The sequence below is a fragment of the Chenopodium album genome, chromosome 7 (genome assembly GCF_948465745.1).
Source record: "Chenopodium album chromosome 7, dcCheAlbu1.1, whole genome shotgun sequence".
Classification (NCBI taxonomy): Eukaryota; Viridiplantae; Streptophyta; class Magnoliopsida; order Caryophyllales; family Amaranthaceae; genus Chenopodium; species Chenopodium album.
In genome coordinates, this window is record NC_137840.1 from 3494233 (window position 1) to 3566321 (window position 72089).

The 72089-nt window shown below is 34.0% G+C and overlaps 7 protein-coding genes across 7 annotated transcripts in view; 3 read left to right on the plus strand and 4 right to left on the minus strand.

Moving 5' to 3' along the window:
- LOC145639889 (uncharacterized) overlaps positions 1 to 855 on the plus strand; it is an 861-nt gene extending 6 nt beyond the window's left edge. Inside the window, exon 1 of the mRNA XM_081691213.1 lies at positions 1 to 855. This exon is cut by the window's left edge and continues 6 nt beyond it. Within this exon, the coding sequence (XP_081547339.1) occupies positions 1 to 855 (855 nt within the window).
- Positions 856 to 11899: 11044 nt separating this feature from the next.
- LOC145638820 (dehydrin COR410-like) lies at positions 11900 to 13507 on the plus strand. Its single transcript, XM_081689860.1, has 2 exons — positions 11900 to 12340; positions 12818 to 13507. The coding sequence occupies exons 1-2, from the start codon at positions 12116 to 12118 to the stop codon at positions 13265 to 13267; spliced, it is 675 nt and encodes a 224-aa protein (XP_081545986.1). The 5' UTR covers positions 11900 to 12115; the 3' UTR covers positions 13268 to 13507.
- A 6262-nt stretch (positions 13508 to 19769) lies between these two features.
- LOC145638821 (glycerol-3-phosphate dehydrogenase SDP6, mitochondrial-like) lies at positions 19770 to 33192 on the minus strand. The gene is made up of 6 exons (XM_081689861.1): positions 32795 to 33192; positions 28814 to 29287; positions 27283 to 27614; positions 23011 to 23171; positions 20807 to 21062; positions 19770 to 20548 (listed from the first exon to the last, which is right to left on the minus strand). The coding sequence occupies exons 1-6, from the start codon at positions 33150 to 33152 to the stop codon at positions 20249 to 20251; spliced, it is 1881 nt and encodes a 626-aa protein (XP_081545987.1). The 5' UTR covers positions 33153 to 33192; the 3' UTR covers positions 19770 to 20248.
- A 5763-nt stretch (positions 33193 to 38955) lies between these two features.
- LOC145640799 (alcohol dehydrogenase-like 7) lies at positions 38956 to 43479 on the minus strand. The gene is made up of 10 exons (XM_081692033.1): positions 43379 to 43479; positions 43068 to 43204; positions 42862 to 42908; positions 41033 to 41358; positions 40577 to 40659; positions 40417 to 40492; positions 40214 to 40278; positions 39946 to 40041; positions 39380 to 39544; positions 38956 to 39260 (listed from the first exon to the last, which is right to left on the minus strand). Exons 1-10 carry the CDS (start codon positions 43419 to 43421, stop codon positions 39135 to 39137), a joined length of 1164 nt encoding a protein of 387 aa, XP_081548159.1. The 5' UTR covers positions 43422 to 43479; the 3' UTR covers positions 38956 to 39134.
- Positions 43480 to 50310: 6831 nt separating this feature from the next.
- Positions 50311 to 52081, plus strand: LOC145640800 (uncharacterized). Its single transcript, XM_081692034.1, has 3 exons — positions 50311 to 50930; positions 51031 to 51240; positions 51814 to 52081. Exons 1-3 carry the CDS (start codon positions 50733 to 50735, stop codon positions 52027 to 52029), a joined length of 624 nt encoding a protein of 207 aa, XP_081548160.1. The 5' UTR covers positions 50311 to 50732; the 3' UTR covers positions 52030 to 52081.
- Positions 52082 to 53199: 1118 nt separating this feature from the next.
- LOC145640801 (protein FAR1-RELATED SEQUENCE 5-like) lies at positions 53200 to 56114 on the minus strand. The gene is made up of 4 exons (XM_081692035.1): positions 55740 to 56114; positions 55121 to 55434; positions 53404 to 54712; positions 53200 to 53358 (listed from the first exon to the last, which is right to left on the minus strand). The coding sequence occupies exons 1-4, from the start codon at positions 55779 to 55781 to the stop codon at positions 53200 to 53202; spliced, it is 1824 nt and encodes a 607-aa protein (XP_081548161.1). The 5' UTR covers positions 55782 to 56114.
- Positions 56115 to 62667: 6553 nt separating this feature from the next.
- LOC145638823 (alcohol dehydrogenase-like 7) overlaps positions 62668 to 72089 on the minus strand; it is a 9939-nt gene continuing 517 nt past the window's right edge. Inside the window, exons 2-10 of the mRNA XM_081689863.1 lie at positions 71783 to 71919; positions 70587 to 70633; positions 70037 to 70362; positions 69765 to 69847; positions 69558 to 69633; positions 69384 to 69451; positions 69166 to 69261; positions 63057 to 63221; positions 62668 to 62799 (exon numbers count right to left, since the gene is read on the minus strand). Coding sequence (XP_081545989.1) covers positions 62686 to 62799; positions 63057 to 63221; positions 69166 to 69261; positions 69384 to 69451; positions 69558 to 69633; positions 69765 to 69847; positions 70037 to 70362; positions 70587 to 70633; positions 71783 to 71919 — 1112 coding nt within the window. The 3' untranslated portion in view covers positions 62668 to 62685. The remainder of the gene's footprint in view (positions 62800 to 63056; positions 63222 to 69165; positions 69262 to 69383; positions 69452 to 69557; positions 69634 to 69764; positions 69848 to 70036; positions 70363 to 70586; positions 70634 to 71782; positions 71920 to 72089) is intronic.

Here is a 72089-nt window from a genome sequence, read left to right on the forward strand (position 1 = left end):
GACAATACCAAATATCACCCCGCTTTGACTATCACAAACGTGAAGTCGCTTATCCCGATCACTTTGGACGCCAATCATGGCATGTACCACTCTTGGGCCGCTCTCTTTAAAGTGTTATGTAGGGTTCATGACCTTACATCTCACATTCTTCCTCCTACGGAGCCGACTGAACTTGCTGCCTATGAAGCCTCTAAAAAGGCAGACTTGGCCTTTTGGAAACGGCTTGATGTCGCTGTCCTTAATTGGATATATGGTTCTATTGCTCTCGATCTTCTCACTGCCATCCTACTCAAGGATGACACCGCTCATGGTGCTTGGACTCGCCTCGAGTCTATGTTCCAAGACAATAAAGCATCCCGGGCTTCTCATCTCGAACAAGAACTTGCTGACCTTGATTTCGAGAATTTCACCTCCATTGATGGGTATTGTAATCACATCAAGTCCCTTGCTGATCGTCTCGCGGATGTTGATGCTCCGATTCCCGATACCCGTCTTATTCTAAAAATGACAGCCGGTCTTCCCGAGGCCTATGCTGGCACGGTGGATTTTATACAAAATCAAGAACCCCTGCCATCATTTGAGAGCTATCGATCCCGTCTGAAATTAGCTGAGCGAACAATTAAAAATCGACTTGCTAAAGAAGGGGGGTCCACCAGCCGGTCTCCGACAGCCCTCGTCTCAACCTCCGGCCAGCAAAACTCTGACTCGGCTGGGAATTCTTCTCGGTCAAACAAGAAGGGCAGCAATCTAAAGAAGCCTGCCTCTAAATCTTCTGGTAAGCCTCGAAATACAGGCCCAACCCAGCACCCTTCAGGCCCAGCTCCGCACCAACCTTGGCAGTACCCACAAGGCTGATTCCCGTGGTCTGCTCCATGGCCTCCGTACTGGGCCAACCCCCCCTGCCCATATCCGGCCTAGTCATGGGCTCCTAGGCCAGCGGCTTCTTCAACATGTTCTAGGCCGGGTGGGCCTGGTATTTTAGGCCATGCTCCACAAGCCTATTTAGCTACGGACAATGGTCAGAATCCAACTCCAACGCATATCGAAGCTGCGATGCAAATGCTTGCTAATCTCAACCGTCCGGATAATAATTATTACATGGACACTGGTGGTACATCTCATATGACGGCCGACCAAGGTATTCTCTCTTCCTATGTAAATTCGAGCATTAAAAATCAAAACATTGTTGTTGGTAGTGGAGATTTAATTCCAATTATTGGTCATGGTAACCTATTTTAGCCTCCCCTTACCCTCCATTTACCCTAAACCATGTCTTGCATGCTCCCAAAATAATAAAAAATTTAATTTCCTTCCGAAAATTCACAAAAGATAATATGGTTTCAATTAGTTTTGACCCTTATGGATTTTCTGTGAATGATTTACTGACGGGGGCCCACCTAATGCGTTGTGACAGTACCGGTGACCTATATCCTATTTTCCCATCCAGTCAAGCCAACTCTTCAGTCCAGCATTCAAATTTTACTGCTCTCTCTTCCGATATTTGGCATAATCGTCTAGGACACCCTGGAGATGTTGTTCTTAAATCTTTAAGTAGTAAAAAAATTCATTGAATGTAATAAGGCTTGCAATTCTTTTTGTTCTTCGTGTCCATTAGGGAAACACATTAAATTACCTTTCTATGATTCTATGTCACACACTTCTTTACCTTTTGATATTATTCATAGTGATCTATGGACTTCTCCTATTACTAGTTCTTTTGGTCATTGTTATTATCTCTTATTTCTTGATGATTACAGCAAATTTCTATGGACCTATCCTATTCCAAAGAAATCCCAAGTCAAACATCTTTTTCAATCTTTTCATAAGATAGTCCAAACTCAATTTGAACGTAACATTAAGACCTTTCAATGTGATTATGGCACTGAGTATGTTAATGGTACTCTTAAAGAATTTTTTGACAACCATGGCATGCTTTATCGTCTCTCTTGTCCTCACACTTCCCCTCAAAATGGTAAAGCTGAACGACATATTAAAACTATCAATAATATCATACTGACCCTTCTTGCTCATGCATCCTTGCCCCTCTCTTTTTGGCATCATGCTTTAGCTATGGCTACTTATCTCCTAAACATTCTCCCAACTAAAGTCTTAGGCTATAATTCTCCAACTCAAGTTTTATACCAACGTGATACAATATATTCGGCATTTCGAGTCTTTGGTTGCTTATGTTTCCCTCTCTTTCCTTCCACTACTATTAACAAATTGCAAGAACGGTCCACACCATGTGTCTATCTTGGCCTCGCGCCTAATCATAGAGGTTCGAAGTGCTATAATTTATCAAATGGACAAATCATCATTTGTAGGCATGTGAAATTTATTGAAAACGAGTTTCCGTTTTCAAAAGTTCACACACCAAAAATTGATGATTATGATTTTTTGGACTCAACTCCATCAAATCACATTCACCATTTGCGCACCACTCAACCTCATCCCACTATTTCTCCAGCCCAGCCCACGAATTCAGCTTCTTCTGCTGGGCTCTGCACTCCTCTCACCCATTCTGGGCCTCCTCCTCCGCCCAGCCCAATTCCCCAACCTACTGTCACAAATTCGCAGGCGGGCTCCCCTCACACCGAAGCCCAACACACCCCCCATTTACTCCCTCCACTGTTTGACATCCCAATTCTCACCTCCTCACGAGGAGAGGTTCCTCTTTCCCCCATGTCTCCAAGTTCCACCGAGTCTGCCACCCCTTCTGGCTCGGGCCCACCAACCCCACCCATCTCCACCTCTCATCCAATGACAACACGAGCTAAGGACGGTATTTGTAACATCCCCAAATTACTCTCTAATATTTACAATAGTAATCCAACTTTAGGGAGTAACATGGGAGTATTACCGCCACGTGATTACGTAAGGCTTAACAGAGTTTTGCAGCGGAAAATAGTACTTAACTTTCATTAATAATAATAGTAATAATAATAGTTTGATACACTTTCAAAGTAGCTACACCACTAATACTATGTATACTAAATTAAACTAGGTGATCACCACCCATCATTCCCAATGCAGCATATAGTTCACGTTGTCCGATTGCCATCACCTATCTACTTATCAAAATGATAAGTAGGGCCAAGCCAAAACAAAACAAATACGTATTAGCCAAAATGCTAAGTACATACAAATGTTAGTCATGTAAAATCAATTTAATTAATTAAACATGCTTTCAAAGAGATTTAACTTAAATAAATCATAATTTATCCAAACCATTCGTGAATAGAAATTCGTGTATAAAACTTGTCAAAATAACCAATTTCCGAAACAACCAACTTTCCAAAGATAATTCCGAATAGGATGGATCAATCCTCATTTTCATAAATCATTTTACCACCTTAGTGTGCACACCCCCCAAGCTAGTAACTCCTTTACATAGTGCTATCAAGGGGAAAGACTAGGTCATACAAAGTCCATAGTCTTCGACTTACTCCGCATAGTAGGAGTTTAAAAATCCAAAGATCCAAGGAGTAAATCCTGTTTAATAAACTTTCCAATATCCCATACTCGGGATAATTTAAATAATAAAACTTCCTTTTTAAAACATCTTGAATATCAGTACAAGTTTATAATCAATCATATGAAATATTTAAACATTTGAGATCAAACACATAAAACATGTTTCACCGAAATACATTTCATAATCATTTAAACATGGTTCGAAATCACTTAACATGTAAATCACGTTGCATATAAAAGCCACTTTTTAAAAGGATCTAGCCACGTGTACGTACCTTGATCTTTGCAAAACAAACACGGGGTTCCTAGTTACGAACCGGAAATACCTCCTACAACAAACCAATAATCCTAATCAAATACTTTTCAACCCATAGATACAAGGACTTAGACTATCGACTTTGACTAGTTGTGCATGAACAACTTATTATTATAACCCTTTTATAAAATTAACACTTGTATTTATAAAATAATCTTTAATAATTCATAATAATAATAATAATAATAATAATAATAATAATAATAATAATAATAATAATAATAAGGTAGTAGTAATGCTACGTAAGTAGTAGTAGTACATGTGAGTAGTAGTAGTCATATTAATAACAATGATAATGATAGTAATAATAATAATAATAATAATATAGGAAGTAGTAGTAATACGTAGATGTAGTTGTAGTAGTAGTACTATTAGTGCTTAGTACTAGTAGTAGTAGTAGTAGTAGTAGTAGTAGTAGTAGTAGAAGAAGAAGAAGAAGTTGAGAGTAATAGTAGTAGTAGTATTACTAGTACTTACTACTTAGTAGTAGTACTAAAATGAGAAATATATGGCTTACTTACGGTGCAACGCAAGGAAGGATGTGGCGGCAAGGTGGTGGCCAAATGGTGGTAATAGGGTGGCAGTGAGGAGGTGCTCGTGAGGAGCTCAAGACTACAAAATGAAAGCTTAAAAGGAGGTGAAAATGAAGGAGGAAGGAGAAAGGAGAAGGAAAGTAAGAAGAGAAGTAGGAGGTGTGATGGAATAGCTCATGTTTCATGGCTATATATAGCCCCAACTTAGGCACTATTCCAACCGATTTCATAAATGCTGCCAACCCAATTAATGCGGCCGACCTAATAAATGCTGCTGGCCTAATAAATGCAGCTGACCCAATAAATGCTGGTGACCCAATAAATGCAGCCGACCTAATAAATGTTGTGGATATGAGTAGTAAGGGTTGACCTTGATTACGGGAGGAGGAATAGTTTGGTACTTGGTAGTTTGACTCGGAAGTAAAATACTGAAGGCTGAAATTCCGACAACTTTGAGTTGACTCATATAATTACAACGCGTAATAAAATTATATTTTTGTAAAATCATATATGGACTAAAATAAATATTTTTTTGTATAATAAAATATTTCGGAAAAATTCATAATTAATAATTAGTAAATGGCTTAAAAATACGGGGTATTACAGCATTACCAAACCCAATCCCAAGTACTTTTCCAACTTAAACACGATGACTACCACTATCATATCCCCTATACCAAAGGACCCTGTTAGTGCTATTCGTGACATTAATTGGAAAAATGCAATGTTAGATGAATATAATGCTCTTATTGATAATCATACATGGGATTTGGTTCCTCGGCCCCCTAATGTGAATGTCATTCGTTCTATGTGGATATTTCGTCATCAATGAAATTCTGATGGTTCTTTTGAAAGGTATAAGACCCGTCTTGTAGGTGATGGTAAGACTCAGCAACAGGGAATTGATTGTGATGAGACTTTCAGTCCGGTTGTAAAACCGGCCACTATCCGTACTGTTCTTACTATTGCTATTTCTCACTCTTGGCCGATCCATCAATTGGATTTCAAGAATGTCTTTCTGCATGGTCATCTCAATGAGACAGTTTATATGCATTAGCCCATGGGTTTTCGTGACAAGAGACGCCCGGATCATGTGTGTCTTTTGCGGAAATCTCTCTATGGTTTAAAACAGGCCCCTAGAGCCTGGTATCAGCGGTTTGCAGATTTTGTCACCTCTATTGGATTTGCTAACAGTAAATCTGATAACTCCCTGTTTATCTACAGGTAGGGATCTGATACTGCTTATATTCTGTTATATGTTGATGACATCATTCTTACAGCTTCTTCTGATCGTCTACGGACACATTTTATGGATCTTCTGGGATCCGAATTTGCTATGAAGGACTTGGGTCCTTTAAGCTTCTTTCTTGGCATTGCTGTAACTCGTAATGAGAATGGTATGTTCTTATCTCAGAAGCAGTATGCTACTTCTATTATTGACAGGGCTGGCATGTCAAATTGTACTTCTTGTCCTACACCTGTTGACACGAAATCTAAACTTAGTGCTACTCATGATGCTCCATATGAGGATCCCACTAAGTACAGGAGTCTTGCAGGTGCTCTTCAGTATATGACTTTTACCAGACCTGACATTTCTTATGCAGTTCAGCAGGTGTGTCTTCACATGCATGATCCGCGCAATTCGCACATGGGAGCTCTGAAGCATATTTTACGCTATTAACAGGGCACTTTTTCTTACGGTTTGCATTTGTATAAGACTCCTATTAGCAAACTTGTAGCTTATACTGATGCAGATTGGGGGGGGATGCCCCGACACCAGGCGATCATCTTCAGGTTATTGTGTGTTTTTGGGTGACAATTTGATCTCCTGGTCTTCTAAACGGCAACCTACATTATCAAAGTCAAGTGCATAGGCCGAATATCGCGGGGTTGCCAATGTGGTATCTGATTCTTGCTGGATAAGAAATTTGTTGCTTGAGCTTTATTTCCCTATCAGAAAAGCAACTATTGTTTATTGCGACAATGTCAGTGCTATTTACCTCTCCGGAAATCCGGTGCAACATCAACGCACAAAACATATTGAGATGGACATTCATTTTGTTCGTGAAAAGGTAGCTAAGGGTGAGGTACGAGTTCTTCATGTTCCTTCTCGTTATCAGATTGTAGATATTTTTACGAAGGTCTTCCACGAGTCTTGTTCGATGACTTTCGTGCCAGTCTTAGCATCCGTGATGCTCCCGCTACGACTGCGGGGGAGTGTTAGAATATATGAAAATATATTCTTTGACTTTGTATTAATTAGTTATAGCAAGTGTATATATCCTAGCTTAATCATAGCCTAGATTATAGCTTAGCAGTAGCCTAGATTATAGCTAACAGTAGCCGAGTTTATCTCGCATATTTGATGTATTTATACTCACAGCTAATCAAGGCAAATGATCAACGATGATCTTTATCTCATCTTTCATAAATGTCCACATATTATTCTTAAGAATTAAAATAAAGAGACAATTAACATTAATGAGGACAAATAAATATAAATATTTTATAGGATATAATTTTCCAAACTCTATTATATACTAAAGGCCTATTCTCATTGACTAAACTCAGCTGAACTGAACTCAACTGAACTGAACTGAACTGAATTGAGCTGAGCTGAACTGAATTGAACTGAACTTATTAATTAGTGATTTTTAACTTCGGATTAGTGATCTTTGATTATTTATTTATTATTTATTATTATACATATGTGTATATGCAAATATACATATTAAAATATTTAAGAAAAATATACTATTATTATTATTATTATTTATTGATTATTAATATTATTATTTATTGATTATTATTATTATTATTAATTGATTATTATTATTATTATTATTATTATTATTATTATTATTATTTATTGATTATTATTATTATTATAATTTTAATAATAATAATAATAATAATAATAATAATAATAATAATAATTATTATTATTATTATTATTATTTATTGATCATCATCATCATCATCATCATCATCATCATTATTATCATTATCATTATCATTATCATTATCATTATTATTATTATCGTCGTTGTAATAAGAGCTTAAAAGAATGAAATTTGGCTTTATCTTAAAAGAATGAAATTTGGCTTTATATCATTAGCAATATCATTATACATGAGTTGAACTGAACTAAACTGAACTTAACTGAACTGAATTGAGCTGAACTAAACTGAACTGAGTTGAACTGAGCTGAACTAAACTAAACTGAATTTCAACGTATGAGAACAAGCCCTAAGAGTTATCTCAAGATTTTTAAAAGATATGGAAAAAATTTCAATTCAATGTATGAATTTGCAATTCCCTCCTTAACACTTTTTACTGTCAACCAAATAGCTCATCCATTTTCAAATTTCCATGATTTTCCACTTCCCCCATTTTCTTTGTGTAACCAAACAACCCTTTATATATATATATATATACAACCTCCGTTAAATTTTATTTGCAATTTTTAGGGTATTATTTGTGAAATATAAAATATTCCAAAATTACGCATAATATTTAACGGAGATAACATTATTTTATTTTATTTATTTATGAGCTTGTAGAAAATAATCCATACAAATGTTCAAAGCCATCCTAACTTCCCATCCGGCAACAAAGATGAGTTGCTTGCATTATATTTGTAACTTTATTTACTATGTATTAAAAAAAGGCATTGTCCTTAAGTCTATTGATCTATACCTTGATGACATAAAATACTCATCAAGGGAGTGAGAATGGGATGACTTAAGACTTCACTAATTCAATTTACACAAGTAGATAAACATAAAACATACCCCGTATCAAGCTAAGCTTGGTCTAGTGATAAGATTGTCATTTTTCAACCTTGAGGTTGGGGGTTTAATTTTCACTAGAGACACTTTGAGGGTGGGATCTCTTATCATTCTCCCTTACTCTCAAAACGTTAGACCAGTAAATAACGGACCAAAAAAATCACGAGAGTTGAGGTACGGTATATTGCAAATTAACAACTAACCGAAAGTAAGATGAAGAGAAAGTTGATTAAGATTAGGAAAACCATAGTTAATGTTTAAGGAGATTAAAGAATATGGACCAGCCTAAAACCAAACCGACCATTTGTCATGTTAATTATTACTTTCTTTTTATTTGTCTTTAATTAGGAAAGTAAAGAATTGGGATGAATGTACTTTTTAGTCCAACGTTGACTTTAATACCAAAATAATCCATCAAATTATCCGCTAGAAGGATTTCAATTAAGAAAAAAAAAAAGGCAATTACAGTAAAGTTTTATTAACACAATTGTCTCTTGAAAAAAATTCTTATATACATGAATGTACTCGGATGTAAAATATAAAATATAATTAAAAAAAAAAGATAAAAATTGCATATAAGAAGTTAAAAATAAAAAGAAAAGACAATAAATAAACATTTATTACACCGATTTAGTTGTAAATTGTCGGTAAATTCCCAACTTAATAATAAAAAAGAAAGTATATTAATGTTTATATGTAGGCCTAAGGGTTGCATATATTAGTGTACTAGATGAAACCCGTGCAATGCACGATTTGTTTGAATTTTTTAAAATAATTTTTTTTGTATATATTTAGATAAAATTCCTGATATCAAAAGATGATATTTTATATTTAATTAATTTAAACTGGGAAAACTCATTCGCCAATTTTGATTACGTGTCATTTAAATTTTTTGATAATAAAAGAAATTAATTATCACGTATTTAATTGGCTACCACTAAAATTTATTATCTTACATGGCGCGCGTTGAAAAAATTAAATTCTATGTGGCTCTTTAAAAACTCGGGAAAAAACTCCCCTTTATATATATACTAGTTTTGTGCCCCGTGCGATGTCCGGGTTGTTTATGCAGTCAATTTAAATCTATACAACGTGGCGCGACACTCAAATTTTATTTTATTGAAAATAAAACTCTAAAGTAACAATTTTATCCTAAAATTCTATCCAAATTTGATTCATAATAGAATTCTAAACTAACTTTTTTATCTTATGAAATGTATTTAAATCTATCCAACGTGGCGCGACACTTGGTGAAAAGTTAGAATGCCAAGTGTCGCTGCCTCGTGACCTGGCTAAAAGTTTAGTGCTAGTTTTGTGCCCGTGCGATGCCCGGGTTGTTTATTGAATTTTAAGATATATTTTTAATCTATATGTCAAATTTTTAAACGTATTATTGATACAAAATTAGTTAGCAATTGTGTTTTTTTGACGATTTAAACTTGTAGACATGTGATGACTAATAATGATAATATTGGTGAAAAATATTTCTTAACCCGTAACCTAAAATAATGACCCTGCCTAAAATGACTGGTAACCCGACCTGATTTACAGGTCTACACACAATAATAAAATTTTATTAGACTGTGAAGTGTATTATTTTAATTGATTAGAATATATTATAAACAATGGATGTGGTACATTTTGAAATAATTCCTTCGCTCTAGAAAAATATTATGATACAAAAAATAAATTTATATGATAATTTATGAGAGTTATAATATAATTATTTTTTCAATAAAGATATAATTCAATGTGTTCTTTATTAAAAAATAAAATTCTATGATAAAAATATTGGTACTTTATTAAAAATAAAACTCTAAATTAACAATTTTATCCTAAAATTCTATCCAAATTTGATTAAAATAAAATTCTAAACTAATTTTTTTATCCTAAATTCTATGAAACTCTATCCTACGTGGCACGACACTTGGCGAAAAGTTGGAACGCCGAGTGTCGCTGCCTCGTCGCCTGGCTAAAAGTTATATATATATATATATATATATATATATATATATATATATATATATATATATATATATATATATATATATATATATATATATATATATATATATATATAAGATTACCCATACTTAAAAATACTGTTTTTTTTTCTCACATTTAAAGGATAATTATTATTTGTTTAATCATCAAATAGGAAAAAAATAAACTTAATATAAATAATTAAATATGAATTTGGCAATTTATTTAAAAAAATTACGAATATATTGCTTAAACAAAATTGTTACTATCATTTTTGGTTTTCAGTTTCCTGTTTTTTTTAAAACTAAAAACCAAAAACAGGAAACAAGAAAAAAGTGTTTTCACTTTTCTGTTGTCAGTTTTCAAAATTATCATGATTTTAATATGTCTAAATATTTTTTGATTCATTATGTGACATATATAATATACTTTTAAAAAACAAAAAACCAAAAAACAGAAAACTACGACCAACGATGCCCGTGATTAATTAGTTTGAAAAAAATTGTTGATAAAGAATTGGATGATAAGTTTAAGGGGGCGGGAAACAGCAGAGCCGTACCTTATCAATTCTCAAATCTCGAAAACTCTAACGTATTAGTGATGATTTAACACGTGTCAAATATTGATTGGTTGAGGCCCCACCTACACCGACCTTTCCGATTCCGGGTTATATCGTGTAGTAAAATATCTTATTCAGGCCGACATATTAATTGGGTCCCACCTAAATCATACCATCAGACGGAGAACACGTGGCAAAGTTCCTATTGGTTGCCTTACGCCATGCTTTGACACCGTGTAAGAACGTCTCCTTTATCCCCTTTACCACTTAGCAGCGCGTGGCTTTACATTATTTATTATTATTATTCTTTTTTATTTAAAAACACTGTTCATCAAAAAAAAAAAAAAAAAAAAAACACTGTAAAATACTGGGAAAAAAAAAACACAACTCGAAAATGTAAATTAGGACGAAGTAGATAAAGTAAAATTAGCTTTGGGAATGAAAAATCTTGATCTTGAGAGTTAGTGTCTCCACCCCTCCCCAAATTTGAGTTATTTTTAACGCAATAACAAAAGAGTATTTGAACGCCTTCGGGATGTTGAATAAGCATTTAAAATATTTCTCAAAGTGGTAATGCATGCTAAAATTAGGTATCAATCGATGTAATTAATGTTTATTTAACGTAATATTTTTACTTTTAGTCATCTTATCCAACTTTATAGGACGTTTGTTAACTTTTGCCTTATTAAAATAATTAGGCCTTGTTCTCATTAGATTATTTTCAGTTCAATTCAGCTCTAATAAGTTCAGTTTAGTTCAGTTCGGCTCTTTCCTTCTCTCATAAAATATTCAGTTCAGTTCAGTTCAATTCAGTTTTATTCATCTCAAATAAGTCCAGTTCAGTGAATGAGAACATGTCCGACCTTAATAAGAAATGAAAATAATACTTGATTTAAAAAAATCTTGAAAGATTAAAGGGTTACTACTTGTCTACTTGATCATTTGCAAGCGCATGAAAGTATGGGGACTACTATTTCATGACAGTGAAATTATAACATGACAGTAGGTAAACATTTTAAAACCCAAGATTAGTGCCGGATCAGCTCAACACGTCGGTTACAAGATTCAGATGTACTCTTTACTTTTTTGTACTACATTATTAAATTATTCTATTATTAATGTAATAATTAATCATAAATTAAATAAAATAAATAAACAAACAAACCAAAAAGTAAAAAAGAAATAAACTTGGCTGTGTTGAAACCGCGTTGTACGCAAAAAATAAAACGTTATAAAAACCGGTAACACCCCCTTCACACTAAAAAGCAAACCCAATAAACCACGAGAAGTATCACTTCATTTCTACACTAATACTATCCCTTCCTACTATTTATACCCCCTTCATTCTATCACTTGATATCATATTATTTTATAAACCAAAGTTTTTATATCATATAAACTATATAAGCGTTACATATATTTATTTGGTGCGATCAATTAATCGAGCTAGCTAGCAAATATGGCTGATGAGAGGAATTATGAGGCACCCGTAGAGACCACTGACCGTGGCATGTTTGATTTCATGAAGAAGAAGGAAGGTGAAGGTCACAAGCCGTCCGAGGCCGATACCGTGGCCGTCACCTCCGGTATGGAGAAGGTGCACGTCTCCGAACCCGTTGAGGAGAAGAAACATGGTGGACTTGTTGAAAAGTTCCATCGCTCTGATAGCTCTAGCTCTAGCTCCGTAAGTCCTTTTTAACTATTTTTTTACGGTTTTGATATATACAATCCTTATAGGTCACGTTAAATTTTTACCTTATTGTACAAATTCTATTTATTGGTTAGCTTTTTGTAACATGATGGTTGCTAATTTTTTTAAGGATTTTAAACTTTTGATATGTGCACCATAATTAAATTATCTTTAAAATTTAAAAATTAAGGGTGTGTTATTTTTATCTTTAAAAAGACCAGTTTTAAAATCATTATGTCTGATTAGGTTCAATAGATTATAAATACTAAAAGTAGAGAGTGAAATCGAGTCTGATTAAGTCCAATCATGTCTAATAAGATCAGTTCCTAGTTAAGAAAACATACAAATGATGCTTGTATAATTGTATTATTAGATTAGAACTTTACGACAATTTCATTCAATGAGTGGATCAGTGTTATTAATGTTTTCAGCTTTAATCTAATAATAAAATTTGATTTGCTTAATTTGCAGTCCGATGAAGAAGGAGATGATGAAGAGAAGAAGAAGAGAAAGAAGGAAAAGAAAGAGAAGAAACAAAGTTTGAAGGAGAAGATGCAGGAAAAGCTAGGAGGACACAAAGAAGAACATGATCACGAAACACACGTGCCAATTGAGAAGGTCCACGTGCAAGATCATGTATACTCTGAGCCATCTTACCCTGCACCTGAACATCACCACCAAGAGGAGGAAAAGAAGGGTGGTTTCCTTGACAAAATCAAGGATAAGCTACCCGGTCAACATAAGGATAAGGCCGAGGAGCACGAGGTCGTTGCTCCGGTCGCAGCGGCCGAGCCGAGTGTCGAGGGTGATAAGGATAAGAAGGGGTTCTTGGACAAGATCAAGGACAAAATCCCTGGCTTCCACTCCAAGAATGGTGCTGAGGAGAAGAAGGATCATGAGGAGAAAAAGGAGGGTTACTAAAGTAATTATGATTATAACTATGCTTAATTTTTAATAAAATTAGGTACTTAGTTTTTGTTTTGATGTTTAAACAAAAAAAATAAAAAAGAAAAAGATAATACGTGGATGGTTTGTTGGTTTATGTTTTTGTAATGCTGTGAGTATTGTGCGTTTTGAGGTTAAGCGTTTTTCATTTTGATGTATGTGTAAGTACAATTATGTGCTTATGTATATATGGAAGTATTTGTTTGTTTTGGTTTACATGTGTTATAAAGAAATCCATGATGCAATATTTACCATACATGAATGTTAATGATGTCAATTGTCAAAGGTCCATAGAAATGTTTTTAGCATTTGTTGTCTAGTCACCTCTTAAATACTAATTCATGATGGAAAATGATTATACATATTCCTTTTTGAAAAGAATATTGAATCTTTCCAACAATGTTAAGAAGATGTTTATCCCTATCACACTTTTCATATTATGCATTAAGTTACGAGAATTACATTGAGATAAAATTTCAATTTCAAAGCTTAAATTGATTTAGAAGATTGAATTTATTTTTCCTACTTTTAACATTGTTAGCCCTTGTTGATTGATTTGATTGGGCCCATTATGCACCCAACTCAATTGTCTAGGCTCAAAGAAGTCTCTTGAAGAAATGTTTCTTTGAACTCATTATATTTTATATCGCTTTCATTTCTAAGTCATAATATGCGCTTCTTGATTACGACTCATGGTATTCTCACGTATCAGCCAAATATATTGAGCCACATTTCAAATTGCTATAATGTTTTCGTTTGGACCGACATCTCCTTTTATGAGTTTAAACATTAATACTGCGGGTCTGTTCTCATTGACTGAACTGAATTGAACTGAACTGAATATTTTATAAGAGAAGGAAATTAGGAAGTGAACTGAATATTTTATAAGAGAAGGAAATTAGGAACTGAACTGAACTGAAAATAAACGTATGAGAACAGGCTCGTACCTCCGTTACATATTATTTGCAACGGTTATAAAAAATACTTATAGCGACAATTTGATGAAAAAAAATAAATCTGACGACAATATGGTAAAAAAACTAATTTCATGCGGTAATTTGGTAAAAAATTAATCTAAAGCGACATTTAGGCCAAAATGTCAAATTTATCCAACAAAGACTTCAAATTTCATTAATTGAATTTGTAATTGTGTTTTTAAAATTTAATTTTCCCATTTTACAATTAAAATTAATATGTCGTTTTCTTTTATTTTGCTTGTAAATCCCAATGTTAAATTTATTAACACTTTTTTTTACAAGAATTCTTAACAAGGGTTAGGAAATTTAAGTGAAAAATAATATTACACAACAAATTTTCTTCAAATTGTTAATTCTAAAAAAACGGCTTTGGGAAATTAGGTAAGATACCACGAAAAACGAACTAAATTAAGCATTTGAGGGTAGTTTGTCGGAAACTTTTGTATATTTTAGGTTAATTGTCGCCTGGCATGATTTATTATTTTTTTTTTATCAAATTCTCGCTTAAGGTTAGCTTTTTTTACCAAATTGTCGTCGGAGCTATTTTTTTTTTACCAAATTGTCGCCAAGGGTCTTTTTTATTTACTAATCTGGTCAATTATTGTTTTGTTCCACTTACTTCAAATCATCCAATTCAAATTAGATTTGGACATTAATATGTCTTTAGCATCAGACTATCAGATCTATTTGAGTCAGGTGAGTTACTCATCTTGTCTTTTGAAATGATCTTTCTTATCCTTGTGAAGTATACAAATTCAATTTATTGCATAATATGATCGTCCTATTATATCCCTCTCAACGTAATTGTTTGGGTCCAATTTACTTTAATTGGGCTGGTCACAAATGATTCAATTACAAAGCCCAAAGTAAGGTTCAACTCTCCTAAGACAGTCTAAGTCAGTCAAAGGCCCAGTTAACATGGTAAAACTCATTTGACCTCAAGGCCTACTTATTAATCAAGCCAGGTTAAAGTTCTTCACTCTCATCTCTCTACATTCATTCACATTAAGCCAAAAGCAATTAATAATCTTGCATAGTTTTCTATCTCTAGAAACACTGTACTAACTTCGGCATAGGAGGGCCTTTCCTCGGCACAACCCTCGAGGCCATTTTACGTGTGTTTGCCGTGTAGTCATCACTTGGTCCGAGTCCAATCTTTTTCACCCCACAAAAAAGGACTATCAAAAGACCCATTGTTTATACCCGAACAACATAACAAATCCTCTTACAATACATTAGGAAATCGATGGATTATACGGAGTAATCAACATAAATTGTTAAATAAAAAAAAACAACTAGTGAACAAAGTCACGAAACTTCTATTATTGTGATCGAACTTATGCTTACACAAGCTAAATTTATATATTCAATGAAGTTATAAAAGGTGGTGCAGATGATAGGTAAATGACTAGACTTACGTAGCAAAGGCAACTACTTGTCACTCTTTCCTATCAATTAAATGTCGTTTTAGAAAATTAATTATAAGTAACCACGTATTATCTATTACATGACCAATCTTGTTTTATCCATTTTGTGGAGAATTCATGTGATGATGATATACACATGGTGACTTTAATTTGGATCAATATCAATATAACAAAGACAAATTATTCAATGATGATTACTTACTAACTCCCTTGTTATTTAGAATTTAGGATAAGTTCCACCTAAGATTTATGACTTGTGTAATTGCTTCTTGGCATTTTGTATGAAGTCATCATCTAGTTTGGATAGTAATTATTCTGAATAGAGCCAACTAAAATTACCCGATTCAAAATTTTAATACAAATCATTTGAAGATCTAGAATTTGAAGTAGGTTAATTAAAGCTTCAATCCTTGATGGTGTATATGTGTATACTACCTCCGTTTCTTATTATGTGCAACAAAGAAATATTTTATGTCTCACAAATGATACCCCTTTGTTGCACATAATAAGAAACGGAGACTATGGGCCTGTTCTCTTCCGTTGAAATTCAGTTCAGTTCAGTTCAGCTCAGTTCGTTCAGTTCAGTTCAGTTCAGCTCTTAATTTATGTCTAATGATATTGTTAATGATATAAAGCCAAATTTCATATTACAAGGACAATAATATTGTTAATAACAATAATAATAACAATAATAATAATAACAAAAATAACAATAACAACAATGACAATAATAACATTGACGACAATAATAACAATGACAACAATAATAACAATGACAACAATAACAATGACAACAATAACAATAAGAATAAGAATAATAATACAATTCATTGTTCAAATGGGTTAGATACATGTAAGTGTTTTGTGTTCTTTTGTCATAATACTATTTTATTTTTAAATTAAATAGTATATGTGTTTAAAATGTTTAGAGGTTTCAAGTTTTTAATATATTTTCCATAAATTTTATAATTATATAGTATATTTTTCGTAAATATTTTAATATGTACATTTGTATATACACATATGTATAGTAATAAATAATCAATAAATAATCAAAGATCACTAATCCGTAGTTATAAATCACTAATTAATAAGTTCAGTTCAATTCAGTTCAGTTTAGTTTAGTTCAGCTGAGTTCAGTCAATCGGAACAGGCCCTACCTCCGGTTTTTATTACTCGCAACAAAGGAATATTTTCTATCTAACAAATAATACTCCTTTGATGCGAGTAATAAGAATCGGAGGTAGTATAATAAATTAAAGTAACTTGAAATGATAAAGCCTGATTTGTACATTTTTTAAAAAAAAAAAAAAAAAATTTGTTTGTTGGCTTGTTTGGTTTATCTGCTTGAAAATGACATTTTTGAATAGATTTTTTTTGCATTACTTAATTCCGAAAAAAAAAAAAAGGTTTTGCATTCCCAAATTACAAACCAAATAGTTGCTTTTTGTAATTATTTGGATCATAATATACAAGCTCACCTTAACCAAGCATGCTTATTTTTTTTTTTTTTTTTTTTTTTTTGGTGGAGACGAGGGGCAAGCCCCCAAAAAAAAAGAGAAAGCTAGAACTACAAAGAAAACAAAAACGCCGAACAAAAACAAAAACAAACAAACAAGAAACAAACTAGCAACTATAACTATTCGATCCTAGCCACTCTTCTCGGAGTCGCTCTTCCCCTCAAGTCCTCCAATAAAACGGTTCGAAGATCCTCTGGGACCGCCTCAAAGATGACTAACGACTGTTCCATGTGAACACCATAGTTTGCCAACCAATCAGCAACTCTATTAGCTTCTCTGTAACAGTGCCCGACAGTGACTTCCCAACCTTGCCTAGCAATAAGGGATTTGCACTTCCGGATAATATGAATATAAGGAGAGTTAGAGGAGATAGGTTCCTCTAACAAGCGAACCACAACTTCTGAATCAACCCGTATTGCACCTTACAATGGCCTCCATTCCAAGCAATCGCCAGCCCACGCATAACTGCTAATAGCTCCACTTTCGTGCAAGTACAAACACCACATCTCATGGCAAATATCTCGTGGAATTCTCCTGTGTGACTTCGAATCACCCCTCCAGCACCTGCCATTCCCGGATTTCCTTTCGACGCACCGTCTGTATTTAAACAAACCCACCCCAAGGGTGGTACATCCCATCGAACATGAATCTCTTCCCTATTTCTTTTCCCAAGCTTGTTAATTCCAGCTCTTTCATATGCCCATTTTATGTCACCCACTCTCGCTAAAATGAAACAAGCTTGATCCAAAGGGATTTCTACCTCTCTATCAAATGACCTTGCATTTCTCCACTTCCACAACCACCAGCAAGTCACAACAAAGATCAAATTCCAATCCTCCCTGTCGAACACACTCGAGCAACTTAGATTTTTTATAATCCAATCCTTTAGAGGCTTTCGAAACTCTTCATCATCCACGTTTACATTGAGCTTTCTCCATACCGCAATCGCAGCAGGGCAAGAACGCAATATGTGTTCAACATGTTCTTCAACATACCCACACACTTGACATCTAGGATCATCAGTCATGTGCTTCAAAAATCTAGCAGAGTTCGTCAGCAAACGCTCTCTATAAGCCAGCCAAAAGAAGAATCTCATTCTTTGAGGAGCCCTTGTGCGCCAAATAATCTTCCAGGGAGTTCTTTCTTCTTGAGTAAGCTCATCCTCCTTACGAATTATAGCCATTGCTGATTTAAGTGTAAATCCCCCCGTAGGAGACCCAGTCCAGAACACACTATCTTCAGCTTCATCATCTTCAATTAATTCGTGGGATTGAATTAAATCCATTACTTCTTTTGGGAGATAATCCGCAAACTCCTCGAACTTCCATCCCCTATTACAATCCCACATCTCATGAACCTTACGCCCAAGGAAAGCAGCTGGAGGATCAGCTATAATCTCATCAATTAAAGGTCCCTTGGCAGCCCAAGTATGATACCAAAATGAAGTATCACGACCATTCCCAACTGCTGTACGCATACCCTTCTTAAGGATATCAATGTTCTCGATTATGCCTCGCCAAGTATTAGATGCATCTTGTTTTGCTTTGAACATTTCAATATCGCATCTACCACCCCCATACTTTTGCCGCAAAACTCTTGACCACAACGAATTGGGTTCAGTCAATACCCTCCATCCTAACTTAGCCATAAATGCCGCGTTAGATTGTCTCATTGATCGCAGCCCCAATCCACCATCATACTTAGGCTTAGCGATGTTCTCCCATGAAACCAAGTGAACCTTTCTCTTTTCATCAGTGCTACCCCAAATGAACGCTCTTGTTTTCTTATCAATCGTGTCACAAACTCCCTTAGGAACTTTTGCAGATTGCATAGTGTAGGTTGGGATGGACGAGATACAAGCTTGAGCAAGAGTCGTTCTCCCAGCTATAGACAGCGTCTTAGATTGCCACCCTCCAAGCTTCTCATTAACCTTATCAATCAAATATTGGTAAGTAGCTTTAGTCACCCTCCCATTGATGGTTGGTACCCCCAAGTACTTACCAAAATCTTCCGTACTTTCCATATTTAATTCTCCACACCAAGCATGCTTATTGAATATGGTGAAAAACTCAAGAAAAGACATTGAGGTTGTATTTTCAAGCCCTACGAATCCACCATACATGCTTGGATTTAGGTGATTCTCTTAATCTCTTACCTTCCGTTATTACTCTCAAGTATTTACCTATATAGCTGAATTGACTAATTTGTGAGAGGGTACTTTTTAATAAGATCTTTCTTACCAATAAATACGAGTAAACAATCTAGCCTAATTATCCTTCCCCATTAAACAAAAACAATCAATAGTTAAAAAACTTGAGGTTCACCCTCCACCAAGTCTAAGTCTGCACAAGTAACTAGTTCCACATTGAGACAATTTCAAAAATCGACAAGCATATCTTCCCACAATTTTTCTAGGCATTATAGAATATAGTTTCCAGAAATAGTACAATTTCCATCTGAGATGATTTTTGACGCAAAGCTCTACAATCCTACCTGAGTTTCTTTTCGCTGTCTGCTGGTGTTGGGCCACCATGATATTGTATTGACAATTAAAGAACATAATAGCATGAATAAAGACAATTACGAAATTTACATCAGCACAAAGGAAACACTCTAAAATACCTATCCATGTACGCCCCATATACTACGAGTATCAAATTCATCACTAACAGTATAAGCTACGGAGTACATGACCTCAAAGATCAAGATGGTTAGTACATCCGCTGCTTTCGAACTAGATGACTGGGGTCAAACGCCAGCTTACTAATGTCAGAAAAGATGCATTTAACTGCTACAAGTAAAAAATGCATTTACAGTTTTATGTGTGGTTTAGACTTTACAGAATCCGGTAATATAGTATGGGATTATGTTTCATTATTTGTAAAAGGGTCAACTTCTGGCCCTATAGAAGACTCGGAGAAGAACCAATCTTGACCAAAAGATGCAGGGCAATGCCAAGAATTTTGCCAATAGTTAGAAATTCTTGAGTACTTCTATGATCCAAAAAGTAAATCGAAGATAAAAATAGGTATCCTACTCATGTTTACCGTCATGAAACTGAGCATTTTTTGATGATTTGAAGGTCTCCAGGAATTCCTTAGCCTTCTTAAACTCATCATTCTTTCTCGATTTATCCCAATTATGTTCTGCTGCTAGTATTTCAATGACGCGGGGCAGAGCTCGACTAGCTGCATCAGTATCCAGAAAAGCAAGCCGACATCTCCGAGCTATAAAATCAGTCGCAGCCTCACAATACTCGTATCGAGCACAGTAAGCTACTTCTGCTTCAAGAAAAGGGTATCCGTGGGCAAGGCGCTTGCCCAAACCTTCATTCTGATGATAAAAGAAAAGAAATAAGTACCTCACATCTAAACTAACCAATAAATCTAGCTACATTTCTGGATACAAGTTGACAACTGGAAAACTTTGAGGAGACATATAACCAGATAGTACCGATCACGTGTGTTTTTGTAATGAATTCCCAAATAATTATACCAATTTATGAAATCCATTTGATGCTAAGATTCAGGGCAAAAATAAGAAAGAAGAAATCAAGTAAATGACAAAATATAGGGTGATCAAAGCTTTAACCTGAGCTATTGAAGCCACCTGCTCAGCCAATGTACCATATGCTTGCGATAAATGCTTTGCTACAGCAGTGTCCATGACACCAGGAACGACTCTTCCATCAGACGTCTTCTTCATTCGGACATACTGTTGAGCAATAACAGTAAAATTGGAAGGATCCCAACCATGGCCGCCAGTAAGTATCAAGTTGTGAGTCATGCATTCATTGGCTTTAAGATTTCCGGCCTTAATTGCAGCATCAACAGCATCTTCAGCCATGCTAAAACAACCATAACAACAAATTTAAAAAGAGCTAGAGGGTACAAAGCAGTTTATGCTTAAAACCAGACAAGGGTGAGGCCATGTAGAGCCCAATCATACGTGAAGAAGAGAATAATACATTTTATGAAAAAAAAAAATTAATAAATTCAAATTGATGGATTTAGAAGTATTCTTTCTATAATAATATAAGTAATCCTATCAAAACACGAGTGAGTCATAATAAAGGATAAATTTGATTATTTTTTTAAAATAACATGTTTCATTAACAGAATTGATATGTTTCAAGCCAATTTTGACAAACAACTGACACAAGGAAAAATAAAAAAAAGGAAATGAGTCACAGTTACATAAAGGACCAAGCAGGAGGAAGTGATTTTTATCAGAGTGTCATAATGGAGTTTCATAGAGCAGCAAATTCAAATCCGTTCAGAACAGTGACGGTAAGTCGATTTTTTGATTCCATGGCTACAATACTCTTCATTTCACTTATAGTTGAATTCTTGCATAAGTATGGGAAGTCGTTTTCAATTCATTTAAAGCCAAAAACATGTAAAGCTTTGATGATGAATTAAGTAATAGAGTTTGATACCAAGGCATATATACATATTTCAGTTTTGTATACAGAGAACATTTGGCAAAGAGACTTAGCAAGCCACATCTTTACCCAAGCATATAACAAAATCTAAATCCATCCAAAAGTCCAAGAAAAGGTTACTCCCTCTGTATGACTCAGTTTTACTTTTTTTTAACTAATCATATTGTTGGTGTGACTCATAATCGATATCTCTATGCACAAAGAAGTACAGGCAGACTCAAACGCAGAAAATGAGGCAGTGGTGAAATAGCGAGAGCCTAGAGGAGAACAGGGTTGCGCGCAAGGGTTAAGTGTTGCACGTAGAGTTGCATGTGACTTCAAGGTCTGCGCATTCTCACATGCCCCAATTGATGGTTTTACATCTCCATGGCATTGTTTGTTTAATGTCTCCTAATATTAGGTTTCGCCTTTCTATGGCTACTAGGATTATACTTGGGAAGTAATTCAGAGTTACCTTATGTTAAAAAAGGAGCCATTGGGTGATCTAAGCCTTTAAGCCAATAAAGACTCCTTGTATATTCCTATTGTTCTCTCCAATTCTCCATTACAGTGAAGAAAAGCTCTCAAATCTCCCACCTTGGAGTAGGTCTAGTTGATCAAACCACGTAAATCCTCGTGTGTTATGATTATCTTCTTTACTGCTTTCTCACTTTTATTATATCATTGATTATTGCTCTACACAAATCGAATACAATGCCGCCTATTTCATAACACATACTTTTGAGCAATGTATGAAAAACCGTTAATATCATGTAAATATCTTTAAAAAATTCTAACTAATAATAATTTCATAAATGCTTAAATATACATTAATGGTCAAACTTAGGGCATGTGTGCCAAGGCAGGAAAAAAAATATTTTGTAAAGAAATGTTCCCTTAGATTTCTCCACTTCCACTCAACAACACCTCTTAGTAATGAATGATTATGAAAAACTAAGACGTTTTTGAGAAGGAAAAGCATGTTTATGGACATTATTGTCGTGGGACTTTCTTTAAATATTACATTAAAAAAAACATGGTCTCATGAGGCAAACCAAAAGGTGGCCTAAAGATGTTAAAAGCTGTATTAATATTTAATCGCAACAATTATGTCATGTTGCTTCTTTTGTGCATCGCATAAAATATAAGTTTTACGGTGATAGGTTATATAAAAGCAGCATCTCGCTAAAAGCATCAGAACACAAATTCCACAGCAGAAGTCAGAGCTCACAAAGCATATGCTTTAACTCAAAATCACAAATATTGCCCATATCAAAGACTTGGAATAAAAATCCACAGCGATACGGATACTTAAGAGTCTTAGATACAAAATGAAAATTGAAGAGCAAAATTTTACCAACAAATAAAATACCTTCTATATGTGGTCCATTTTCCACCGGTTATGGTAACCAAACCAGGGAAATCTTCACAAACAACATGATCACGAGATATGCTTTCTGTGTTCTTGGCTCTTGGATCAATAGCCAACGGGCGAATGCCACTCCATGCAGAAAGAACATCTGTTCGGCGTACCTATTCCAAACGAACAGAAAAACAGAATAACTAAAACTAATTTTTTTTGCCATCACCAGCTGGTCCAACTCCAAGAATCTAGAAACTATAACTATCTTAAGAATGATATCAATTTCATGGGCAGGTAGTAGAAACTATTAACTATAACATAAAAATGGAAAAAAAACTTCTATATTAAGATATCAAACAGAATAACTACATAAAAGAGTAAATAAGGTGAATCATCATGTGTTTAAACGCAGCTCAACTATCCTATCCACTAACAACAAAGTTTAAAGACTTCAACGATACAGAGGTGGGTAAGGATTAGAACTGGTTATTGGGTAGGGTAGCCCAATGATAATAGGACAGGGCCAAACATAAAGAGTTTTTAATGGACAGGGCCTTTAATGAACATGACCCTTATTGGGTAGGGTCATTATACGGCCAAACTATTTATGCAATTTAATAAATAAAGAAAAAAGATAATGTAAAAAATATTACATACATAGATAATTTCAAATTCATATATACTTAATAATGGCCTTGTCCAATTTAATAGTTTATTGGCCCGCCCATTATCAACCTTTTATTTACCCACGACCCGCATTGGCCCAACTTATTATTGGCCCTATGAAATTAGACCCTCATTAACCCGCACCCGCCCAATAACCAATATTGATCCTTATGGAATATCCTTTCAAAAAAAAATGAAGAACAAACCGTAAGAAATCAATCTTACTTTCCATGACTTTGCTGCCAATTTGCATCATCTTAAACATAAGATCAAAATCAACCAAAAGAGTAGCATTCTAGAATTTACACTAACGGTGTGTTTGGATTAAAGGAAATGGAGGGAAAGGAAAGAAAGAGAAATGGAGAGATGGAGTATCTTTTATTTGGATAGCAAATGAGGAAGAAAGGGAATTGGAGGGGAGAGAAATGGAATGATTAAATGGTAGGAAATTGATCCCTCCAACGATGGAGAGATTTGAAAGGAAAACTCACCATTCTTCCCTCCCCTTCCTTTCCCTCCCTTCCTCTTCTCCTCCTTCCCCTTCTTTTCGATCCCCTTTCTTTATCCAAACAAACTGTAACGCTTTGTTTGGATAGAAGGAGATGGAAGGAAAAAAAAGGAAAAGAAAGGGAGGGGACAAACTCTATTGTTTGGGTAAAGGATTGGGGCAAGGAAGAGAAAGGAGAGGGAGGGTCCATTTTCCCTCTCTCTTTAATAAGCATAATCCCTCCAAAATTGGTAAGATTTGGAGGGAAAAAGGAGCTCACCTTCCCCTCCCTTTCTTTTCCATTCTCTTCCCCTTTCTTTCCGTCCTTATTTGTTATCCAAACAAAGTGTAATGGCTAAAATATAACTATCTGTATAAGTTATGAAATGTTTGGCTAAACACATGGATAAAATATATGGTCTACCTTCATCCAACACAATTTAGATAATTAAGCATACTTGTTAGACATATGAGATATTTTCATATGGTTTTGAGGTAGAACCTCCTTAGTCGTATAAAATGGACAGTTGTGACGGGTGTAGGCCAGGCCGTTTATCATGGTATTAGAGCCCAGGTTTATTGGGCCGTTCTTAACTGGGTATTCGTTCCTTCTAGTGTGCTCTAATTCTAAGGACACTCACAAGTAAGGGGGAGTTTTGAAACTCATTGTAGCCCACTTGTGAGTGTCCCACATTAGAGAAAGAGGAGATGTGGTTCTACTTTATAAGGTAGAGAAGTAACTCCTACTATTGCCAATTGGTTTTAGTATGGAAGCTCTTAAGCCTTGTTTGTAGACCAAACTCTCCTCCTCTTTGTTCGGGTTGCCAGACCCATTTTATATTGTTTCGAAATTTAATATGGTATCAGAGCGAGACCCACAATATGGGACCTTAAATGGCTAAAGTTCATTGGCCAAGAGTAGGTCCATGTAAGGGGAAGTGAAGAAGCACTATAACCCGAAAAATCACAAGAGACAAAGTTAAAAGGGACCTTACATGTGAGGGGGAGTGTTGAAGAATAAACCTCTCAAGTGTCACCACATGTAAGTGTCCCACATTGGTTGAAAGAAGAGAGAGTTAAACACTTTATAAGGCTAAGGGGCTACTCCTCCTACTGCTATATGGTTTTGGGATGGAACCTCCTTTGATCTTATGAAATGAACTCTCTTTCTCTTGGTTTGCGGGCGCGGCCCAGACTCGCGTTTAACAATACTCCAATTGTACAGGATAAATAGTCACACACTCACACTGTCCCAACTCCCAACCTTCCATGATTAACAAAAAGGCACAATGCTACTAATTGTCCAATTGAAATTGTTAAGGGTCTGTCCTATTTGACTCATTTAGTATGAACTTATTTTATAGGAACTTATTTTGTTTAGAGTAATGGGAACTCAACAAAATGTTACAACTTTTATTTACATCAGTAGTTGTAAATCTTGTAATTGAATTTTTTTATAATTGATCGGTTATAACAACAAAAATGCAGCTCTTTGTTACAATTATAAAATTTGGAATTTCAATTTAATTGATCTGAAAACCAATTTCTTAATTATTACATTCTAACAAATCTAATTACCAACTTGATAAAATTTGGAATGTTGTTTATATGTATAAAATATGATAAGATTGATAACTAAATTTTTAGTAGATAAATGTACTCCCTCCATTTTTATGTTTGTCCCATTTGATTTTTGCACTGATTTAATGCAATGTTGTAATTAAAAATATCTCAAGCTACATATGATAAAAATAATATATACATATATAAAAATTTACTACGTATATATTACAAATCGAGATGTATTTAACAAAATCCCACATGACTTTTTATTTGAATTAGAAAAAAAAAAAGTTTAACTTATTAGATTCTATTTTCCATGAAGTCTCTCAAGATTCCAAATGAGACAAACGTTTGGAAACTAAGGTAGTACATAATATTATATAAACATATTTTGTTAAGATTTATCTTAATTAATTTTGTCTAAACTTATTTTGTTCGATAAATTAACATAACTTATTTTGTTTGAATTAATCTAACCTTACTTTATTTGAAATAACTCAAATTTATTGCAAGTTGTCTATGATATATCATAAACTCCACTGTTCTTATTCATACAAAATAGTCATATATATATTATTATGCATCATCATTGTTTTCTAATGTTTCCAATGAAATCTTTTAGTCAACATATAATTATTTTCCAATTTTGGATTTCAGTGAGGACTAAAGCAATGACTCAGGTTTGTTATTTTCTGCTAATTAAAAGGCTAATCAATTGCACTTCAGACCAAAATATCATGCAAAAATAGCATACTATAGATTAATGTTTGTCCTATTTGAAATCTTGATAGATTCCATGAAAGATGAAATCTAACAATTTAACATTTTTTTATACTTCCAAACATGGTCATGTGAGATCTTGGTATATTCATCTCGATATTTAGCCTTTAAATATGACTTTATTATATATTTTTTAGTATATAACTTGAGACATTTAAATTACAATATTGCATTGCAAACTGTACTAAAAGAAAAAAGAACAAAAACAAAAGGTACATAAAGTTGTACTATTGTACTAGGCCTAAAAAAGGAATGCTATCATATAGGTAAAGTTATCTACATCTAACCTAGTCCCGGTACCCCAAAACCTCACTTTAATAGAATCTTGTCAACAGTAATTGGGTTAATCATTGGCACGGCATTGTGTTGCATCACCTAGGTGCGTGCTTCAGACATGCCTACAGTAATGGACAGGAGGACCCCAATTAGTATTTAAAAAAGCGTGCCTGAGGTAGTGAGGTGCAAGGAGTTAAGGGTCATGTGCCTTTAATAATCTAGCATCTAGGCAAAGCGGTTTCAATGAAGCGAAAGGCATACAACAGAGGTGCGCCTAACGCGTAGGGAACTCCAAATCACCATGGTGCGCCTAGAGCTTTTTTATACATTTGACCCCAATCAATGTAACAACTCTATTTTCTTACAGCACAATTCACTATTGGTGTGTTCACACTTCACGCTGAACATGCAGTGATATGAACATGCAGTGATATGAACGTGCAGTAATCACAAGGTTAAACCTATTAGACTAGCTCTAGAAACATGTGTAAAGATACAATGACGCTAACCTTGATGCAGAGGTAATCAGTGAGAGCATCCAATATGAATTGAATCTCATCCTCATGTGGTTCTGGCAGCATTGTGATGGCAGTATTAGAATCTGTAGTCCCTGCTAATGTCCTTCCCAGCCATGGAAGCATGAATACAACACGTCCATCCTTAGTTTTTGGAACAATTAACCCCATCCCTTCTGGAGAGTAGTAGTCAGGGAGAACAATATGTACTCCGCTGCTAGGAGATATCATTGGTGGCGCAGCCTTATCAGCCAGTTTCCGAACAAAGTCACAAAAAGGCCCAGCAGCATTTACCACAACTTTAGCATATGTATCAAACTCCTCACCTGATTAACTAGCATGTAAGAATAATACCAGAAACAGTTTATATGCATTATTAACAAATTAAATACGTATATGCACTACAAAATGAGAATATATAGAACTATTCAGGTTTTTCCATACAAAGTGAAATTCCTTGGAGATGTCATAGCCTCACATGAAGTAAATGTGAATGTCGGAAGGATTAGCTATTGCAGTCTTTAGGGGGTTACATCTAAAGTTCCAAGGCCTAGAGCCCTAGAGTCATATGACTCATATCCTATTTAAATCACTGTCCTTCGTGGTTCCCTACAAACCAGAGATGTCACCCAAAAGGCCAAAACAATGTACCTTAACCCATCAAATCAACCACTTCCTCAATCCTATCCATGAATACAAACAGAACCTCCAACAATTTCCACTTTCTTGTTATTTTATTTTCAATAGCACCTCCCCAGTCCTTGCAGCCTGCTGGAAACCTTACAAGCAGCATACTCCTCTAACCCTTCTTCTACCATTGACAACAACCCTCAAACCTGATCTCCTTTACAAAATGTACATTCTAATGTGTGCAAAGGTGGCACACGCACTTAACCTACACACAAAAAAAAAAAAAAAAAAGGGAGGGGGGGGGGGGACATTCTAATGTGCACAGACACAGAACCTATACAAAACAAAAACCAAAAAAAAAAAAAAAAAAAGAGGAGGAGGAGGGGTTATGAAAGTGAAGATAAAAATCACAGGCAAGTGGAGAAAGAGAGAATCACAGCAGTGACCAGTAAAAAGTGTGCTGGGACCATAAAGAAACATTAATTAGTCTTATGCAATTTTTCAAGTAAGATTGTAAGGAGATAGAGATAATGCTTTGATAAGAAAGGACAATTGCATAGGGATTAGAAGCCGCAAATTGATAGAGTACAATCATTTACTAGTAAAAAGAGCTTGTACACTAAACATTAATAACTTTGTTGACTAAAACAATCCAACAAAAAAGTTACATCTCAAAGAATTACTTCTTTTCATGCCCACAGTACCAAATAAAATAGAGAGAAGGAAAAGGCATGAAAGATAAGCTGGTTTTACCAATCTGGACAGAATTCGATCAAAAGATGAAATTCTAAAATCATGAAGAGGATATTATACAACAGTTAAATTTAATCAAAACAGACTTCTGTGCAACTGTAGATAGTTTTGGAAACATGTGAATAGAATCTATCATACATACCAGAGAGATTGTCATGTATTCTTGCACCAATTATCCGCCCATCAGCTTCATCCTTAAGTAATGAAACAACTTCAGCATGATTTAGCACAGAGGCACCAGCTAATGCTGCTGTGCATGCCAAACCAACATTAAGTCGAGAGTCATTCATCTGCCCATCATAATACACTACAGTGCCCTTCAAACTTCTATCATTTCCCATTCTTGTAAGAGTGGGAAAGAGCTCAATAGACTGTTGTGCTGAGTAATATCTTGATAGATGTAGCAATCTTGCCCCTGCAACTAGATCGTATAGTTTCAATCCCGCCCAGTAGTATACCACTTCAAACCATCCAAAGCATGGGGTCATGCATGGCAAAGAGTGGCACAGATGTGGAGCATTATCTATCAGCTGTTTGCGTTCCTTAAGTGCATGGAAGACAAGTTTCAGTTGCCCATAATCAACATTGAATACAGCTTTCTCAAGGTAGCGTACACCTAAGAATAGTTTGACACAAGTATGCAATAAGTAAAACAATCACTGCTATGCAAAGAAGAAGTGAATATTTTAAACTTAGAAAAATGAACAATATGTACGCCGCCTTTTACCCTTTCTTCTATATTTCCCATCAAAAGAAAAAGTTCAAACTAAGGGCCCACCCAGAAATTCCTTCGTACCAAGAATTAAATAATTTATTTCTTTGTTAAGAAAAGGTATACATTAACCAACCAAGAAAAATATTGCAGCAAAACAAGAAGCAATTCCTACAGAATAACCCAAAGACATAAAATTTGTTAAATCTACCAAATTACATCCTTAAAAGCCAGCTGCCTGCTAGAAATCAGGTCAGTTCCTTAGCTAAGTTAATTATTTAGACAATTTATGCGATTATTAATGAACAAATGTAAGAATTAGAATAATTAGAAGGTTGGATATAATTAGTATTGATCAGATAAGTCAAGCTAACTACAAGTAACCCCACTTCAAGGGGTGGATTCCTCCCAGTACAATTCTATTACTAAAATCAGCAAGCCTTTCCATACATGCACCTTCACCTATTTATATTTTATAGCATCAGATTCTCCACTTTCTTGGCAATCAGAGCTCACAACTTCTATGAGTAACTTCATCACAAAAGATCTTCCTAGCACAAGGAACATACGATGCATATAAATATAGTCATCAACTAAAGACGCAATGTGGTGTCAACTTGCTTTTCTCTTCTCACACTTGCTTTTAAGCTGACTCAGAATTCTGTTAATTTGACAGCAGATTGTCATTTGGATAATGATTGTTCACCAAGGTGAATTATCTAACAGGTCCACCAATTCAACTTCTGATCCTTAAAAATGCTTTCTTTCATCAAAGGAAAGAAAAGAACTTCAGCAGGGGATGGCTCTAGTATTTGTATTTCTGATAAAATAATTCCCAGCCAAGTGATGGCACAACTCTCAAAAACATTTCACAATGTTTTGAAACCTTAAGAAAGGTTTATATTAACCAGAAATTTAATTGGATACATTAAACCCTTTGGCCTCCTTTATTATAAACAGCTAAGAAGTTATTTGGATACCCCCGTATGATAAAATGGAGTGTGAACTGCAAGGTAGATAAGCTAGCCACAATCAAATGCCAGGAGATTTAATTTTCAGAAACACTTATCAATAAGCTAACCCTTCTAATTGCTGTCAGATGTGATGAATATATATATTTTTAAGACACTTCCTCTCCCTACAAAAACAAATTTTCCTTTCAGTCTTCAAACACCACCAAGATTAATTAAATCAGAAAAAATATTCCACCATAAGACATTCTATGAATACAAATCCAAATTTTCTTAACATAGCACGGACAATTCTGGACCTAAGAAGGTCGTGTAGAGCACATAAATCTCTTGCACAAATTCATGAACTAATTTTTTAATTAAGCCAAAGCTCAGGATCAGCCACTTCTCACTGAAGCAATCTTGTTCAGTTTCATTGGCTGCCACCAAACATAAAAACTTCATAGCACAGGTAAAGTATTGACTGATCCATATCAAGTTGATGCAATACTGAAAGAGCTATACACCGCAAGTGGCGATTCTAAAAGCTAACAGGCTAGACTCATATAAAAAGGTTACACTTAAAAGCATTGTATATTTGTATAGAGGACTATAGAGTACAGACTTTGAAAATATTGATTTCACCAGCAATAAATATGCCACAAGCAAATGTCTCATTACCTTAGCAGCTTCAAGAGGCTAGCCAAGATTTCAACTAAATTACACATCATAATTCTTCATGGCGATTTGAGACACAAATTGTTTGTAAATACCAAAAGATGAGATTGTGAGAATAACCCAGAGAAATGACATCTTCAGGCTCTCGAGATCTGTGTATCTAATATAAACTAGCCTTGAGGATATTGTAACCAGGCAAGTTGAGGGATTCAAAATTCAGCGTTTTGCAGAGTCCAAAAATTGATCACTTTTTTTTAATAACCTTGGGGTGGTTAAAAATATAAATAAAATTAAGTAGCACTCAAACAACATTTGCATAATTTTTTTTTAGTAGAAATAGAAGTAGGTCAGCTATTTCCTTAAACTAAAGTAGAATGTAATACCACTAAAGTTCAGTTGTTCACCAAGGAGCTACTCAAGGCGAGGATAGCAATACAAATATCAGTAAAAGTTTATTGATACCATATTTAACACAATTAATGCAACTCAATGACAAAAGGAAAGGTATAAGGCTGTAAGCACTTGATCAGGTAATCCTGATGTTCATATAGTAGGCAAAGTAATTTAAGAAAAAGTAATAGACCAAGTTTACCCTAAAAAATCAGTGTTAATGTCAGTTCATGCTTCCTAGGCAACCTCATATTCATGCATTCCAGCATATTCTAATCTATGTGGCAGAAATTGCAAGGCATGGTATTATATGGGCATGTTGTCCTCTTTCAAGGAGGTCTACTACAGGCTATATCATCTAGTTTCAACAGTATCTAATTGTGGGAACTTCAAGCAACTAGTTTTTAGCCAATTACTCCCTATACATAATCAAACAATATAGCAATGCTGGGGGAGAGAGGGGGGTGTATGACATCATCACACCTTCCAGCTTCAGAGGGGGAAGGGCGTTGGAGATAGCAGAGCAGCCTCAACCAGCAAAAACAATGCGCATATATAGATATTATGTATTTATCTCATTACTGCATCCTTAAAAAAAAGGCTGAAAGATCTACTACTGCAAGCTTTTACCCAAATAATAAATCATTATTCCCATTGATATATAGCAGTCAACAAATAATTAATCGCCTTTACTTCATATCTTGATAAATAGCCTCTTCAACTTACCACCGACTAAAGTAAAGAGTATGAATATAGCCTAAGTATTTCGAGGGATCTTTCACTAAGCTCCTGTCATATATGAGCTCATGTCATATATGAGAAACTAGGACAACGCAACAACCATTTCTCCATCGAGGGGGCACTAAACAGAGAGCATTGAATTCTGATCATTTTCCTACCGCCTAATATACTACCACTATCATTCAAAGTACCACGAAAAGGGTCCATAACCATCCAAAGCACAACTACGAAAATGTACCACCATAACCATATGAGAAACCACCGCGCCTATCAAAAACATCACATACCCATGTTTTCTACCCGGCCGTATCGAAATCAATTAAAACACCCCGAAAGTTACCACCTATTTCTCCCTGTAACGACAGATCATTAAATTTCCAAACACCATTATAAATACCGACTACCCGAAAGTGACAATCACAACCAACAAAATTGACCATAATTCAATTTAACGATCACAACACAATCAGTCAAACTATAATTCAACATACCAACAAAATTGACCAAATTAAAATTCCAATGCAAGTACAGAATACATAAAATCATAGATTACAAAACGCCCAACAAAATTGACCAAATCAAATCAAACACAATAAAATCAAAAACTAAATAAACAATTAAAAGCAAGCAAATAAAAATCAATTAAACAAACCTCCATGAATTAATTTAGTAGACCTAGAAGAAGTTCCAGAAGCGAAATCCTCCCTCTCAACAACCCCAACACGAAGACCTCTAGTAGCAGCATCAAGCGCGACACCGCACCCGGTAGCACCACCGCCAATCACGAGCACATCCAACGGTTTGTCGGCGGTGGAACCGGACAACGCCGACATTTGAGCCCGTCGAGGCGGAACGACGGCGTTTGCGTCGGAAACTTTGGCCAGAATTTCGGGTCCCACCGTAGTTCCGCGGTCATTTCTGGAAGAAGAGACTGTTAATGTGATTGTTGCGGCGGAGGATGCGGCGGCGATGGCGGCGATACGGCGGAGACGGAACGCCGTTGAAGCCATTGGTGATGGAAATGGAGGAGAGAGAAAGTGTGGTAGGAGAGAGAAAGTGATGGAGGAGAGAGAAAATTGATGTGAAATTTTAGATTTTTTTTAAATGGGTTTTTGGGGGATTGATTTGACGATTATGCCCTTATAATGGTGAGAAATTGAGAGTAGGAATGAGGGTGTTTTGGTAATTGTGAAGGTGTAATTATACAGTCAGCAAAAAGGAAGGGCGAGTATTTTAGTTCAGGTATTGAATATTAAGGCGCAGGTCCACCAGTCATGCTTAAAAATTTGAATAGAAAAGAATTGAATGGGATTAGGCCACGTGTGTAGCTAGTTTCGTAACGCGCCTATCAATTTATTATCCAGGCCGCGGATCATGGATTCATTGAATAAAATAACATTATTGTAAAATTTAGAGGTGTCAAACCGCCCGAAAAAACCATCTGTTTTGTATTATATAGATTACTTAGAGCAAGTTTAGCATGGGGTGACATCATCATTTTGGGTCTTAAGACCTATGTCTAAGATTTTCCCCATTTTTCTTCTAAAATCTTAGACAAGTCTCAAGTTGAGTTTTGAAATTTCAAGACTCAACTTAAGACTTGAGTGGAACCCACCTTATTTTTTTTAATTTTTTAATTTTTTTTTTACATTTTCCTACATATAATTACTCATTGCAATGGTTAGTTGAACTCAATAACTATTTTTTTTAATTTTCATCCAAAACCAATTCTCACATTTTCCACCTCCACCACTTTTACAGCACACCCAAAGCCACCATTTCTACATCAAGCACTGCAGTTCATACATGGCGGAACCTAGCCAAAACTTTGACTTGAATTCCTTAATGAATTTGATGCAAAATTCTCAATTTCAAAATCTAGTTTCTCAACAAAACCAAAATCAAAATTATGAAATTTTCCCTGTTCAAAATTTAGCCAACTTTTTCAATGTTTCATCTCAACCCCAATCATCTCCAAGCATGACTCTAAATAGCGTGAATTCCAATTCTTCACCCCAAATGTCTGACTCTAAATAGCGTGAGTTCCAATCTAAATAGCATGACTCTAAATAGCTTTGTTCATTAATATTGTTATTTATATAGTATAAAGAGAATAAAAAAATGTCATATATTTGAGTCTTAGTGAGTCTTAGGGCTATAGTGATAAATTTAGACAAATCTTAGTGAGTCTTAACAAGAATTTGATGACATCATTTTCAGTGGGGACCACCAAAAATGATGTCATATCCAAGTCTTAAGACTTGGGGCTAAACTTGCTCTTTTAGCCAGTGTTAAAAGGGTTACCCGATCACTATTATAGAGGTTACTTGATTAGTGTTGTAGGGGTTCTTTTGTTTTTTTATAAGTGGTTACACGGTGTGGCCATCCACACACAAGACGGGCTGTAAAGTTTATTAGTGGTTGATCTGAGCACCTGGTAAAATTAAAAAAATGAAAAAAAAAAAATATACTAGTTGTAGACACCCATTTGTGTCTCCCCAAAACCAAACCCGGTGATGAGTACCTTTCACGTCAAATCGTAATCGAATGAAGTGAAAGTGTGGAAAGTTTAGTGTTGCGGATAGTTTTAATTTCTTTTCTCTTCTCTCTGTTTTTGAAAACTTATTTTAAGAAAACAGCCAATCCAGTTTGGTTGGTCCATGATATGAGTCCAATAGTGGTGTAGTTGGATGGGGCTTGACAAGAGCTTTCCAACGATATATTATAAGCCCAATTCCGATGAATATTGAGGAAGTTATGGCCAATTTACTGAACTGGGTCGGGTTTGAGCCTTATATGCGGACCAATGATCTAGAGGAGGGCCTAATATGATTTATCATTCCTAATGCAATTAGGAATGGTTTTAGTCCTCTAGATTCTTCTAGAAGGTTCTTTTCATTCCTAATTCAATTAGCATTGATAAATTGACTTTTGTTGACTTTTCAGAGTTTTAATTAAAATCAAAGAGCATTTTTGAGGAAAGATACGATTTTATCCTCCTGTACGACATTTTTTATCTGATTTTAAGAAAACGCGTGAATTTCCAGGTCAGCGTCAAACGCCAGCTGTAGCGCCTGACGCTACGCTTGGCGCCTGGTGCTAGCCTTGGCGCCTGGCGCCAGGGTCAGCGTCTAGCGCCAATAGCCAGCGTTGGCGCCAACCTTGTTTCATGTGCGCCAGACTCTGTTTTGATAATTTTATCTTTTTGGCTGATTTTCTCTATAAATAACTCCGTTTTCATTCACCTACAACCAGTTTTAACGAATTTTCATTCATCAATTCTCTCTCATTCTCCTCTATAATCATTCACCAACTCTCATCAAGATTCTCTTGATTACTATTTCTCTCTCTCTTTTTCTAAACTAGCCTTTTACATACAAAATTCCGCATTCATTAGATCTAGAATCACCTAGCCATATTCGAAGTTGCCTTCGTCCTAGACGTGAAAGGTTTAATTTCTGAGGGTTTGGTCCCAAATCTCTATTTCAATTATTTAATTTAATTGTTTGATTATTATTTTCCTTGAAGTTACTAACGTGTGTATTTTGTTATTAGAAAGAGGTACGAGGCATCAAAGTAAGTACTTTAATGGTTTTTATTGATGTTATGATGTAGAGTTCATGCTTAGATTGTTATTATGATTCCTAGTATCATGTCTAGGGTAAATTTAATATCAAGTATGATTAAAAGTGCGATGCTTCCTATGTTCTTCTTAATATTTATGATTGTTAGTATCATGTTAAGTTTAAAGATTTGATTTTTATTGTTTAGTGACATGCTAGGGTTTGTTATTAATCTTGTTAGTATCATGCCTAAGATCTTGATATTATTATGCTTTAACATGATCTATGACTATTTTTATGATTTATTATTATGATTATTTTAATTATGATGATTATTATTATGTTGCTTGATATTCATTGTTATTGCTTGATCACACCTTTTATGCATGTTTAAAGGGAATTGGTATTTGTAATCACGCTTAATAAGATAATTAATAATCTTGTTAGGGTTAATTTGATTATAATTCAAGTGATCGTCAATAATAAATTTATTTGTGCATTAAATTCAACCAACATAGATTAAACAGGTTTAGGGTAAACCTATTGATTGCATGTTAGTCAGAAAGCGCACATGAATACGATCAGAATAAAGTAGAGGCCTATTATTAGGGCAGGTTCAATCTCTTTTAGGTTGGATTTGTACCTTCATCCCCGAACCCTTATTTGGTTCAAGACCTTATGGAGTTGACGATCTCCTGGATCGTTAAGGGGTGTAACCTTCACTCTGTGAACGGTTTACAAGTTCCTAAAACTTGTTGGAGACTCTTTTGCTCTATCTTCTTTCCCTTTGGACGCCACCGTACTTTAGTGTATGATCACAGTGGGGTTCAAGCTAGGGGATTAACGCTTGAAATATTCCCTACACTAGTGTTTGAAAAAAAAAATATTTCTGTTTAACAAAGGAACATGTTTGTGTTTGACAAAGAACATAAAGTCATTACTAGAGAATATGATAGTATATTAAAGAACATGTTTTTTTTCATGGTTACTCAAGTGAATAAATTTAAAATTTTTTTTATGTACATACATTAAAGAAAATATTTTATGATATAAAGAACATATAGTTTAAACTCAAATAACATAATATCCAAATTTAAAAAACATATTTTAAACATGTTCTTTATAAATGTCTATAATGTTTTTTTTCGCCCATGTTCTTTAAAATATGTATAATGTTCTTTTTAGAAGTACCATGCGCATAGTGCACCCGAGTGTAGCCTCAAAATCTTCATAAGTTTAAAACTGATCTAATTTGACTCCAAAATTTGAGACTCGGATCAAATACGATCTGTAATCAACTTAAAATCAATCGAATCTGATCCGTTCTGAACTTAATCGGGCACTAATTTAACTCGACCTAAACTCAACTCGAAATCGATTTGACCCAACTTTAACTCAAATCAAGGAACTAATTTATACCGACTTGAACTCAACCCGACCCAAAATTGACTAGATAAATACTCAATTCAATCTGATAGGTTCTGACCTTAACTGATATTAAAGTGACCCGATTTTAATACTCAATCCAAAATGACCCAACCCGAATTGAGGCGGGTCAAAAGGGTAATCTTGACCCAAATATATCCGACCTGAACAGACACGACTCGTCGTGGGTCAATCCAAACTTCATTCTCTTACCTAAATTGACACCTCTAATTTTAATACGGGGTAACTTATTATGACATGTTTGGATTGGGGGTAAAAACTAAGAAAAACACGATTAGATGTATTGTTGTAGGGAAATTATGTGTTTATATAAATGAAGTAAGGTAATTCGTGACATAAAAAAATAGAGATGGAGGAATTATTACCCTCGTAATGAGAGTAATGGTTGTCCACGCTCCCCCTAGTGTAACACTGTGACTATTACCCCCAAGATGAGGATAATAGTCCCCTTTCTTCACTAAAACAATTTATATACACTCAGGTGCATGTGCACCCGAGTGTATATAAAAGGTGTTGTTTCTTCACCGGCCTATCACGTACCAAAGATGGGCATGGGCCGTGTCGATACGTGGGCGACACGGGCCCGACACGATTGTGACACGGCATGGCGGCCCACTTGTGGGCCTTGGGCTGTGCCATGAACAAAAAAATTGAAATCCGGCACGGGCACAACGGGCAGCACGGTCGTCGGCGGGTTGGCATGGCCCACCAGCCCGGCACGACATACGGCACAATTTTTAATTATCATTAATTTTTTGTATTATCGATTTATCGTACCAATAAAATAAGTTATTCATCAATTTTTTGTGTTATCGACTTATCGCACTCGTAAATTTTTTTAATTGTATGCATTGTTTTTTTTTTTTTTTTTTTCTATATTAATAAAATTATTTATAAACTTAAACATAAATTATTTATATAAACTTAATTAAATTAAAGTTGTTCAAAAAACATATATTTAGCATTAACATAAACATAAATTAATGAAATGATTTATATAAACTTAAGTTGTTAAAAAAAAAGAAAGTATAAATCGATTTTTTTTATATACATATATATTTGAAAAAAATTCGTGTTGGTCTGCTGCCCGGCATGGCACGGCCCGCCAAGCACGTGGGCCGTGTCGTGGGCTGGGGTGTGCAAAATTTTGCATGACACGGTCCAGCACGAGCCCCACCCTGGCACGGCACGATGCCCATGTATACCTATCACCACACCATAACCATATAAAACTCCTTACAATTACACCATCACTATCTCTTCCTCCCCTATATTCACTTTCATTTTGATATGTTATTGTAATACTCTCAATCCAAGCATGCCCATAACAATGATTTTTTTTTCAATGACAATCAATTTCCTCAATTCATTGAAAAACAAAAAAAAAAAAAAAAACCAAGGTGTAATAAGTTATTTTAACAATAGTCAATAATTACCTTGTTTTAAATTCAATTTATGAAGTATAACCTTTAATTACTTTTTTTTTATATTTTTGTCAAGTAATACCTTTAACTATGGTACCTTAATGACGGATTCAGCCAAAAGTCAAGTTCCACGCGTTTAATAAACTTTTATCTTTCCACACATTTTGGCCACAATGGAACTTGTGAGAGTCACCTATTGTATAATAGGGAATTCAAATCATCTGTAAATTAATTGATTTAATTCTACCATCTTCTCGTTCAATCGAGTGCGTCACACGCGATGGGGAAAATTTGAAATAAAGTCAAACATTTAGTGCATTAGAAGCAAATTTTGGGTACAAGAAAACAAGTTGCACAGTCTCATACTCCATAAAAAAATTTGAACTTTTTACTTGTAAAGCAGAACAAACACATATTGCACAGTCTCATTAGGGAAATTTCACAAGCTCAAGATTGGAGACAAATTAAACTACTCATTGTTATACATAGAGGAAAAAGGTTCTACATTTCATTAAGTATTAGGCTCACTATGTAGAAATTTCATTTGATTTTTGAAAGCTTATGCCTCAATTTTATCCATCCATAACACACATCGAAGACACTTCCCCTCGATGAGCAAATCGAAGGCCTTGTTGATTTCCTCGAACTTCATCTCATGCGTTACAAAGTCATCCAGTCGCAGTTTCTATTACAATAAGTTAGCAGGAAATAATATGTCAAATTTGTAAGATGATGTAGCAATTTATCTACATTCTGATCATAATAATAGGTAGGAATTGAAAAAAAAAAAATTGTGTGCATTACCTTATCCAAGTACCACTTAACTAAAGTGGAAATGTCAGTTTTGGCTTTGATACCTCCAAATAGTGAACCTGTAAGGATTTTGCCGTTGTGTAGCACGTCGTGAGAGCTAAGACTCAATTTTGAGTTAGGCTTATCGACTCCTAGGACCACCGTCTTCCCCCAACCCTGGCACATTCAAGGTTAAAGCGTTAGCCTTCCATTTATGACATCAACGCACGCTTGAAGCATAAGGGCCAAGTGATCAACTACCAGATCACAGCAATTACTATATTCGAATTGGACTTATTTAAGGCTAAGTGGCATACATGTTAGACACCTAACATTCAGTAAAATACTCGTAAATTAAAAGGTGAGTGCGTTTTTTTTTTCCTCTCTTTGGGCCCTACTTCACTATTGTGTTTACTTATTTTAGTGAAAAAATATTTCATTGAAATTATAATGTGTTAAGTACCTAACATGTTAGATGATTAAAGTTTATATTGTTACAATAATTCGGTAAAACCTGCTTAGTTGAACCTAAAACCTATTATAAATTTCCCATTATTAGGTTGAACAGAGAGAAGAACCTTTCTGCAGCAAGCAAAAGCTTCTTCCACTAACGATGACATGCCCACACACTCGAAGCAGAAGTCTGCACCCCCATCTGTCATCTCGTTAATAACCTGTTCAGTATAACAGCATGTCAGAACCACATTTCACACAGTCTATTTAGGCAAACATCAGAGTAGTTAGACTTATAAGAGATAAATGAATTAAGAGTCTGAACGAAGAAAGAACAATCAGAAAATATGTAAACATCGGCTAGCAGGTGAAAAGAAAGGATTGAAACCGTGCCTCACTGACAGATTTAGTTGCATTCTCCTTAGGATTAACAAAATGTGTAAGTCCAAATTTCTTTCCTGCAGTTTATAAAGCATGATGAAAGCGAGACAACATTTATAAGATCATCTCATTAAATCAGCTTCAGATACAGATAAATAACAGGAATGCAGGATAGATGCGAAACAAACATGTAACACGAAAGAGGGAAAGGTTACCTGTTTCAAATTTAGAAGGATTTACATCTACACCAATGATTTTAGTAGCTCCACAAAGTCTTGCTCCCTCTGCAACCTTCATAAGAACAATAAGACCACAAGATTAAGTCCTGCCTCAACCCTTGGTTTGTCGTAAATTAGAAGCAAATAAGTTACATACCGCTAATCCAATTGCACCTAGACCAAATATAGCAACTGTTGAGCCTTCATCAACTTGTGCCGTTTTCCAAGCAGCACCCACCCCTGCAGGTCAAATTTTTCTGTCAGAAGTTTCAAGTTGGACGTGTATGTTTTAGGCTCATAAAGCACGCGATTCCAAAGCTCATAAATTCCCTTTACAGTATAATGAATTAAGCTTATAAGGTCTAAGACTCAAAGTCAAGTTATGGTAAAAAAAAACACTATGTTACTCAGACTCAAGTACTTATTACCAAGTAGGACTTAGCTATAATATGAAAATATCATGTTTATGGTCCTAATTGAAGTGTCAATTAAGTGCCTATACAAATATCGACATGTATGTCAAGGAATAAATATGGTATACAAAGTAAAATGAAGAATTTGAGTAGTAAAGTACTGTATATAATTAAGGTATAAACACATTGACCAAGATTACCTGTGGAAACTCCACAACTGAGAAGGCAAGCCCTGTTAGGCGGAATTCGTGGATCAACCTTGGTTACATGAGCAATATCCACAACCGTATACTCAGTGAAACTCGAAACATGCAAAGAATGGTACAAGAAGTCTCCCTTAGAATCTGTAAATCTACTAGTTTCATCTCTTGGCATCATAGCTGATAACTTAAATGGCAGCGTCGTACATAGATTGCTCTTCTTTGATTTACAGTCAGTACATTCTCCACAATTTGCCAAAAATACAGGCATAACAAAATCTCCTTCAGCAAATTCTTCGACACCTTCACCTACACTCTCCACGATCCTATAGTGCCAGTGCCAAAAACAAGTGTTAATAGCCAATTTTCGGACTCAAACTCCAGTTATCTTACTAAATTTTCTAGCATTTTCTGTGAAATGAATATAAAACATATTTCTAGGTCTTAATTATCAGGTTAAGCTTTTGGTTGAGATGATCCACTAACATAGTATTAGAGTCAGCATGACATAAAGGTCACGGGTTCGAATCTCATCCACCCCTCACTTTCAAGTGGAAACGAGCTCTCGTGTGAGGGAACGTGATAGAGTATAAAACATATTCCTGTATATCATTCATTCATTACTCTTATTTAACTTAATTTGAAAAATTTTGGGGCATGATTCTCACAACTTTAGCTTGAATATTGCAAACACACCAATTGTGAATTCTTTCCCTAGCAACTCCTATCATCTACGTAATGTGAATCTATAATTAAACTTTAAAAAAAATTCATTGACACATAAATATATCTTGTTTAACTTATTAATTCAAAGATTACCATTATTAAACTTTAATGAAATTAATTGACGTAAACATGTCTTGTTTTTTGAATTTATAATACTAAGGAGTAACATTAATTTGATAAGAAATTATAAATAAATAAAAAAAAAAAATTTAGTTTATACATTTTCCTTATTCGTTGATATGTAGAAATTTTATAAATTATTGATTTAATGAATAATGATTTTCCAACTTTCGATTTGTTGTAATATAAAAAGAAAATATACAGTTGGCTTAAAAAAAAAAAAGAAAATATACAGTTATTAATAATTAATGAAATATGTGTGCATACTTATGCTTGAAAATGATAATTTAAGCTATGGTATAGAGTAAAGATATAATAAAGTAATCAAAAGAAAAATTTGGAAAGTAAATTTAGGCGGAAAATCATTTTACCACAGAATGACATGTGTCATCTGAAATTCGCCTTTAGTATAGGTTTATTCATTCATTGATTGATGATGATTATTGATTGATTGATTTCTTTATGCATGTGATAGATGACTAACTCAACCAAAAGGTTAAGTTGATAGTTGAAGTTAAACACGGATTTATACGGTCTATCATACCCTCTTGGCCTCTTATTGAGAGTGGGCTTGAGAATTTGAGATGTGAAGCAGCTTAGATCTATCTATACCCTAGGTGAAATAAATTTCACTTAAAAAGAAGGGTAGATGAGATTTGAACTTGGACATTTTACGACCCTATCAGTAGGTAGTACGGTAGTAGGAAAAAGAACTTCGTACAGATCAAACATGTGACTTTACCCTTACTAGCCAAGACCAGTAGATGCAGCCAAACATAAAATTCATATGACTTACCACTTCTTTGCATGTTCTTATTCAAGCGGATTACAAAATGACCTTTTTCTCCAAACACCCCTCTATGTTCTTCCCCACCCATTTATGTCACCATCCAAAAAAAAAAGGTAAAATAAAAGAAATCTAGTACGGAGTAAAAATTATTGGCAAATAATGAGTGAACAGAAGAAAAAGTTAAGAAAATTACCCAACAGCTTCATGACCTAAAATTCTTGGAAAAAATCCTGGAGGATCCTTAAAAAAAAAAAAAAAAAAAAACATATAATCAACGATCATAAATAGATAATCACTCGTGTTATTAATATTTTAGTCAACGCTTTTCATGTACATAATTGAAATACGATAACAAAAAGTTTAAAACATAAAAAAATGGGAGTAGGAAATAGTATGTACTTTCAAGCTCCATAAGGTAAGATCACTGTGACAAAGAGAAGTACACAGAATTTTAATGCGAACTTCATTTGATTTTGGTGCTGCAACTGTCACTTCCTCTATCACTAACGGCTTCCCTGCTTCCCTGGCTACCGCAGCTGCACCGTTTCAATCATTCACAACCATAAACGACGAGTTTAATTAATAATAAGATAGTAGAGTGTGGTTGATCAATTAATTTACTATAAACCGAACATTTATGACTTAATTAATTAGTAATAGTGCATATATTATTTTGAGAATGATTTTTTAGTATATATGATTTTACATACCTTTGCAAAGAATGGGCTTCCCAATTGATGATGAAGATGGCATGATTGATGTTTTTTAATTTCCAACCTTTTTTTTTTTTTTTTGTGATGTTGATTCTAAGATCTCCTGCTTGGTTTCTTTCAAGGGAGGAGAGCATTTATAGTATGATGGGGCCGTGGGGCCGTCTGAACATGATACAGCTTAGCATAAATTAATACCTTGTCTTATTAATAATGCCTAAATTAAATTATTGCATTCAAGTTTGATTGTGTTAATTATTAAAGAATGAAATAATTAATAATTTTTGAAGTTCAACTTTAATCGTTAATTTTATTGATAAAAATATACTCCGTACTACACTATTTCTTATTGTCTATGATTAATTTGGGAAATAAATACGCAATAGAAATTCAAATTCGTCTGAAATAAGAAAAACATTATACAAGCACAAATTAATTTTATATGGAAATTGGTTAGTCAATTATTCATGGTTAATCTATAAGTAATAAATAAAGTACATGGAGTAGTTATACTTAAAACATAATAAATTCTTTTCTTCTCAATCTTAACTATTTTAACATTTAATTATGTAATCCATGCTCTAACTACTTTCTTCGGTTGTGTAGGAGTTCTCTTCCTGAGGAAGGTATCAATGCTCTATTTTTCTCTGAAAAAAAAAATTAAAAAAAAAAAAATTACTCTCAAGGTGAAAAAAAAATATTATAGAGTACTTTTATTTTTGTCCAGCTACAACAATTTCTCATGGATGAACCCAGCCTAGCCGGTTGACCCTTTGGAAAGGGGAAGTGTGTGTTATGTTTGTGAGATTGTTTATATAAACTCTCTCATTAAACCAAAACTTGATAAAAAGAATGAATTACATAATACGGAGTAAGGGTCTATTCGATTCAGCTTAATTTCACTTTAGTGCAGTTCAACTCCAATTAATTGAGTTTAGTTCAACTCCTAATTTCCTTCTCTCATAAACAATTCATTTCAGCTCTATTCAGTTTAATTCAGCTCCAATCAGTTCAGTTCACTTCAGCTCCAATCAGTACACTTCAGTTCAATTTAGCTCAGTTCAGTAATGTAAACAAGCCCTAAGGCTGTTCAATCTTTTACAAAAACTTTTTTAATTAACATTAAACTGAATATATAAACACGATAGTCTGTTTTTAAAATAAATGGACCCTTTAAAATAGGGGTGAGCATGAGACGGGTATCCATACTGTTAGTATTAACGGTTCGGGTAATCGATAACCAATATCACTAAAAGTGATATCCATAAACCGAACCAATACGATCAAGATATTGGTATCCAAATTGGATGTCGAACCGAACCGATACAATCAAAGTCGGATACCTTGATTATCAAATTGGTTATCGGATACCCAATAAGATATACAATAATGATAATAAACTTAATAATATAGTTATATATTATGATATCATTTAACACTAATTAACAACACCACCACATGATCTTGACTAAATTATTAATAATATTACTAATCATTCATATTATGATTAAAGTGATTATGGAGTAAATTAAGAGTTTGGATTTTAGAAAAATAAATTTAAGTAGGAAAAAAACAAAAATTTGCTTATCCGATCGGATTGGGTAACCATTAATTTTAGAATAATACCCAATAATCACATCCGATAATAAATTATTAGAATGGGTACTCAAACCGTTATAATTATCGAATCGGATATCTTAAAACGGTTACTAATATTGGGCTTGTTTGACATCAGTTTTGGTTTTCAGTTTTCAGTTTTTTTGAAAACCAAAAACAGGAAACAAGAAAAAAGTGTTTCCACTTTTCTGTTGTCAGTTTTCAAAATTATCATAATTTTGATAAGTTTATATAATTTTTGATTTATTATGGGACACATATCATATACTTTTAGAAAAAAAAAAAAAACCGAAAAACAAAAAACCACAGCAATGCCAAACGAACCCTAAATTTTCATATTTTCGATTTTTCCAATAGTTTTACTCTACCCTACTACAAATATCGTATTCATAGGACAAAACAACTAGTGGAATAATATAACTTTAGATCACAACTAGTCATGAGCTCATGACTCTCATAGAGTCAACTATTGCTTGTCTCATCGTCTCCGACGGGCCTATGCATTACAACGTGTTATACCAAAAGAGTCATTTTATCTTAAGAACTTCAAAAACCCAAACTTTAAAGATTTTATTATAATATTAATAATTGACGAACATAATTGACTAGCACGTTGAAGATGAGAGATAGTAGATACGGAGATACCAAATGCATTAGTTTTCAATTCGGGTCAATATGTTGGGTTTGGGTGGGGGCTTGGGGCATGAGACTAGTCGAATTAGAATCATGTTAAAATTATTATGTCAATTTATATATATATATATATATATATATATATATATAGAAATGGGATCATATGAGACCACATCCCTTATGTGAGAACCCTATTATATGTGAGGACTAATTATAACCATTGGATCAATTACATCCAACGGCCACAATTAAATCCTGGTCAAACAAAACTCCTGCATTTTTTCCCTCTTCTCCTTCTTTCACGCGGTATTTTCTCTCTCCTCACCATTTCTCTATTTTCTACTCTCTTTCTCTCTGCTATTCTCTCTGATTTTTCATCACTACTCCTTCAATCTTCATCAATTCTTTGTCAAGGTGAGTTTATTGTTTATATTTTCGTGTTTTTCAATTAATTTTAGGTCACATTCACTTACATTTGTTGATTTTCGTTTTGATTTTTGTTTGATTTTCGCTGATTTCAGCTCACATTGTTTATCAATTTGTGTCGATAATGTTTTACTTTGTTTTTTCATTGATTTTAGTTTTATTTTCGTTTTTTTGAGTAGTTATCAAGTTGATTTTGCTTATTTTCGTTATTGTCCAGTTTTTTCGTTTTTTTGGTAACCTAGAAATCACTGATAATTTGTGCTATTATGTTGATTTTAGCTTGATTTTAGGTGTTTAATTATTTTGTGTATTTTAATTTGATTTTTGTTTACTTTAGTTCTCAATTATGTTTTATTTTCTGGTTTTATCTTATTTTTTTGTTTGATTATAGCTTTATTTGAGTATTTATTAGTTGATTTTAGTTTTAATTTTGCTTCATATGAGTAATTATCTTACCTTTTCTTTGTTTTTTTTGGAAACCTAGAAGTAATTGCTATGGATTCTGCAAATGTTCCTCAAGAAAATACAATGTATGTGTTTCTGCTCATTTTATTTTTATTATTTGAGTTATTATTAATTTTGTTGTTGTTGTAGATTAGTTGATGAGTTGTATTACTTGTATGGGAGTTCTTGTAGATTAGTTGATAACTTGTTCATTTTATGTTTTGTTGTTCATTTATGAAATATTAGCTTTTTAATTGATAGTTACAAGCAATAAAAAGTTGTAGATTATGTTGGGAAGTAATTTTCAATACATCTAAAACTGCCACTGGTTAATACTTGTATGTGAAAGCAAATAGGAAAAAAAAAAAAAACAGTTTAAGATGGGAGTACAGGGCTCTCATCTCTTTTGTTTGTCTTAGAAATTATCACAATCAAAATTCCCTGTGCAATGTTATTACTATTGTCACCACAAAGCTACCAACTTCGTCGTGTACTTAGTTCGGCTTTTCACATTAGAAGCTAAGAAGCTGATAGTTTGAAGGCGTTTTACTGTTCGGCTTTTCACATCAGAAGCCTAGAAGTTATTTCATTATGTTGCACATCAGGTCTTAAAGTAGATATCAGTGAGAAAGAATTTGAGTTTAAAAACAAGTTCTCTAACTTCTTCACAACTTTGAAAGTAGTTGATAACTTGTTCATTTTATGTTTTATTGTTCATTTTAGCACTAAGTATTTGCTCATTTGACAAATGAGCAATTAACTATTTGCTCATTTGAGAAATGAGCATTTAAGTTTTTGTTCATTTTGTTAAATTAGTAGCCAAGTATTTGCTCATTTGACATCAAGGATACCTATTTTGTTGAGCAGGACATCTGTTGAGACAGATTTTGCTGTTAATGTTGGTGAGCAAGATGCAGCAGGGGCAGGACAATTAAGAGTTATTGGTGGTGACCAAGATGCAGCAGGGGCAGCACAGTTAAGAGTTGGTGGTGACCAAGATGCAGCAGGGGCATCACAGTTAGGAGTTGTTGGTGGTGACGAAGATGCACCAGGGCCAGCACAATTAGGAGTTGTTGGTCGTTCTACACAGCCACAATATAAAGAAATGAGTTACAAGACAAGATCTTCTAATGACAAAGGAAAAATGGTTTTAAAGGACACATTAAAGAAAGAAAAACAAATGATTAATGTAGTGGAGATGAAATCCAGCAATGAATTGCAAGGTTTGAAGTCAGGCAATGAAGTGGAAGGTTTGAAGTCTCACATTCATGGGACATTGCATAGTCGGATGTCACCCTCATCCATTGTTCAAGTTATGGAATCAGTTTTAGTTTCACAAAATCAGTTGAAAGCAGTTAGAGATATAGGATTTGGGTCGATGGAGTTTTTGAAGGTGACCCAACTGCCTTTGCGGTTGGGTTTATGGTTGGTGCAGCACTTTGATGCTAAGACGTGCTCATTAAATATTCCTGATTCTGATCCTTTCCGTATTACTGAAGACCATGTGCATGAAGTTCTTGGGTTGCCAATAGGGGGCATAGAGATTGATAAAAATAATTTTTCCAGAAATAAAAAAGTCATTTAGCAATGGAAAAAGCAATTCCAAAGCAACTCACTCTCTATCAAAATAGGGGAGCTTAAAGAGTTTTTGAAGGAGCATAAGTCAGCTGGTGCTATGTTCAAACAGAACTTTGTAGTTCTTTGTGTGTCTACACTGATGGATGGTAGTCTTCTTATTTTTATTATGCTCATTTTACTTTCAATTTGCTCATTTTCAATTTAGTTTGCTCATTTCTATTTTATTTTTCTCACTTAAATTTCTATCTGCTCATTTCTCTTTTGTTTTGCTCATTTTTTTGTCAGGGAAACAAAACATGAATATTAATTCTGATATTCTTACATTTCTTTCTGATGTTGATAAAATCAAGGACTTGAATTGGTCAAAGTATATCCTTGATTCTCTCGTGAAGGGCAAGCTTTTATGGGAAGAACGTCCAACTCGTTCTTTTCCTGGGTCTTTATTGTTTCTTATGGTATTACTTTAATTTTTGTTTAATTTTAATGTAGTATTTCTTACTTATTTTTTATTTTTAATTACTAATTTTTCTTTTCTTACTTGTTTGTAGTTATTATATGTTGATCAATTTGTACTTGAGGAAGTTTGAGCTGCACGTGAAATTCCAATCTTGAAAGGGTGGACAACAGCTATGTTGTCAACACGTGAGAAATTGGAACTCTTTAAAGGGAGGCTTGGAAATATTCGTGCTAAAAAGATTGATGCTGGTTCTTTTAGCATGATACAGCCTAAAATGGTGTTTAACTATAATTTTCTGTTTTATTCTTTTCCTTTTTATCCTACTTTTTTTAACTTTTTTGTTTTTTATTTAGGAAAAATTCATTCCTTTTGAAGTGGAAACTCAAGTAATTGCCAATAAGGTAACCATATATACTGTAATATTCTATGTTCTTTTTGGAAATGACCAACTAAATTTTTGCTCATTTGTCTAATGAGTAAGCAATTACTTGCTCATATTTGAAATGAGCAAATAATTTTTTGCTCATTTGACAGATGAGCAAATTATGCAATTGGTTATGTGTTATAAGTAAGATTGGTTTATATTTGTTAAGATATTTGCTTTCAAACTTGTTCTAACTTTCTTTTTTTGTTTGTTTGTCTTTAGGAACAATCTGATCCAATTCGTACAAAAAATGAAGAAAGTGAACAAGATCCAAAGAAGGTATTTATATGAGTTTTCTGGAAACCAATATTAATTTTTTGTTCATTTGTCAAATGAGCAAAAACTTCAATGCTCATATAAAGTTCAATTTGCTCATTTTTATATGACTTTGCTCATTCCATATCCACTTTGCTCATTTCATTTCCACTTTGCTCATTTCATATTTACTCTTCTCATTTATATTTATCTTATTTATGTATTTTTTTATTTTTTTTTTTTTTTTTACAGAAATGCCTTATGGAGCTTGCAACAGCATCTACAAACCTGGTCTTGGCATACATGCATTTCAGTCAAAAACATGAAACTGCCATCAAGTATTTTCCAAACAACGAGAAGATATAAAAGTTGAAGGAAGATGCCATGGGCATTTGTGATGAGTATAAGATGAACTCCAAAACTTTGACTGAAGATAATACTCTTTCATTTAGCCAAGATGAAGGGTATTGGCAAGATCCAGCAGTAATTGAAGCTTGGGATAGGTTTTCTGAGATTTCAAGCAACAAAAAGCATGCTGAATCTTCAATCAATGCAATGGTTGTTCATCCAAATGAATCGGAACCCATTGATGTTACTAAGATTGCTTCTGAAAGTGTTCAGATAGCAAGTTGTATCCCAGATGTTGGATGTTCAGATAGGGCTGCTGAAAATGTGTTAAAAAAAATTGGAGATTCAAGTTTCAAATCTGCTTCAGGACGTTCACTTGCCAAAGAATCTGGAACTCCTACATTCAGTTTAGGAGTCTTTTCTCAAGAAACTGATTCTCCCCCTAGCAATGCGCCTACTGAACCTGTAGTTGCTTCTGTCAGTGCACAAGTTGGTGCTTCTGTTGCTGATGCTTCTCAAGCTGTTGGTGATGCTCTGATTGCTAATCCTCAAGATCTCATTTCTGATGCTCAAGAAGCTTTAATTGTGCATAAGAGAAAAGGTGATACTGAAAAGAAGAGTTCTATTCCAAAGAAACGCAAACCTCAGCCATCAGTGCTTCTTAGATCACCTTTTAAGTCCCGCATTATGATAATTTACAATCCATTATCACCAGTTCAGATGAGTGTCTTGAAGGCAATGTTTGCTGATGATAAAAATCGTTTGTAAGTATTTTTTTTATCTATAGAATTTATTATCTTGTACATTAACTTCCATTTGTTTTAGACATACTAACTTTCTTTATTCTTTTTATGCAGTGAACCAGTATTTAATGGAGAGAATGGTCTTGAAATTTTGAGAGTACATCTTGAGAATCTTTATAATAAATATAAAGTTGATACAGAGATCATTAATGCTTGGTGTAGCATTCTGAATTATAATGAGCAGTTTAGAGATCCAAATTCTCCTGCTCGTTTCTTTTTTGACCTTAGTGCTACCGTAAGTTCAAATTCTTTCATTTATTTTGTTTTATTGAATTATTTTGTTTTTTTGTTGTAATTAATTTTTTTTTCTTTAACATGTAGGACTGTCTTATTCACTATGAGATAGATTCTGTTGCCCATCGGAATAAGATGTTTTTTGAGGTTGCTGAGAATTTGTACATAAAATCACTTGTACCACACAAGGATATTCAACTTTTTTTCTTCCCAGTTTATGAAGAAGATCATTACTATTTGGTATGTTTTAACACTACCACACTAAATGGTAATATCGAGCTTTTTGATTATAACGAAGATGCTGGAGATCATAAACAGCTTTTAAAACATTTGGTATGGCTTAAAAGTTAATCTTTATTCACATTATGTTTGTTTCTTTTACTTGAATGATCAGATTTTATTATGTTTGCTTATTTGATGTTTTAATTTTCAGAGAACTGCTTTTTCAAACTTTATTCAATGTGAAGGAAATGTACAGAGTTCTATTTTGGCAAATGATATCAAGCGGATGGAAATTTCTGTGATTAATGGTTCATGGAAGTCTTCGGATAAAAATCATTTGCATTGTGGAGTTGCAGTGATGAGACTCATGGAAACATACATGGGTTGTGCAAAGTGGGATCCTGGTTTGAAGAAAAATAATGTAAGTTTTTTAGATTAGTCTCATTAATAATAAGATGTTTTGGTCTATTTGCTTACTTTAAAGAAATGTTTGCTCATTTCACAAATGAGCAACTAATTCTTTGCTCATTTGAGAAATGAGCAATTAACTTTTTGATTATTTGCTAAATGAGCAAGAAATTATTTGCTCATTTGACAAATGAGCAAGGATTTACTTGTTCATTTCATAAATGAACAAAGAAATGTTTGCTCATTTCACAAATGAGCAACTAATTCTTTGCTCATTTAAGAAATGAGCAATTAACTTTTTGATTATTTGCTAAATGAGCAAGAAATTACTTGCTCATTTATCAAATGAGCAAAGAAATGTTTGCTCATTTGACAAATGAGCAAGGATTTACTTGTTCATTTCATAAATGAGCAAGGATTCCTATCAAATGTTTACTTTAATTTTGAGGTCTATGGTCCATTAATCTAGCAATACCGTAGGCCATTGCCTTACAACTGCAACTTGTGGTGTTACTTTTACATGTTTGCTCATGTTATTGAAATCTCCTTAATTGTATAGGGTTTGATTATTTTATTTGTTTTGCAGCTGATAATCTTGACTAAACTTCGTGAAAAGTACACCCTGGGAATAATTACAAGTGAAGTGAACACTATTCAATCTGTTAAAGAAATTGCTCAGAAGAAGAAAAAGCAAAGTAAAGTTTCTGTTGCTGACAAAGAAGAAAATGCTGAAAAAGAAGAGCCTGAAGAAGAAAAAGTTCAAGGAAGAAAGAGCAAAAGACTGAAGAAAGCTGAATGTTAGGGAATTAAATAGTTAGTAGTGATGATTTGTCTTTTTTGGTTTAGGGAATTGGGTAAATTAAGATTTTATCTACTTTTAAGTAGTCTTTGAATGATGTAAAACTGATTTATAAACAGATTTTCTCAATAGAAGCCTACCCTTTTTTACTATAGTGATGATTATATTTGAATTAAAATTCAATTTTTTATTTGTTTTTACTTCACATACCTTGTTATATACAACCAGTGTTCATTTGAAATATTCGTTCATTTGTTAAATGAGCAAACAATGAGCAAACAGATGTTTGCTCATTAAATGATAGATCAATGAATTCTTGCTCATTTGATAAATGTTCAAAGAATTTCTTGCTCATTTGATAAATGAATAAAGAAATGTTTGCTCACTTCACAAATGAGCAACTATTTTTGCTCATTTAAGAAATGAGCTTTTACCTTTTTTGATTATTTGCTAAGTGAGCAAGGAATTACTTGCTCATTTGATGATTAAGAAAAGATATGTTTGCTCATTTGACCCAAGGAGAGCTGATTTTGGACTGGGAGATGAAACAAGAGTGCAATTGTTCCAAGTTCATATAATAGCTAATTTGCTCACTTGCCAAATGAGCAAATAATTATTTGCTCATTTGACAAAATGAGTAGTTAACTATTTGCTCATTTGATTAATGAGCAAGGAATTATTGCTCATTTGAGAAATGTTCAAAGAATTTCTTGCTCATTTGATAAATGAATAAAGAAATGTTTGCTCATTTCACAAATGAGCAACTATTTTTTCTCATTTAAGAAATGAGCTTTTACCTTTTTTGATTATTTGCTAAGTGAGCAAGGAATTACTTGCTCATTTGATGATTGAGAAAAGATATGTTTGCTCATTTGACCCAAGGAGAGCTGATTTTGGACTGGGAGATGAAACAAGAGTGTAATTGTTCCAAGTTCATATAATAGCTAATTTGCTCACTTACCAAATGAGCAAATAATTATTTGCTCATTTGATTAATGAGCAAGGAATTATTGCTCATTTGAGAAATGAACAAATATTTAGTCACTCATTTGAATATGTTCTATTTACAATTCAACAATATTGCAAAGCATTAAACTATGATTAGTACAAAATTAATAATATATTATTAAATATAAAAATTCAACAAAATCTTATATGTATATAAAAGTACCATTACACTTTTTTTGGACAATTTCTAATATCATGATGACTCAATTCACCACAACCTCTACATAATCTCTTCTTTTTTTGGTTTTGTTCTACAGCCTTTTCTTTTTCTCCCTTAAGCCTTTTTGCACTTCTACCTCTTGTTTCAACATTTGACACATCAGTCTCAGTCGCTTTCTTTTTTGATGTCTCTTCATTTGATACATGAACTCCAGTCCCTTTATTCTTTGAAACTTTTGGAGGTTTGACAATTATTTCAGTTGGCACACTAGCTCCAATCAATAGCTCAATGTCTTGCTCTTTGTTTTTTGCACTTCCAGCTGTTGTTTCATTATTTCTTGCAATCCTCTTTGCTTCCAAATCCTTTCTTATTCCTTGAAGATTTATCACAAGGTCTTGAATATCTTCATCTTTGCCTTCTGCCAAACTTACACAAGTGTGTATCTCTGACCATAAATCATTTAACAATTTTTTCTTGTCTATTATATTAGCACATTGCTCCAACAGGTTTCCTCCCAAGTCAAAAATAGGTTTCTTTAATGCCATAGTAGTCCACCTGTGTAGCATATACTGCCCGGGAATGGTTTCAAACCTTTTTGCTTTCCAAACCCAAATCATATGTCTACATGGAATTCCTTGCCTATAAAATAGCTTGCAAGAACATGTGGTGTCATAGTTAGTTGGATTAAACACAACATCAAATGTTCTAGTCCGATTTCCTTCACTTACTGTTGCAACTTCCAATTCATTTTCTTTCTTCAATTCATCAACACCACAAGAAAAACAAGCAATTTCAACCTCGTATTGAAATTCATAAAACACAGAGTTAGTATATAAATGTGAGGCATGCTTTTCTATCCCTAGTGGTGTTTTGCACTCAGGATATTTGTGCTTTGAATCATTATCATTCTGACCTTGAGTGTGTCTCTGGGCATCAATTGCAGCTTCATATCTCAAGTAAAACTCAACAAGTGACACATGAGGATTGATAAAGGAGCAGAAAAAGTTGTTTTCACTTTCGGATCTTGATGTTGTACGCATTATTCCTCCAAGGAACACATCTCTGAAATAGGCCGGAATCCACTTGTCTCTTATCTTGTACATATAACCTAACCATTCATGTTGTTCCAAGTGGTATTCAATCATCACCTTGTTCCACCTTTCTTTAAACTCAGCAGGTTCAATTTCAAGGTGCCAAACGCAAGCACATAATTTTTTTAGGAAACCAGTTTCTTCTTGCATGATTGATTTCTCCACCTTATCTGGTAACTTTTTCATTATGTGCCACATACAGAACCGATGTTCAGTCTTCTTAAACACACTTTTAATAGCAATTTTCATTGCTGGATCCTGATCTGTGATCATACAATTAGGTTCATTCCCACCCATTGCCTTGAGGAATGATCTGAACAGCCATTCAAATGACACGATATCTTCCTTTGCTATGAAACCAGCAGCAAAATTAATGCAATTCTTATGATGGTCAACGCCTGTAAATGGAGTAAACACCATATTGTACCTGTTTACACATACAAAATATAGTTTAAATGATCAAATAATTTAATACTCATTTGAAATATTATCAAATAATCAATTGCTCATTTGTCAAATGAGCAAATAACTCAATGCTTATTTGTGAAATAAGCAAACAATTCTTTGCTCTTTTGTCAAATGTGCAAATAATTGAATGCTCATTTGTCATATGAGCAAATAACTCAATGCTCATTTGTCAAATGAGCAAACAATTCAATGCTCATTTGTCAAATGAACATGTAATTCAATGCCCATATACATACTCTTATCAAAGAATATTAGACTTATGGGGATATTCAATTTTCACATAGAAGTAATGAGCAATTAAACTAATTTTATTTAAAACAAAGTCATTAATTTCAGCAAAACTAGTAATAACACATAAATGAATTACCTATTGGTTTGGTATGTGGTATCAAAGGATACCATATCACCAAATAGAGCATAACTCTTTTTACAAAGGGGGTCTGCCCACAATGCTCTACAAAGACAATAATCTTCATCCATCTCAAAATCAAAGAAAAAAGCGCTCCACATTAGCTTTTTGTTGGTAAAGTTATCCACGAACATTTGAGCATCGCTTCCTTGAATGTATGCTTTTAAATCTCTATGAAAATTTTTGAAATCTTCCTTAGATGCACCAATGTTTTCATATCCTCCAACAATTTCCTTCATCATTCGAAAAGTTGTAACGGGACCAATATTCACCTATTTAAAGAACAAAACAGTTTGTCACATGAGCAAATAATTCAATGCTCATTTTTAAAATGAGCAAACAATTCAATGCTCATTTGTCAAATGAGAAAAAAATTATTTGCCCATTTGTCAAATGAGCAAACAGCTTTTATTAGAACATACAGAGAATTCATGAAACATAAGAGAATTCGTGAAACAATTCAATGCTCATTTGACAAATGAGCAAAAAATTATTTGCTCATTTATCAAATGAGCTAACAACTTTTATTAGAACATACATAGAATTCATGAAACATAAGAGAATTTGAAAGTGTTACCTTAGAATTATTCACAATTATTTTTTTGTGTAAAATGTTCATTTTCCTTCCTTCTTTTTGGAATAGATTGCAGCTAGGTGTATAAAGTGCATGAGTATGTCCCTCATGAAATTTTGTCACTATGAATGTGTTATCATCACAATGCTTTAGGACAATATGTGCCTTGCACCCAACACGAGTAACGAGTCTCTTCCTTTTGATTGAAGATTTTTCTTCATTGTTTTCCCCTTCCTTGTTATTTAAATCTTTTTCTACAGTAGTCTTTCTTTTTTCTTTGTATCCTTCCTTATTGCACAAGATATACTGATATTTTAATTCTTTGCTTCTTCTTTGTCTTTTAGTTGTAGACTTCCTTGTATTGAAACCAGAAGCAAATGCATAGACTTTATAAAATTCAAGGCCCTCTTCAAGATTATTAAACTTCATCCCTATAGCTGGTTTCAACTCATTGGGGCATATTGGATGCCATTCTTTTGTTCCTCCAGGAGTGATCAAAGGTGCTACTTTAGGAGAAACTACTATTGTAGGAGTAGTTGGCACATTTGTGATGGTACTTGATTCACTCTCAACTTGTTCGTTGTTGCTCATCATTTGTGAATATGCACCTCCTTAAACACACTTAAACACACACATACACTCTTAATAATTAGAACTGAAATCAGATTCTTAAACAAACTTACACACACACAGACATAGATACACACTTACACACACACACACTTACACACACACAAACACACACACACACACACACACTCAATAATTTCATAATCTATAATTATAACTGAAATCAGTTTCTGAAATCAGAATTGCAAGCAGAAAGAGGAGGGGGCAGGGGGGGGATAGGTTTGCTCATTTGTCAAATGAACATGCAATTCAATGCCCACATATATAAACTCTTACACTCAATCACACTTACACTCACACTCACACTCACACTCACACACAGACACACTGTTACACTCACTCACACACACACACACACACTCTCTCTCTCACACACACACACACACATACATACACAATTCTGTATACTTAGTGTTTTTACAAGCTAATATTTGCAAAACTTATAGATCCTTGAATTACTTATGAATGTCATTAATATTTGCTCATTTTAATTGTAGTTACCTCATTTTAAATGTTCTATTATACATATTTAGGTTTGCTCATTTTAATTTATTTGCTCATTTTGAATTTGATTGAAAATAAGAACATAATAACAACAAAGTTCAATTTGCTCATTTTTATATGACTTTGCTCATTCCATATCCACTTTGCTCATTTCATATCCACTTTGTTCTATTATACATATTTAGGTTTGCTCATTTTAATTTATTTGCTCATTTTGAATTTGATTGAAAATAAGAACATAAATAATTGATTCAATCACTATAAAGTTTAATTTGATATTATTAAAATCTCTATCAAATTAATCAAACCTAAATAATTGATTCAATTCAATCAAATAATTGATGCAATTAAACATTCAATTCGATTAATGTAATTCGAAAATTAACATGTAATTCAATTCGAAAATTAACATGCAATTCCAAATTTTTCAGAGATGTAAAATCAAAATATATTGAATATTCAGATTAACATGCAATTCAAAATTAAAATTACGAACAAACCTCAATGGTGGATGAAATTGCGACCGTTGAAATTTGCAAAAAGAAACCGTTGAAAATTGCAGAAAGAAACCGCTGAAATTTGCCGAAAGAAGAGCATACTCAGTGAATCGCCATTGATAAGTAAATCGCCATTGATGAGCTTTGAATTGCAGACATAATAGAGGGGAGAGATAAATTAGATGCTGAAAGTTAGCTTGTAGGCATGCTTATAATCTCAGCAGTTGGATTTCATCTAATCTAGCGGCTGAGATTTGTTCTCGCATAAGGTGTGGGTTCTCACATAAAGGGTGGTTCTCACCGGATCCCGACCCTATATATATATATATATATATATATATATATATATATATATATATATATATATATATATATATATATATATATATATATATATATATATATATATATATATATATATATATCAGCGGCGGACCCACGTGAGGACAAGGGGGGACCATTGTCCCCCACTTTTCAAAAAAAAAAATCAGAGAAATAAAAAAAAAAGGAAAAAAAATAAAAAAAAAAAAGAAAAAATCAGCAAATCAGCATCCCTGACAGAAAAACGTGGTTTAAGAAAGAATGAAAGAGAAAATTTTTCAGAAAAAAAGGGAGGAAAGAGAAAAGTTTTAAAATTGAAAAACCTAAGAGAGAAAGTAGATCGCCCCTTCGCCCACCACCGCAACAGCACGGTACCACCGAGTCATCGACCACCGGATTTCTCGCCGCAAAACCGCCACAGGCAGCGCCACTACCCGTCATTTCCGTCAAGCCGTCAACCCACTGAACCCAAGTCAGTTTTTTATTTTTATTTTTTTTTTATTATTATTATTTCCTAATTTTTATCTTAGATTATAAAAAATCAAAGAATTAGTTCATGAGTAATTGTGTTTATGTAAACATGTGTTTGAATTAATTTGTGATTTAGTTTATTTGTTATTAGTTTGTGAATTGAATTGTGAATTATTTGGTGAATATGGTGAATGGAAGATTGAAACTTTGAAAGTAGACAAGTAGTTTGTGAATTTAATTAATATGTAAATTAGTTTGTGACTTTAGTTTGTGATTTGGTTTTTTAATTTTTGAATGCTTATTGTTGAAAAGATGATTATTGAATATTGAAGCTTATTTTTTTTAAATGAATTAGGATATGTCAAAAATAAATTGAGAAATAGTATATTGTTTGATTACTTTTATAGAGAAAGAGTGTTTTTACAAGTACCCGATAAAGATATCATTGATCGATTTCAAAGAATGAAGATTCGGAGGATATTTTAGTAGTATGTAACCGAATTGTATTATTTAATGGATTTTGGGATTGTAACTTTTTAATTCTCGTATTAATCAAGTATGTACCCGAATTATTTGTATTGTGTACCCGTTTTTTTAAAAAACATGTTGATGTTAGTTGAATTATCGAAATTGTCCCCCCACTGTTAAATTATATATATATATATATATATATATATATATATATATATATATATATATATATATATATATATATATATATATATATATATATAGGGAGGCTCTCGTGAGAATTATTCTTATGTGAGAACACTCTTTATGTTCTAAATTTTTACTCGTATGTTCTAAATTTTAAATCTGATGTTCTAAACTTTTCCTTAGGTGTTCTAAATTAAATCAAATGTTCTAATTTAGTACTCTCATGTTCTAAACCATAAATTAGTTAAGTTTAATATCATGAATTTTAAATAAATTGTTCCAAAATTTTAACTTATATGTTCTAAATTTTAAAATGTGTGTTCTAAGATATTTAATTATATGTTCTAGATTTTAAAGCGTATGTTCTATTTTTTTACTCGTATGCTCTAAATTTTTTACTCACACTTTCTATATTCTATATCAGTTTGTTCTAAATTTTTATTCCCATGTTCATAATCTTAAATCAGATGTTCTAAATTTTTATTCCCATGTTCATAATCTTAAATCAGATGTTCTAAATTTTACTCATATGTTTAAATTTCATAAAGCAGTTTTTATAAATTTTGAATCACTTGTTCTAATTCTTAAATCAAATGTTCTAAACATATTACTCACATGATGTTCTAAATTATTACTCAGATGTTCTAAATTTTAATTTCAGACACATGTTTAAAACTTTTACTGACATGTTCTAAATTTAAAATCAGTTCTCATATAAGTATGAATTCTCACATATGAACCTATTCTCACCGGATCTCTCCCCTATATATATATATATATATATATATATATATATATATATAGGGGAAGGCTCTCGTGAGAAATTTTCTTATGTGAGAATTTTTCTTATGTGAGAACACTCTTTATGTTCTAAATTTTTACTCGCATGTTCTAAATTTTAAATCTGATGTTCTAAACTTTTCCTTAGGTATTCTAAATTAAATCAAATGTTCTAATTTAGTACTCACATGTTCTAAACCATAAATTAGTTAAGTTCGATGTCATAAATTTTAAATAACTTGTTCCAAAATTTTAACTTGTATGTTCTAAATTTTAAAACGTGTGTTTTTTAAAACGTGTGTTTTAAGATTTTTAATTATATGTTCCAGATTTTAAATTGTATGTTCTATTTTTTTACTCGTATGTTCTATTTTTTTACTCGTATGTTCTAAATTATTTACTCACACTTTCTATATTCTATATCAGTTTGTTCTAAATTTTTATTCACATGTTCATAATCTTAAATCATATGTCTAAATTTTACTCATATGTTTAAAATTTCATAAAGCAAATTTTATAAATTTTTAATCACTTGTTCTAATTCTTAAATCAGATGTTCTAAATATATTACTCACACAAATGTTCTAAATTATTACTCATATGTTCAAAATTTTAATTTGAGTCACATGTTCTAAATTTTAACTCGCATGTCCTAAATTTTAATTCACATGTTCTAAATTTTTACTCACATGTTCTAAATTTTAAATCAGTTCTCATATAAGTATGAATTCTCACATATGGACCTATTCTCACCGGATCCCTCCCCTATATATATATATATATATATATATATATATATATATATATTGTTAGAGGACCAACTTGCATCTTCATTTTCAAGCCCAAAGGGCCTTTCATGTGAGGGAGAGTGATAGAGTATAAAGCATACTCCTGGGCCTCAACCATCAGCTTAAGCTTTTGGTTGAGTTGGTTCTCTAACACACACACACACCCACACACCCACCCACCCTTAAATCAATCATAATCAAGAAAACAAAACCCCAAATTTACCCCTAAATCAATAAAAGATAATCGAAAAAAAACACACTCACATTTACCCCTAAATCAATAAAAGATAATCGAACAAAATCCCAATTTACAATCAGTCAAAATAAATCACACCAAACCCATATTTTACCGGATTTACCCATAATTCAACAATCAAAGTTAATCATACTAAACCCTACTATAGTCTTTGTGATCACCTATTTCATACGCACTTTATAATAGTATAATTATATATTACGACAAATAACCATGTTTATTTCTTCAAATTATAAACTATCAAAATTATAGTAAAAATTCCTTCAAAAAAAAAAAAAATAGTAAAATTATAGTAGTATGTAGTCACATGACAAGGGGGGTGGGGGCTAAATTTATACTTTTATTATTTAAAAGAAAATCCGGTGAAATCTCTGACATCGGGAAATCATTTATGTCATTTACCGCACCCAACCCCCAAAGTTTATGTTGTTTATTGCTCTACTTAAAGTTCGTGCTATTAAGCGCATTCAAGCAATAATTTGTACTATTTTAGCCAATTTTGCCTACAAATTAAAGTTTTGAATCGGATCACTTTTAAGTTGGGTTGAGTTTAATTGGTTTTTTGAAACACTTGTGATAGCCGGTGGACAAACTATTCTATTTCTATATATCGCACAAAACTACAAATATATTGTTATCTAAATGAAAGACTTGCTGTTGTGATTTAGTGACTGTCGTCTATTCTGTTTGGTCTTATTTATAAGATGCTTTCCAAAACATTTCTATCATGAGCATGTAACATAATAATGCATATTATTATTTTGATTAGTATTTATAGTTTTGATTGAAAAGATGAATGGTTGACATGTCTCAATCAACTTCAATTTTGGGGGTTAATAACAACAACTCCATTTAATATATGAGTTCCAATGCTTTAATGATATAACAACTCCATTTGCTATCACTTCCAAAGGTTACAGACTTGCATGATCCTTTGATCTGCTACAAGCCAGAAACTCAATGTAATGGACCCATGATTTTCAAATGATAATTTATTAATTACCCCTAAATAATTATTGTACTCAAACTAAAGCGTAAATTGGCTAAGTGAATATAGTAATCATATCAAGTCATAAAGATAAACATAAAAGGTTAACCATATACTCCCTTTGTTTCATAACCATCTTTTCAATTGAAATCTTGCACTATTTATAAGATGAGAGCACATTCTAAATAACTTTTAATACTACCTCCGGTCAAAATTACTCAAAACTTTGGGTATTATTTGTGAGATATAAAACATTCCAAAGTTGCGAGTAATTTGGACTGAAGGTAGTTTTTTTTTTTTTTTTTTTTTTTTTTTTTTTTTTTTTTTTTTTTCAAACAGATAGACCAGAGGTAGTATATAAAACATAACATAGTCAAGTTAGGTTTTGCTTCATTCGTCTCAATAAATAGTGAGTAATATTTAATTGTTATATATTTTTACTAATATGTACTCCGTATAAAGATATTTATAATACAGTCAAAGTATGTAATGTGTTGGCAAACGTGCCACGATCAAAGTAATATGTTAGCAAACTTGTATAGTCAACGTGTACACGTGTAGTCAAACTGGGATGATCATCTTAAAAGGAACATTTTCCTAAATAAATCAATACTTTACCTAGTCAACATGTCATTTTTGTAATATAATCTAATACTACGTATGTGAAACCTGCATAGTGAAAAGTTGCTGATTTATACGAAGTTACTGCTTAATTAACAGTTTTTGACTAACTCTCCTGTCATAAACTCAAATTTTAACCTACTTTTCACTAAATAAACTCTACAAAAATTAGTTACTACTTCCGTTACAGGTTATGTGCAACAATTTGAAATAAAACAGAGAGGGAAAATGTCTAATCGTTGCACATAACCTATAACGGAGGTAGTATAATTTTTTGTTTAAAAAGACACTAGTGTCTAGTTGTAAATGTTACTCATATAACAGAACGTTAAGAGCTTGAGATCGATTAAAACTCTTACAATTTTGTCCAACATCATTCATACATTATTTGAGTTTGTCATAGATCACAACATACAACAAATGGATAAAGAACTTCTTAATCCATCCATATTACACATCGAAGACATTTCCCTCCCATAAGCAATTCAAATGCTTTATTTATCTCGTCAAATTTCATCTCATGTGACACAAATTCATCAAGTCGAACTTCCTGCAAGAAAATAGGGCAAATTAAAATATGATTTGTAGAAACATTTATATAGTTATAGTACTACTATAAAACAGAGTACTAAAAATTACATATATCATTATTACCTTATAAAAAAACTCGTAAATTCCTAAGAATTGAAAATATAAAATACTAATTTAATCTTAACAAATTAACAATTTCACGAAAGTATAAAGCAAAATACCAAATGCTAACATGCAAATACCAATAATTATTTAATTCAAGTACTAAGAACTTACCTTGTCCAAATAACGTTTTACAAGGATAGGAACATCAGATTTTGCCTTAAGACCTCCATATATTGACCCTTTTATAGATTTACCGCTAAGCAGCACATCCATAGAAAGGAGGCTCAATTGTGCATCTGGCTTGTCCACTCCTAGCACAATCGTTTTTCCCCAACCCTGAAACATATAATCAATTAATACGATTTATACGACATGTATATAATTTTAATATTCTCTGCTTCAATTCCTCGAAATCACAATGCAAAATGTTGGAGTAATTGCGATTCTAGTAATGCAAATCGGAGATTTACCAAGTGAGTGTACGAGGAGTTAACGAGGGAGTGATATGTGCAAGCTAAAGATCTAGCGAAGGAGCTATAGCTCTAGCAAGGATAGATAGCTTTGGCAAGGCCGAGCTATAGCTCGGGTAATAGAGAGCTATAGCTCGCTGCTGCTCGTGGTCGCTGCAAGGCCGAGCTATAGCTCGGATACGAGAGAGCTATAGCTCGCTGGCCATGTGCTTGCGACAGGGGCGAGCGAGAGCTCGAGCGATAGCTCGCACACTAGCTCGCTGCCGTAGTTGCTCTCTGCTAGGCCGAGCGATAGCTCGCTCGACTGCGAGCGAGAGCTCGGTCGATCAGTTTGCTTTTGGGCGGTGGGCTTGCGTGGGCTAAAAGACCTAATTTCTTGGCTTGTTCTTTACTCCATTATATTCATATAAATACCCTCATACCCCAAAATCAACATACGTTAATTTCATTATTGAAAATACCCTAAACACAAAAACACAAACCTACCCTTTGAGATCTGAACAGTTCTTGAGCAATTCCAACCTTTGGTTCGGGTACACGAATTGCAAAGGTCGTTGTGTAAAACTTGGGGGGCGTGCGTCATCGGAAAATCTGTACCGGTGGTGGCGTATTTCGCTTCTAAGTCAGTGGGTTCCAAACCACGGCACAACAGAAGGAGGACAGGTCTATGTTTCGAGTATGGCGATCGAATTTGCTCCAAGGGAAGTTCTTGATTTGTCTATTATTATTCATGGAATCAACAGGTATTTTTCCAACAATTTAGAAGCGAAATAGTATTTAATTATACTGTTGATTTCTTGAATTTGAAGATTGTCTATATTTGACGATATTCAAGAACCCTAATTCATGAAGACTATAAAATTTGGTCAACGGAAAATTATTTGTGTATCTCCGGTATCGTGATGGAATTTATAATGGAAGTCCGATTCTATTTGTATAAAATTAGTTTTAATTAGAGACTCTTGCGATTAAGATCAAGACGGGTCATGCGTTTCTCAAAGATTTGATCTTGTGTTTGTTCGACGTAAATTTAAGGAAGTTTAATTCTTTATCATCTGAGACTACCAATCTAGTGGACTTTATGTCAGCATGAATTAAAAGGGAAAAACCGGAAATTTCCATTGAAGGGTCGGTGGAAGCGGTGCAATTCAAGGAGCTTATTATTTATTTGGTATTACCTAAAGTACGGTTGGAGTATCAAATCAAATGGCATTACATATGGCTTCGCTATTTAATTATAGCAAGGAATAAAATGGACTAGTGTCAGACATGTTATGATTGAAGAAATTTGTGAGTTCATGTGCTAATCAACAGATGCAATGGGTAATCTTGAGGAAGTCTGCGGGTAGCTTGTGCCAAGTTTGGTAGAGTGTGTAACAAGAAGTTTAAGATGTGTGGCCATGCGAGTAGCGGACACCAGTCAAGAGTGATCAATGTCACATAGATGTCGTAGGCCGTAAGGGTTGAACAAGCTAAGTTCCTTCTCAACTTATTTGATTACCTCATGTTAAGTTTCTAACTTTATATAATATGTTTATTATATGTGCCCCAAGTATGCATAATTTAATTATTATGATGTATTGTGTAGCAATGTGGGGGTGATTTGAGTTAGATTTTGTGACTAACTAGTAAGTTGGTTATACTCATGTGTGTGAGTATTTTTTAGGAGGAAGATTTCCATGAGTGATTCTTTTATCAATGGCTATTTGTTAGTTTTATGAGTTGCAAGTACCTTTCCTCAACTGTTTGTTTTATGCCTTGTTTTAATCATGTATGGTTATGGGCATTGTTATTTTCCTAGTTGATCAGGGATGTTATTTGTTCAATCTCTTGATAGTATCATGTTGAATTGTTTCCCTAATCTTGAAAAAAAAAAATTATTTATTGAGCATGGAGTATGTTGTGATAAGCTTGTGAGGTTCCTTGTTGGGATTTAGAATTATCCTTGTTAATTCTTGTGGTTATAGTTTAGCTTATCTTTTGATCTTGAAATGTCTATAACTCCTAGAGAACTAGCATTTGACTTTTCTTGTTGAAGGTCTAGAAGTGACCGGGTTTTCTCCATGCTTGATAGCAGAAGTGAAAGGTATGATTTGACAAGGACTAGTAAAGTTATACTAGTCTAAATGTTATGAACTCCACATGAGGTAAGAATAGAAAGTAAGTTTCTTTGTCTTAATTATAGCTTATATATTCTGTGATTTTGCTATGTGGGGTTAGCCTTATAGTTGTGTTGTTCACCCAAGTTGTAGTTGTCTTCCCTGAAACGTTGACAGGGTCAAGTTTTATTTTCACAAGGTGTATGATGTGAGGGTTTTCTAGCTATGAAGTTTATTCAGTAAAGTACATTTCATATGGCATGTGTGACCAGTATGTATATGTGTGGGTGACGTATAAGTTGAACTATGAGCTATGTATGTAAGTCTCTATGACTTTAATTTGACGGTTGATGTATGTGAAGTTTCTCAAGTACAATGTATATCATGTATTCACTTATTAACCTTGGTTGATCATGTCGATGCTTTTGTCTCTAAGCTTTAGTCTGGCCAAGTAGTTGAAGAGTGGATCAACTAAGGTAAGCATAATGATTAAGGCTTGAACTAGTTGAGTTCCGTCTTATGTTTACTTTCTTCTTGAAAGGTTTAGATGGATTGATTTCTTGGTATTCTAGTAATGGTGGATAGGAATCCGGAATCATATAAATAGACCATGTTAAATGTTACTTGAACTAGTTTTGAAGAGAAGAAGCATGTTAGTTTGAAAGTAAGCTCTTGTTGAGTTTTATGTGCTTGAGGTTTAGGTCTTGCCTTGCCATGATATGTCTTTCAGTTGTAAGTTTCTTTCAAAGAAATTGAAGGGTGTTTGTTTACATTGAAAGGAGGTTGAAGGTAAGATATTGTATTTTTCACAATATACATGTAAGTTTGGTATTGACCCAATTTTGTTACTCACCTGTGTTATGAGTTTGTCTGTTTTGCAGTAAGGTTGTGTAAGCTTCCTAGCATGATTGACTAATGATCATAGGGTTTGTTATTGATACAATCATATGAGACAACTCAAGGTATGAGGAATAACCTTCATATATTAAATTAACTTTTGTGGTTAATGTGGTGAGTGGACTAGACAAGTCATGTCGGGGTCAAGTGTCTTAATTTAATCTATGCCAAGATGAAAGTACGAAATGATGAGATGAGTGGTGAGATTCTGGATGGTAAGATCATTGAATCGACCAAGGTATGTATCGAACTCATTCTCACTATGTAGAGAATTTAATATGGTGAATATGTTGATCATGTTAAAAACAAGAGTTGTTGGGTGTGAATTAGCTTTGATGTTTGTTTCAATATGCTAATGATTTGCAAATATTTTGGTTTAACATTTTATTCTTGACATGATGTAGCTTTGCAGAAAGGAATTTGTTTGTTCACTTAATTTGTCTAGATAGCATTGTCCAATCGTTATTGGAGTTGGAGTGATGCAGTGGAAAAAGGTTAAGTAAACAAAAAAAAAAAAGATTATGATTACCCTGCCAGTGTATGTTTTACAGGTTGATGGGTTGTAATTTATTTGAGTTAATTGCAAAGCAAGTGTGACACACTATCCGGTAGGAAGCAAAGATCATTGCTATTTAGGGATGATAAGTGTCAAGAATATAAGTTATTGCAAAGTGAACTCTGGAAGTTTGTCCATTGTGGGGGCAAGTTGATCCTCATGTTCTCTACATTATTTTCTCAAGTGTCTTTGTGTGTGTTGTCAGGAACTACGAAGGTAGTGACCAAGTAAGACAGAGCTTGTGGAAATGGTACGGTATTCTGGTGAGAGTATGTAAAAGCAGGAAGAGTCAAGCAGTTCCTTAAAAAAAAAAATGGAGCACAAGTAAGTGCTTGATCGTATAAGGAAATGGTGTTTTAAAACTCCCATGTGGTTTTTCATTCCAGTGACGAAGTGTCAGATAATGAGTCTACGCAATTGAGGTGATTCAGAGACAGGCTGAATGTGGCTCTTAATGTCATTTGTCCAGATATTCTTTGAATAGGACTGATAATGATGCCGACGTAGAGGTTGAGCATACTCTTAATACCTTTATCCCGGTAATCAAGAGTGAGGAGTGATGGTGGTCTTAAGTGACCTGGACTGTCAGCTCTAAAACTGCTTGAGTAGGGAATGTGCAATGAAAGGTACCGAAGAGATAGGTTGAGCGTAGCTCTTAATGGCTCTAGCCCAGTCGCTCAAGAGTAGGGAGTTATAGTGATCTTAAGTGATCAGGAACTATTAGCCCAGATACTACTTGAGCAGGGACCGATAGAGACACCGAAGTGTTGAGTGCATCTTGCCCGAAAGCTCGTTGAGCTGCGGCTAGATGGTGCACTGTTGAGTGCATCTTGCCTGAAAGCTCGTTGAGCTGCGGCTAGATGGTGCACTATTGACTGATGGAGGTTGAACTTAAATGTTCTTAATGTTTAGTTCCATTGCATAAATAGTCCTTGGATTTGCAAGGTGCATGTGAAGGTTCACATGTCTGCATGAATAGTCCTTGGATTTGCTGGGAATGCTGAGAACACCTACGTGGGTACGAAGAGTGGCGCACTTCAAGGGAGGATTGGGCGTGATCCTTCTGAAGTACTCATGAGATCCCAAGTGTAGCCAAGATTTGCGGAATTGCTTAAGCTCTAAAGTCAAGGTTTGTGTTTACAAGGTCCCTTCCTCGCTCCTAGGAATTCAAATCTTAGGATATTCACTAGGGAAGTGTTGAAAACCTTGTGCACTAATGTGTTAGTTCAAATCTTCGGATACTAGCATTTAAGTACTAAGACTTTCATTTACTGTTCAGATTTCATGATCTCATGTCCGTTTTGCATTAGTGGGGGATTGTTGGAGTAATTGCGATTCTAGTAATGCAAATCGGAGATTTACCAAGTGAGTGTACGAGGAGTTAACGAGGGAGTGATATGTGCAAGCTAAAGATCTAGCGAAGGAGCTATAGCTCTAGCAAGGATAGATAGCTTTGGCAAGGCCGAGCTATAGCTCGGGTAATAGAGAGCTATAGCTCGCTGCTGCTCGTGGTCGCTGCAAGGCCGAGCTATAGCTCGGATACGAGAGAGCTATAGCTCGCTGGCCATGTGCTTGCGACAGGGGCGAGCGAGAGCTCGAGCGATAGCTCGCACACTAGCTCGCTGCCGTAGTTGCTCTCTGCTAGGCCGAGCGATAGCTCGCTCGACTGCGAGCGAGAGCTCGGTCGAACAGTTTGCTTTTGGGCGGTGGGCTTGCGTGGGCTAAAAGACCTAATTTCTTGGCTTGTTCTTTACTCCATTATATTCATATAAATACCCTCATACCCCAAAATCAACATACGTTAATTTCATTATTGAAAATACCCTAAACACAAAAACACAAACCTACCCTTTGAGATCTGAACAGTTCTTGAGCAATTCCAACCTTTGGTTCGGGTACACGAATTGCAAAGGTCGTTGTGTAAAACTTGGGGGGCGTGCGTCATCGGAAAATCTGTACCGGTGGTGGCGTATTTCGCTTCTAAGTCAGTGGGTTCCAAACCACGGCACAACAGAAGGAGGACAGGTCTATGTTTCGAGTATGGCGATCGAATTTGCTCCAAGGGAAGTTCTTGATTTGTCTATTATTATTCATGGAATCAACAGGTATTTTTCCAACACAAAACACGCGCACACAATTCTCTAAGATTATATATAGGATGATTCGTGCCATATAGCTTGTACACGTACAATATTGCACATGTATACTTGAACTTGTTATATTAAGGGTAAGAAAGAAGTAAATGGAAGAAGAAAAACCTTTCGGCATGAAGCATAAGCTTCTTGTACCAAAGTTACATTTCCTACACATTCAAAACAATAATCAGCACCTCCATCTGTCATCTCACATACAATCTGCTCAACACATGAAAGGCAACCATTACATCCAGGTTTAAACAACGGCGAAATGCCAAGAATAACTACTGTGTATTGTATTCCCAAACTTGGCTGTGTTAGATAAAGGAAAGAACCAAGACCTGGCTAACAGTCTTATTATCCTCACAATTGTTCGGGTTGATAAAGTCTGTAACTCCAAACTTTTTACCTGAAGCAACATATAAAAGGATTATCAAAATCATACTAACTACATAATTTATGTCATGGGATGGAAAACCAAGTAGATTTGAGATTAAAATTATACTGTATTATACCAAATTCGAATCTTTCTGGGTTTATATCTACTGCTATTATCTTAGTTGCTCCACAAAGCCTTGCTCCCTCGGCCACCTTGCGCCCAAAAACAGCATACACATGTGTCATTGTTCATAATAATTTACAGAAGCACAAAAAAGTTCTACAAATTAACCAAAGCTACACAAAATCACACAAATTTTGCATAGCATGAAGCAATGATGTACCCCTAGTCCAATAGCTCCAATGCCGAATATAGCAACTGTTGATCCTGGTTTGACATTGGCAGCTCGCCAAGCAGCACCTATCCCTAAAACAAACGACATTATTCAAGCTAAACCAGTTTAGAATGATCTGAGTAACAAAAATGTATCAGTGGCATGTATGATATCATACTTAACAAAAATTAGTCTCTTCTTCATATGTTATACAGGTAGTAAAACATGTCGTTATACACACACACATATATATAGTATGTGGCAAAGAATAAAGATATTACCAGTGGAAACTCCACAACTTAGAAGACATGCCCTATTGGGAGGAATGGATGGGTCAATCTTAGTGAGATGAGCAACGTCGACAACAGTATACTGGCTAAAGCTTGAAACTGACAAGAAATGAAACAGAGTTTCCCCCTTCAAATCAGTGAATCTGCTGCTATCTTCCCTAGGCATCCACGGGGAGATCTTGAATGGCAGCTTCGAACACAAGTTACTCTCGCTGGACTTGCAGTCATTGCAATCACCACAATCTGCTATGAAAACTGGTAGCACATAATCACCTTCCACCACTTCATCTACTCCCTCTCCTACACTTTCTACGATCCTACAGCCGATTACTTAGTAAGTCCTTGTTAATACATGTCATTTATTAGTCCAATCGATGTTTAGTGCTGGACTAAACCACGCACGCACACACACACAATCTCAAATATTATAAGCCAGAGATATAAGCATAAAAAAAAGGTTAATCATCAGCCATTGACAATATAAGTGAGAATTGATCCAAAAAATAAATACTGAGAAAAAGTTATAGTTACAAGTAGTTACCCAACAGCCTCATGGCCAAAGATTCTTGGATAGCATCCAGGAAAATCCTGTTAAAGAAAACACAACAAAATTAGCTTAGATCAAAGTAAGGTAGTCTAGTAGTCACTCTTAATGGCAGGCCAAATCGGATCTTAATTAGCCACAATATTTTTCATATATTGGTATCCTGGTTAACAAGAATTGTCCCAACCCTTAAAAATGTCTCTAATAGCTACGGAAATTGCTCAATCTATCACATTATTTCTAATGAGGAAGTCACAGTTAATCAATTTGATAAACAAAAATGGTAAATAAAACAACATATATGCCCAGTCATCATGACATATTTTCATAAATATATCAACAATAGTGAGACCATATTTACTAAAAAATTGTTGATTTATTTACAATTTTGCCATATTGATAAACTTGTATTTTCTCATTTCTAATGGTTTCCATTACAATTCCATCTCTTATTTTTCCAAAAAAAATATATTACTAACCATACCCTTTCACATATTATTTTATTCTTCTGCCTAAAATTATGTGTCCAACTGTATGGAGCACTTAAAAAAAAAAAAAAAAAAAGTATTTTCATCATATAACCCTGAATTGTTTATTTACCAAAAAAGCACTATATACCCTTAGTGACATGCATATATTAGCTTAGTTAATTTTAAAGGTTAATTATGCCTAGAAATCACCCTAACTTCTCCCCCCACACCTGAAACCAAGTATCCTCCCTTCCCCTTACCCACCCTAGATGTCCTTTCCCCACCCCTAAAACCAATCATTCAAGCATAGTTGTAGAGATCTGGCGTGGTTTCAAGGGTTGGGCTAGGGAGAAGAGTGGTTTCGGTGGCAAGGGAAGGGATTTGGGATGATTTAGTGGCTTAATTAACCAAACTCCACTCATCTTGTAGTCATTGCATATGTGGTGCGTTATTATAAAAACTCATAGGCATATGTTGTATTTTAAAAAGTCTAGTTTTATACGAGGAACAAACTGAAAATTTAGGAGTACATGGTGAAATAAACATTAAAAAAAACGGAAGGAGTGCTAAAATATATATTTTGCATGTTGCATCATATGACTCGTAAAATTCTCACATAAAGTGGGCCTATGGTGCAAATAAAAGGAAACACAGCGAGTTATAAAGCATATTGAATAAATTTTGCAATTACAAACAAAAAATTTTGCTGGGAAGTGTGCTTACTTTTAATTTCCAGAAGGTGATGTCGCTATAACAGAGTGAAGTGCAAATGATCTTGATCCGAACTTCATGAGCTTTTGGTGGAGCCACTATCACCTCCTCTATCACTAGTGGTTGTCCTGCTTCTCTAGCAATAGCAGCTGCATCATTTTAATTGTTTAGACACTGACCCATAAGGTATACGCGCTCTAACCATAATAACTAATCACGTTTATATTTTATAGTACTCCTTATATGTCAACTATATATTCAAACATAACAGTGTATTCTTTTCGTTAAAAAAAAAAAAAAAAAAAAAAAAAAAGAGTAT

What these genes read in the sequence shown, in the direction of transcription:
- LOC145638820 (XM_081689860.1), top strand. Translation starts at nt 12,116, where the DNA reads ATGGCTGATGAGAGGAATTATGAGGCACCCGTAGAGACCACTGACCGT. An exon ending in ATAGCTCTAGCTCTAGCTCC is followed by an intron (nt 12,341 to 12,817) that starts GTAAGTCCTTTT and finishes CTTAATTTGCAG; the next exon opens with TCCGATGAAGAAGGAGATGA.
- LOC145638821 (XM_081689861.1), bottom strand. Translation starts at nt 33,152, where the DNA reads ATGGCTTCAACGGCGTTCCGTCTCCGCCGTATCGCCGCCATCGCCGCC. An exon ending in TACTAAATTAATTCATGGAG is followed by an intron (nt 29,288 to 32,794) that starts GTTTGTTTAATT and finishes AACTATTCTTAG; the next exon opens with GTGTACGCTACCTTGAGAAA. An exon ending in AATACATGACAATCTCTCTG is followed by an intron (nt 27,615 to 28,813) that starts GTATGTATGATA and finishes CTAGTTAATCAG; the next exon opens with GTGAGGAGTTTGATACATAT.
- LOC145640799 (XM_081692033.1), bottom strand. Translation starts at nt 43,421, where the DNA reads ATGCCATCTTCATCATCAATTGGGAAGCCCATTCTTTGCAAAG. An exon ending in CAGTTGTGGAGTTTCCACAG is followed by an intron (nt 40,660 to 41,032) that starts GTAATCTTGGTC and finishes TTTGACCTGCAG; the next exon opens with GGGTGGGTGCTGCTTGGAAA. An exon ending in CAACTAAATCTGTCAGTGAG is followed by an intron (nt 40,042 to 40,213) that starts GCACGGTTTCAA and finishes TATACTGAACAG; the next exon opens with GTTATTAACGAGATGACAGA.
- LOC145640800 (XM_081692034.1), top strand. Translation starts at nt 50,733, where the DNA reads ATGTTTTTTGAGGTTGCTGAGAATTTGTACATAAAATCACTTGTACCA. An exon ending in AACAGCTTTTAAAACATTTG is followed by an intron (nt 50,931 to 51,030) that starts GTATGGCTTAAA and finishes TTTAATTTTCAG; the next exon opens with AGAACTGCTTTTTCAAACTT. An exon ending in CTGGTTTGAAGAAAAATAAT is followed by an intron (nt 51,241 to 51,813) that starts GTAAGTTTTTTA and finishes TTTGTTTTGCAG; the next exon opens with CTGATAATCTTGACTAAACT.
- LOC145640801 (XM_081692035.1), bottom strand. Translation starts at nt 55,781, where the DNA reads ATGAACATTTTACACAAAAAAATAATTGTGAATAATTCTAAG. An exon ending in TAATTGTGAATAATTCTAAG is followed by an intron (nt 55,435 to 55,739) that starts GTAACACTTTCA and finishes TTCTTTAAATAG; the next exon opens with GTGAATATTGGTCCCGTTAC. An exon ending in CAAAGAATAAAGGGACTGGA is followed by an intron (nt 53,359 to 53,403) that starts GTTCATGTATCA and finishes AAAGCGACTGAG; the next exon opens with ACTGATGTGTCAAATGTTGA.